Here is a 64,510-nt window from a genome sequence, read left to right on the forward strand (position 1 = left end):
TATCCATTGAGTTAACAATTAGGTAAAGCTGTCTGAAACTGGACTCTTTGATTTCCTTATGCAATCAGGAAGGTCAGACCATTTTACTTGAGACACGACTTGTCAATGCTAAATTTGAAGGATTGCATTTATCTGTTCATCTTCTTCTTCAAATCAAGTGGCTGTCCACGGTCCCCTAATGTAAGGATATAAAAAAGAATAAACTTATGCCACTATGCTACAACCCCCCACCCCCCGCTCTGGAGATCTTCATGTCCTTAGGATTTTAAAACACGATGTAAACCTCTATTACATTTGACGTAATTTTATTTAATAGAATTCTCAATTTGTTAGTCACCGATACAGGAACGAACGTTTCACGCGGTTTCTACTAGGTATCCATTCCATTGTGAAAGTCAAGACTCAGGATATTTCCCAGACTTTCTGAATTGCAATGATTTTTAAAACATCTCACTAGTACAGATATGAAGTCGTTAAATCTATATTTAGAGAGCATCAAAGAGGTCCAAACGACAGAAAAACGGGAAACATGATTGTCAGTCGACTATACAATATGAATAACTTTAGATTAATGATCTCTATCCTGTGGATTGTTGTGGCGGCGCCAGTGGTGGTACAGGTGGGACTTTTTGCCCCCTAAAAAATGGTTTGCGCTTCCAATTGTACCCCCCCCCCCCACCCCCCCCAAATGCACCCAATCAAATCAAATTTTCTTAAGGGAACCATCTCAGACGTTCCATGAGAGACTGGAGATAAGACGCCTCCACAGTTGCCGCATATGGAATTCAGCCTTGACAGCCCCCTCCCCCCTTTCCCCTCCCATGGACTCAGTCAGTACCCCCTGTCTCGGGAGGCTGGCGTCGCCACTGGTGGGTTGTAAAAGCCAGTCTTGTCTGTTTAGCAACCTATTATCATGTAATATTTATATTTATGATTGTAAACATTGATTAGCGTCTTATATTGAACCAATTCCTACCCTCTAATCTAATCTATTGAAAAATATCCCCTAATCGATAATTCTCTATTGTCTCAAGATTGATTGAAATCGATGGAACTATCATATTATTGCCAACTTAAGCTGATGTTTGTTAATTTGGGCGCTTGTTGACGAGCCTAATATAGCATACTAATGTACATCTTATCGATATTTTCTAAGATGAAGTGGGAACATTTCAAGCAGATTTTACTTCTCGTTAATTTTCAAGACTTGTCAAGACGTCTAAATGCTTGTGAGATTTCAAGGAAAATTTGACTAATTTGAACTCGAGAGTAAAATTTGAAGGTTGATTAAAATCTATTTACTATATGTTCTACTTATATTCACAAAAAGTCTTGTTTTTACAGTTATCTGTCTTGATAATGTTTAAGGAGTAGTTGAAGTGAAGAGCACGCAGTCAGAAGAAAATGCAAAATGTATTTCATCTTCCCGTGGCCAAGTCATTGAAATATCATTTTCCTCCAGTACTATGTTCCCTCGGGAGTCATTGGTTCTCCCAAATGTATAGGCCTAGGATGGAACGAATATTTCATTGACAAATTCGCGTAAGTGGAACTTCTGGATATTTTCTTCTATTCTGATCTGAAATTAGATAAAACAATTAATTAATCGCTCAATGGGCGAGAGGTTAGATTGTTATATACAATTTAGTTTGCTATGAGCAAGGTTGTTATTTAAGTTTGTCTTTTCTTAATATTCGACAATGTCAATTTTGTTAATAAACAAGGGGAAATTTCGCTGGCTTACTTGCTCGGTTGCTTGTGGTATTAAAAGGGTCAACAAAGGGTGCTATGCCTGCATCAGGCATTCAGTGTAATTGGCAAGAACCGTTCCAATTCTGGTCAACCTTCGAAAGTGGTCTCTGACTGGTTCTCAGAACGAATTTGTGTTATGTAACCGGTTAGCTTTCTCAGAACGGTTAACCGTGCATTCCTTCATTTTTCCCCGCTGAAATTAGTTGAAATTCAGTGAAATTGATAATTTCGGTTGACTACAAGGACTAATTTCAATCTTCTTCGAGAAGAGTTCCACGTACATACCGAGAACGGTTTCCATTCACACTACAATCAAAGAACCTTTCCAAATCTATGAAATATTTTATTCTTTCTACATTGAATCCATGGACTTGCAAATTGTTTGAATAGTACGAGCTGAAGGTTTACAGAAAAGTTTTGCCGTTTCGGCACCATCCAAAGACCATTTATGTAGAATATAACGACTTTGTCGCAGTTATTTTAAGTCCATTGTTCTATTCATTTAATTCACTGTGTCGGTCGTCAATGGTTCCGTTGTATTCATCTAGAATCTAAATATTAAAACGTTTATGATGTATAAAATATAAATGGTCATATAAAAGTAACAGCACTCCAGACGATTTAAGCGGCTATCATTTGACATTTATTGAAGATCAGGTGTTCAATCCTCTTTCGGACCAGTACTCATATCCGTCTGCATTATCGAGTTTTCGTTATAAAATCTCAAACATCAACAAGGCACTTAGACGGCAGTATGGATACCGTATTATATAGCTGTTATAAAATAGAAAAACATTGCAAAGCTAATAAATTGTGAAACAGACGCATCATTAAGTTAATGGAATTCCACATTATGTTCGATGTCATTGCTACAAATCCTTTGTTTAAAAAATAATAATGATTGAAAATGTCACAAATAGCATTACAATGGTTAACACGTGCATGTCTCGTATTTTTACTGGAAATTGCCATCCACGTGAGGTATCCATTGTCAAACACAAACGAGATTCCGGAACTAATCGGTGCTAAAATTTTATTATTGTTTGTCGTCTGGTTACTATTTCCTGTGTCTCGAACAATGTGTCTTAATTAGGCAGAGCGTCTTTGATTTATTTAACTAACTTGATTATAACTGCTTGACGTAGTCGAGATCAACGAGGTCCATGCAACAAATTGGATTTGATGAAAAATGGAACCATTCAACAGAAAGAAATAGCAGACTATTGGTTTAGCACATCTTTTAAGACTTTAACGTTACTTGTACATCTTCCATTTGTATTTCAATACCGTGTGAAATTGAATATAATAACGCAACTATACATTGTGTCGTTTGATTCAATATAACCATTATTATACTCTGACTAACTGAAAAGTCCGGAACCAGACAAGTAACATGTACTGGTATGTTATTGTCAATTCATTGAAGATGAATACACGCTGTTATATTCAGATTCATACAAGTCTGTGACACAGATAGATGGTTATTACATAAATCACTGATAGGAGGAAAAATGTGATGGCCACTACCGGACACGACTTAGACTCAGGTCTGATCGGTATCTGAATTTACATAATATACATTGTATAATATGCAATTCGTACAGCTTATAACCTGCTAACAGATGAAATACTGGTCTAGGAAACATTGGAGCGGAAATGTTACCGACGGGGTCGTTTTGACTCATACGTTTTGAAAGAAGCTGATTTCAAGTTTAGAAGATCTTTCGCTAAGAAAAAGACCTGTCATCTAAGACACACTGAATCTTTTATTCTAACAATTTAATAAAAGTATAACTTTGTGAAAACCATTGATTTAATTCTTCCTACTTGTTGACATAAATAGCATTTGTTTCAGCAAACCGGATATTGATTGTCGGCCATCTTGAATGCAAGGAGAGATAGCTTATTGACAGAGGTGTTATTACAGTTTGAATTTATACAGGTTCTGATGTACGTAAATAGAACATAGCTTTAATTTACATGTCACAATGCATGATTTAAGAATCGTAATTTCTTTATTGATTTTAAGGCTTACGTTGTGTATTGTAATTGTCCTACTGCAAAATGTCAACGACTTACTAAACAATCCTTTCGACAGTGTCACGGCGACAGAACTATATAACATGTACCCATCATGATATTTCTACCGATGGTAAATTGCTTGTCAGCGAGACTGAAGAATATCCGACTAAAAAGCCCAAACAAGAGCAAAATTGAACAAACAAGAGTAAACAAGCGCAAACAATATTCTAGTAGTAGTATGAAAATCGCAATAGAAGACCAATTATAAATGTGAATAATTTGGTTTAAAATAATGGAATCGGCTCATCACTTACACCAAAAATTGAATGATTTGGTCGGATCGGGTCACTCTAATGATGTTTGCGCTTGTTTGCGGTTTTTAGTCGGAGTGATAATATATGAAGGTAGGCCAACTTCTTGGTCAATGATCTCTGCGTTCAAGGCGCTGTAAAATTGATATATAAAAGCAATATTTTCTTTGTTGGTTTAACGGAAATCGAAACGAAAAAGGCTGACACGGTATGAAGTAAATAACAATGTTTTTCTGCACTCTGATACGCTATAAGTTACAGTGTTGGGTCATCAAGACACAAGCAGAAAAATAGCGATGCCATCGTAATACGCCCACATTTGTAATGGCAGCTAATTTGTCCGGGAGGTTGACAAGAGTTATCAGTAAATGAATGTTTCTGAGAGTGAAATTTTCATATTGCTTGGGTTTTGTTTACAGCTTTTTTTTTTATTCAAGTGGGATTAATTTAACAAGTTTCATTTAATCCATATACAATTGAATCTTTTGAGTGTTGCAGCAAGTGGCAAATCTTTATGTTAAGACAGTTATATATTTACGGATAGACAGACAGACAGGTAAGACGACTATAGGGTTTATCCTTTGGTGATTACAAACACTCACACCAAGTTTCGTCAAAATCCATCAAGAAACCAGCTCTCTATCGTGTCCACAAACAATTCAAGAACAAGGGCAATAGCTCATGGTAAATATTTTTCGAATCGTCTGATTTTCAATAGGGTTCATCCTTTGGTGATTACAAACACTCACACCAAGTTTCGTCAAAATCCATCAAAAAACCAGCTCTCTATCTACAAAATTGTGGACAGACAGACAGGGGTGACGGCTATATACGCGCACATTAATGTGTGGGCATATAAAAGCTATCTGCCTGGAACACATTTTGTACTGTACTCTATGGATAATACCACACAGTACTCCATAGATCTGTAACTGAATATGATTAGGCTTTTAAGCCTATAGATGCGAGAGTTTTAATCGATGGACAGCTATCGACCGGCTTCTCCGAAAGGAATTAAAATTTCTTTTGACTAATCAAGTCTATGTACGTTTCTAAATCAGATCTTTATATAGCATAATCCTGGTGTGTTTTTTTTCATCCTTTCTGAAGATTATTCTGCTCATAATGACTAAAGCGATCGTTCCAATTTGGACATCCTGTCTTCGGCTCTTTGTGCTCAAAAGACAAAGTTCAATATTTTATTGACAGCATTTGAGTGAAACTGGATATAAAAGACAGAATCATTCCTCATAATTATGATATCAAACCCAGGTTAAATGAGACTCCACGTGATATCATTACCTAACTAAAACTTCCCTATGATAAAATGATCTCTTTTCTGAGTTAAAAAAGGTAATTGTTTGTCCGTGTCATTTGCTATCCTAACAGAAATCAGATTGTGTAATTTCAAGCCAAATTACTTTGCCCTGAAGTTGTAGGTAGTCATTGATTACATTGAACAAACAGTTATATCAGAAAGCAGGATCGTGTTGCTGGATTTAAATGGTCTTCTTCGACGAATTGCTGGTGTATCGTGATAGTAAGAAGCAAGTCAGAAACTGCAGTTATTGGCGAAGATAATTAAATCCAAACATAAAAGTGAATCAAATCTATCGTGTTCCAGAATCATTTACATTTAGTTTGGTTTCTTGGCCTCGTAATTGATCAATGTTAAATGCCGAAGAATAATTAAATGGGATCTCGTAATGTTGTTTACTACAGTAAAATAATCTACAAATCGATTTTAAAAACAAAGAATTGTAAAGAATATGTTTCCTAAAATAAAACTTTGTTTGTGGTTTAGTTTCTCTCAAAGGGCGAGTCTGAAAGGACGGTTACAAAACAATATTTTGATTACATTGGATGTTTATGTTCTTCGTATTAAAATTATTTTTTAAATGTGCAACAATTTGAGTATAACGCCCAGTTTGTATGCAGCTTAAAGCACCAATGTACATTGGAGACAATAAGAATATGTAAAGGGACTAACTAGGTCAGTGTCATGTCAAATTGCCGCTTTGTTCCTTTTTGTAACGTTTTACTCTTCGTGGCCAAAATAACCTCGAAAATAAAATGATAGTGTGCGATCTTATGTTCTTCCCCTTATACAGATGATGAAATAGGACTCTCAAGAACGGACATAACATGGACACACTAGGATTACGCTAAAGAAATATAAGAATATCTTTGCTAAAAGGCAAATAGAGAAGATATCATAATAATCAAGATACATCGCTGATAAACAATATCTGATACGACTTTCATGTTTCCAATGTAGACAAAGCAATAATCAGTGTTTAATCTGTGACCAGAAGCTGACTAAGGTACCAACCTATCTCTAAATAATTAACTATCCCTTCATCTTTATTATCCATTTATAGAAGATAATTATCTCACTTCCTAATTAAACACCTCAAGTTGACACAATTTCTAGAAAATCAAGAAAGGAATTGTTTGGTGACAGTGGCCTGTACTTGACCCCATATCCTAGTTAATGACTGGACAGCTGGTGATGAAATGATCACAATTCTATTTGCTGCCGGTTGATGATTTGACGTGCTTGATTAGACTGATAATCAAATTGGTTGTCGTTTCTATTTCAAACCAAAGTTGAGGCATGCATTCTGGTGTAGACAGCATACCTGTGTTCCCGAAATTTTCCAACAGCATTTGTCTGTTGAAGGAACGGAAGAAAAGAGGTAAAGCCATTTGGAAATAATCTTTCTTTGATTTTCGACCATTGATGGTATACATCAAATATGGGCCAAGATCACTTGTTTAAGATACGAGATGGTCAGTGATGGAAATATGTAAGCTATGCATTCGTTTAACACATTGGCATGTCTTCAAGAGTTCCTGGAGAACTGTACAAAATTGATCAAAAGAATTCCTTTCCAATACGTAAACTCGCCATTCTCTTGAAAACAGAAAGGTTATGGAATATCGTTACTTTAAATCTACAAGAAGTGATCAAAGCTTCCAAGTGGAAACAAAAGAAATTTGTTTATGCTTATTTGATCATCACGTGTAATCTGAACATTTGAGACGTTTATATTACCAGAATGAGATCCCCATGGGCCCAGTTATATCGACAAATTATTGCACAGTTATCAATTATTCATAGAGGAATGCTCAAACACATCCATCATTATTACGTAATGCTGTTCATCTTCCAAATGATCTGCGTAATTATAGCACATATATATGAACTATCAGTTTAAGGGATTTACTGTCCAAAGTTTCTAAATAACATTTACATAATTGTGCCGATTTAGATTTTTAAAAGGCTACCAAATAATCCGAATCATTCATAGAATTCGTTCGTAATACAGAAGAATTCTTTCGAATTTTGGTTCCAATTTTGATGACTTCAAGTGTTAAATTTTCACTCCCATAATTGCCTTGTCCGGTGTCGCTAGTGAAGTAACATTTGTCATCCTTACAGAACCAGTGGTTCAGGTGAAGGGCCGAGCAGGGGTCACAGGTCACCACCACCAATAGAAACGCCACTGTTCTAAATATCACTATGCTCTTTGTTTATATCGTTACATCTATTGGAAATTCTATGTTTCCAGAACAATATACAAATATTGGACCCGCTTCTACAGTTGATTAGAGACCATCGTGTGTTATGTGAAACAAGGAATGAATTCAATACACTTTTTGACAGGGAAATTCACAAGTTTTGTACTGGGTTTGTGAAAATTATAGAGTGGAGATTTTCATAATAAAACCTTCCATTTTAGTAATTCAGACTCTCAAGTGACAGATTGTTCCTGTTCTTCACATCACCTGCCTTGAACATGATGCACGAATTAGAATTATTTGTCTTTTGGGCGCCGAAAGCATTTCTCCATCGATCGTGGACCACCCTACACCCAGTTCCTTTATGTGATAAACAATTCAGGAATTATACCCGTGTTAATCCCGATAAAAATCAAACAACTATAATTGTCGTATGTGAACAATAAATAAAGGTTGCCCGAGGAAGGCTGCACCGGGTCCCCCGTCGCTATCTAGGGTCATCTAAACCGTTCTGTCACGCCTATTGACCGAGGATGGGGTAAAGCTCATTATGTATAGTATATAACTGACAGGGGGTATATTACTAGAAAGTAGGCAATGTTTATGGATTGTCTCTATGAGTGCATATCACATTTAGACATGTTCTACCTCGTTTAGCCACATAATTACCCAATTTTAAACTTTGTTAGCTATTGAATGTTGAATTGTTACTCTAAATATGAAACATCTAGTGATGTAACAATTATGTGATGTATTCGCGTGAAGAAGATAACATGAACGCAATATGGCGCCACGTTTTCATAACCCTTGTTTATAAAATTTATAAATCATTAAATGATTTGTCAACGCTAGCAGTTTCAATAAGATTGCAATCAGATAATATCGCCTATATCAAATACGATTGTCAATAAATATTTTATATTTTAATGCATCCAAAATGATAAGCTCTTTAATTGATATCCCGGACCTTTGGTAATATTCCCTTGGGGGTAGACATTTTTGGGAACGTAGTGTCGGAGGATAATAGGTTATTGATACTTAACAACACTGTTCCCTGTTATTAAACCTTTTGATTTCTGTGATAGACTAGGTACATTAGGATACAGTCTACTAAGTTCAGGGGAACGTGGGGGTCCCAAGGGTTGGAAACTCGGAACCTAGACCTTGCTTAAAATTAGAAATTATGTTCATGTTCAGTAGTCGTAATCCACGAAGTACTCGAAATCGATTAGAATGTAATACATTGGAGATTTTTTGTATCATCTATAAAAACATTTATTGAAAATTATTGACTTCATAACATCAATAGTAGATTATTGCAAGATAAGCATGTTTTTATTGCAAATAATATGAAGATGCATTTCTTATCGATTTCCAATTTCATTCCATTGGAGAAAAAGAGAAACTAAAGAAAGTGTAATCAAATCATACAAAGACATTACCGTAAGTGCTTTGTTAGTAGGGGTAGGATAACTTTCATGGTATAATAATGCACTAAAGACGAAACTTGAGAGCACGTCTCTAGCATGCAACACTTACCTATTGCAGAGAACCACTTAATGAACGTTGACGCTACAGTTGCTATCTAATTGAATAAGCAAAGGCTGTTTATTTTTCTATCAAATCAAATGTCGAAAGTTTGATAGTTTGTGCAGCTATTGGGATTATTTTTCTTTTCCCTGCTTGTCATTTGAGATGAAGATATGCATGGTGTGTAGCGACTTGTGAAAGTAGCAAGAATATGAGAATTACTAAGAAGGAATGAGTAAGAGTGATTCACCTTAATATTATAATTAGAGAAAATAAATAGACTAGAAAGCCATATAGTTACTGGCATTGGTATTTAAAGGAATGTTTTCTTGTAATTGTCAATGGGAGACCAGCTATAGCATATACATGAGTGCGGTACTGCATTTTGCATATATATGCAAGTCAGTTACATTTAAGCTGCTGATGCAATGTATTGTAGAAGCTTATGCTTACTCTTTTCGAAACACCTGATGGTACTTCTCGTTTGAGAAGTCCACTACTATTCAATTATTACTCCCGATAATGTCTTGCTTTGGACGAGGTGTTTGATTACTTACTTTTCTCTTTAAACCTTGGTGGTTTGCCTGACGCAGATTGATTAGATCATACATCTAGTCCCGAAGGGAAAATTACAAACCGAGGCCTCATGCGATAAAAGCTGTGTACTCAAAAGACACTTTCAACATTTTTAAAATCGAACAAGAGCATGCTGAAGGTCATATAATCAAAAAATAATGCAAAATTAACTTTCCTTTTCATCTCTTGGTGTTTTTGAAGCAATATTTGTTTTGGGGTATAACAACTTAAATTCACTTACAATCACTATAATTTTCAGCATAATATTTATCTGTCTGCAACACAAGACTAGAATTCAGCCACATGTTGCTTAATATTGGAATGTAGTCCTTTATTAAAACACAGGCTATCATTTCAGAGCTCTTGCACATTCCTTAGACATTTGTCCTCGAGGGAACCGTCTTGACTGACAGCTCCTTGCGGAGATCATTTTCATATTTGACAGCAATTAACATCTGTCAGTAGGCAAATCGAACACCAGAATAAAAATGTCAGCTACCTTGTTTTGTAATGGAAGAGGTTGTTTTTCTACGTGATAATATGTCAAGATTCCGATCTATTCCTTATTTATTATTTCAACACAACTTATCGAACCATCTAACATTTTGAAATAGATACAAGACTAGTTTGTGTCAGATACCACTTACAAAACTGTACTTTGTTTACTTGTCAATGGCTTCTCATACATACAACTGTTGGTGAGATCTGTATCAGATACGAAAGTTATGTTGAGGATACCGATGTGGCAAACCAAAAGGAAACATCCATTCGCACACATGTCAAAAGAGAAAAGCGAGAAATGTGACTAAAGGAAACATAAATTTAGCAGAATAGGAATAATGCAAGGAGTCTAATTTTGGGCAGAAAAAGCACAATTTCAATACTTAGGGTGATCCTTCCAAAAACTAAACCCCGTTATTTTTTCTTTTTATTAGTGTTATCCACCTTACGGAATAGAATTTCAAATTAAATGACCCTTTTACCCTGCATCTAAAATGTAGATTCATCATTATCAGCAATCAAATGTGATTCTCAAAAGATTTAAGTACGTTTAATTTCATTATCAATTCGCAGTACGTTAGAATTCTATAGAATATAATCGAACTACTAGAAGCTATATAAATTTAGTAAGATGCTTATCAAAAGCACTACCTGAACTTGATGATATATGGTGTGTATCATGTTATTATGATATCCCAAACATGTTTTACAAAAAAGAAAGGTTAACGATAGATGGTAACAGTTGAAGTTCATCTTAAACGTACACGATAAACAATATATTCACGTCCATTACAAGATAATAATTGGTTAAACAGTTTTTAAAGAGGTTTTCTAAAATTTTATGCGTATCGGGGACACTGAATTCATCAATTTGCACTATTCCGATTTTCAGTCAAACCTCTGTGGCTCTTGAAATACCACTAATAATAAGCTTTGTATTACGTCACTAGCGCAACATCTGCTATTGATATATTTAGGACCTTTGCCATAATTTCGTCATAAAACGCACAGTTGAAGTGGAATTGCAGGAACCACGGACGTTTGATTAAAAATTAGAATGGTGCAAATGATGCCCCCGTGTACACAATTTATTGAGAAAACCTTTTTACAATCCCTTTAATAGTAGGCATAAGATGGAGATAAAATACTGTAATAAGGTTTAATCGAAAACAATTTATATTAGCAAGAAAGATATGTCTGAAGCCCCCGGTTCAGTTTATGCTAACCCTTGCGGAACACTTGGCTTGTCGTTATATCGTGATTGAATTCATTTCATATTTCGTTCTAATCCACTTAGCTAATTACTTTGTTTAGTGGTTCTGTTTTATCTCAATATCTACTGATATTCTTTTAGTAAAATATTTTGATTGTGAAGGTAGATAAGATTAACCAGATATGTCTACGCCAGCAACTTGAGGTCATACGGATGGTGGTAGTTTTAAATGGCCTAGAGATTATTTTGAAAATCAGAGAAAAACGAATTGGATTGTTTTAGTCTAGCGGTAGATTTTCAACAACTGAACTTAACTAATGGCTTAATGGCTTCTAGGAAATGAAATGGAGTTTAATGTTGTACTTTTCTACATCTGATGGGGCTTTTGACGACGAACAAGGGAATTTGCCTACTATTTTTCCATTACTGTGGGGTAAGCTAAAGTCAAGACGTTTTTCTATATCAGTCCCTCCGACATGAATCACTGACAGAGGAACCCCAAATCCTAAGGTATAATCTCGATCTGTAGCAAGCATTAATTCTGGACTTTCAGGTAAGAGGACAAGCCTCTTATTCACAAAGTCGACCCGAACGGCTCTGTAACTGGATTGAAGTCAGTAAATTAGATTCCACTCCAACGGATCCAATAAGATGTACTAATCGCAAGTCGATCTGAAACCACCTTTACTAGTACAGTACACATAACTCAAGATTGACTTTGTTCACAACTGGAAGGCAACATATTTATTATTTGTGAACTCAACACCTAATAACATTTATATATTGACATAAGTTTCTAATACCCGGCCATATTCTTAGTCAATGATGTGTTAATTTCTAGATGATTAAACTAATGTTGTTATTGTCTGAATTGATGAACTCAAAATGGGCGGAAAAAATCCCTGAAGGCAGATAAAGACCAATTAGTAAGATGAAGGTTGGCGAAGAATGTTGTATTAGTCATAGATAGACTTATTAGAAACTCAGAACGTCTGATTGTAATCGGAATCAAAATGACAGAAATGTTCGTTTTATGTTCTCACTGTTAAATATGGATGCAATTGGCATTATATTAAAGAAACAAATATAATTGTCTGAACCAATGTCACGTGCTTTTAGTTCCGTATATGAGGATCGGATACGCCCACTTTGACATGCGGCTAATACAGTTTTATGAAGATCTATAGGAATATGGGAGGAAAAGGGCAATAACTCGTTTCTAATCGTTGAAATGTGGTGAAAGTGTTCAAATCTCGAAATAAATCACCATTCCGTAATTACAAATTATTATACATACAGGTACCGAGTTTGATTAAAACCGATTGTGATTGGAACGGCGGACGGCATAGGGTACCCACAAGGGATTTGCATTAATAAAAACAGTACTAAATCTGATTGATCCGATTTGCTACTATCTCGATCTAGTTATCATGTCATCTACCAACCAACAATTTTGTGTTTTCGTTTAAATTTTTCGTTTTGAGCATTGCTGCACATTTTGATCCGCTTTATCCGTTCAAATCTTCTCTACAACAAATAGTTTTTTTTCCAAAAATTTGTTTTTCAATTTTCCTGTGAAATTTGTCTTTAGGCCAAATATGACATTAGTATTATAGAAAATAATTATAACTTTATAAATCTCCGGATGATTAAAAACCAACAAAATCAAGATTATACTGTTGTGTTTTAAACTTTCAATTTTGGTTGCAAATTAATGTTATTGTCTACGGATACAATACACGTGACAGACTGTGATCAAAATAAATATGATATTGTCAAAAGTTCAAAAAATGTTTGGTATTAATCTTAAATAAGAGAAGACACAATGGAATTATAAGAGGAAGTAAAACAGAATGTCAATGCCAACTGTCTGGTAGTCTTGTAACAATCTCTTGATTATATTCTCAACTATTAAAGGAGAAGTTTCGACTATATCCATGTTTTGAATATAGCCACGTCAGTTAGGGGTCTAACGACAGCCCTCTTGAATGTTTTTTTTTTTAAATTAACCTTTTGACCTAACCTGATAAATACCGCGTCACAAAATACCAGCGCTGGAGATGAATGTTCAAGATGGCTGTCTTTAGACTCCAAATGAAGTGGTATTAGAAATAAAAGCTATCAAAAATGTTACAAAAAATCCTCAAATATGAAATATTTTCGTTTTTATTGTGATCATTTCATAGGTTGTCTAGTCTTTCAGAGTTATTACGTCAACGTTACAACTGATGCCACGGTATGACTATATTTATCAAGTCGACATCCCTTTTGGAGAGTTCACACACATATTATTAAATGCACAATTTAATAGTACAAATCTTACCAGGGTTTATACACCAATTATTTCTACTGATGTTACGAGAACTCATGTCGATCTTGCAACTGACAGAGTCTTGGTACCAACTTATCAGAAATATTGTAAAGCAAGTCGAAATAACCGAACTAATTGGGGAAAAATGACACTATGGACCATTGTCCGGACTGTAAAATGAAACCCAAAGCTTTTGAATTACCCATTAGGGAAGTACCTTAATCACAAATTAGGATGACACCATTAGAATAATCCTGAAACAAGTCAAAATAACCAAAACTGATTGAGAAAAGGGAAACCAATAACCAACGGTACGGACCTCAAAACGAAATCATACATCCAAAAGTTAGGCAATACGTTGGGAGCAGCTAACTACCCTTATGAGTAATTACTTTAATTACAAATGAAGAGGACAATTCCTTTAAAAACAATATTGGAACATGTCAAAATAACTATAAGTACAAGTCTTTACAATTCCTTTATAGAAATCTTGAAACATGTTAAAATAACTATAAGTATAATGCGTTACAATTCCTTTATAGAAATCTTGAAACATGTCAAAATAACTATAAGTATAAGTCTTTACAATTCCTTTATAGAAATCTTGAAGTATGTCAAAATAACTATAAGTATAATGCGTTACAATTCCTTTATAGAAATCTTGAAACATGTCAAAATAACTATAAGTATAAGTCTTTACAATTCCTTTATAGAAATCTTGAAACATGTCAAAATAACTATAAGTATAATGCTTTACAATTCCTTTATAGAAATCTTGAAACATGTCAAAATAACTATAAGTATAATGCTTTACAATTCCTTTATAGAAATCTTGAAGTATGTCAAAATAACTATAAGTACAAGTCTTTACAATTCCTTTATAGAAATCTAGAAACATGTCAAAATAACTATAAGTATAATGCTTTACAATTCCTTTATAGAAATCTTGAAACATGTCAAAATAACTATAAGTATAATGCTTTACAATTACTTTATATAAATCTTGAAGTATGTCAAAATAACTATAAGTATAAGTCTTTACAATTCCTTTATAGAAATCTTGAAACATGTCAAAATAACTATAAGTATAATGCTTTACAATTCCTTTATAGAAATCTTGAAACATGTCAAAATAACTATAAGTATAATGCTTTACAATTACTTTATATAAATCTTGAAACATGTCAAAATAACTATAAGTATAATGCGTTACAATTACTTTATATAAATCTTGAAACATGTCAAAATAACTATAAGTATAAGTCTTTACAATTCCTTTATAGAAATCTTGAAACATGTCAAAATAACTATAAGTATAATGCGTTACAATTACTTTATATAAATCTTGAAACATGTCAAAATAACTATAAGTATAATGCGTTACAATTACTTTATATAAATCTTGAAACATGTCAAAATAACTATAAGTATAATGCGTTACAATTACTTTATATAAATCTTGAAACATGTCAAAATAACTATAAGTATAAGTCTTTACAATTCCTTTATAGAAATCTTGAAGTATGTCAAAATAACTATAAGTATAAGTCTTTACAATTCCTTTATAGAAATCTTGAAGTATGTCAAAATAACTATAAGTATAATGCTTTACAATTCCTTTATAGAAATCTAATACTAATAAAAGACTCCGCAATTCCTTTCAAAGAATCTGAAAATAAGTCGAAATAACGACTAATAAAAGACTTCACAATTCCTTTAAAGGTCAGAACGAAATTTTTCAACAATTTCTGCTTGCCATTGTTCTATAGTTGAGTATTGATCGAAGAAGCTTTTGTTCCGAGATGAATTATTAATCTCAGTAGAAAAGGAGATGAACAATTTTCTTCTGCTTTGAGTGAATTATATTTTTTCTTTCAAAAGGTCGCTTCTGATTAGTCTTTTTATTTGCGATCCTAAAACTTGGGAGAATTACTTTGAGAGCAGTATTTTCCTGTCACATTTTATGATGGTTTCTAACATTAGTTTACCTTGTTACATTTTTTAATTGTCTGTTTTCATGTCTTTTGTGGGGGTGTAACCATTGATGGCATCTTCACTGTTGATATCGTCTCAGACAGTTTTGAATGTTAATTTTCGTTTTAGACTTGTTGCTTTCCCAACATAACCTGCCATTTTTAAAGTCAAATTTTAGGAACGTAAATTTACTTTAACTACTGAACATAAGATGATCACTTCAAGAGAAGTTTTTAACTTTAACTTCATTACTATTTTGTAACATTGACTTAGGTCAGAAAATTTAGGATAAAATTTAGGATATGTATTAGGTCCGATTAGGCAATGCTTGTGGTAATAGGGACCATTATGTTCGACTGATACTATGTACTATGATCATGTACATGTTTGTTAGGACGATTGTGATTAGACCGAAACGTTGTCCAATTCATTTTAGAGCAATGGGGATTAGATGCCGGTATTATAGACTAGGACGTGATCCTGGTGATATCTTAAATCACGCTGGCTACGACAATGCAATGGTTGTTGTGATATATTTAATATTGTGATCAACTATGCAATGATCGCAGTGGTATATTTGTCACCACTATGTTTGCAATGATATGAATATGAATATAACTTGGTTTTAGTTTATTGAGAACAGAAATTATTGGTAACTGTCAATTGGACTACAGAAATTATAAATAATTGATAGTCTTTCTTTATAATCTGTCGCTCAATAATTAGAAAAAATAGCGACATGGATTGGTTTTTGTTCAGATGCATGTTTGATTATTAGAAAACAGCAAGGAAACGATTGTCATCTTATATTGTTTCGTTTATACAACAGTGCTCGTGTTTTCAGAAAATATTTTTCTTAACTCGGCATTCTGGAATATAACAAAACATAACGGATTGATAAGCCCCGTTGCCCTTACATACGTCAACAAACTACGCAGTAGAAGACTGCAAGCCCCCATTTCTTCTTGAAGAGGTAGCCAAACAGTGGACACAGCGTGTTAAGGAAGTATATGGCATGAAAAATATTCTTCCGATCACATACCATCAAACCCTTAAAAAAAATGGAATCTCGTAGCAATCCCAAACCATCTTTTCCTTTTTTTGGAATCAATCTTTATGGGATTTTCATGATGTTCGTATAAGTATGAATACTGCTCCCATGACCGATCTCTCACGTAAATTTGAGTCGAATCAAGGACACGACACATGTTATGTTATGCTATGTTATTCAATGTCTTGCCTATGTTATGTTATGTTAGGTTATGTGAAGTTTTACCTATGACAATGAACAAAAATCTGCCTTGACATTTTAACTTGTTATGTTATGTTATGTTATGTTATTCTATGTCATTCCTATGTTATGTTATTTTATGTTATGTTATTCTATGTCTTGCCTATGTTATGTTATGTTAGTTTATGTGAAGTTTTGCCTATAACAATGAACAAAAATCGGCCTTGACATTTTAACTTGACTAGAAATAGCCATTTGGTGGAGAACTCTAAATCAACTGTTAAAATCCAAAATGTATGTGTTTCGACACTAAAATTGATCATCACGCGATGTCTGTCTTTCTAAAATGAACGAAATGTAACAATGCCATTGTTTAAATCTTGCGTCTTGAGGAAAGTGATAATTAAGTGAAATTATTTGAAATTGAACTTTAGAAAATGTGACAGAATTCCATGCTGTTCAAATTAAATTCCATCCCATTGACCTAGTTTGTAGAATTATACATCAGTCGGTGTAATTAACAAATCGTATTCAAGAACTGGCCCGGATTCTCTGAGGACCTGATTAAATGTAAAATGCAGTGGAGCAGTTTCAAAATAATTTATTCCAAGAAAATATTAATGACAATGGAACACTCAATGTCCAGAAAAAAAACAAGGCCCACAATTTTTGACCATTATCTAGATGCACTGTGTCAATATATTTTCATAAACGTAATATTACAAACACTGTATTATGATCATTACCTGGAGAAACGAGAATGCCTTTTAAGACATACTCCACAAGATCATAAACGTGGATATGTATATATACCGTATATTATCTAATAAGTTTCATTACCAGCAAAGATTAAGCTTTCTATTTATTAGACGTTGTGAACAAATTGCCATTGTTATAAAGAGATGTCACACCTTTTAGTACAGAAACCATAATCCTGCATAACCTAGTATTCTTATTTGCCAGTATCGTAAAGGAGCACTGTCGACAACGTTAATCGCTTTTCAGAAACGTCAGATAGTTATTCGATGCCATTCGTTCGTAAAATTCCTGCAAGGCATCCTACAATTTTCATAAAGTTTACATTACTCTTGGTATGATTTTTCAAGAGGATTTGTTCCGGAGGCAGTATCACCCAATTAATAACTATTAGCAAGTTCCAAACATTTTTCAAATTTTGACATAATTATGATGGAGTATTGCCAGAAGGAGGGACAGCACCGCTTCATTCAAGAACAATGGATTTTGCCAAAGACAAATAGCCTGCTAGATTGATGAAATATTTAAATTCAGTTGAAGAGACACGCCATATTGAATTTTGACCAAAAATATCAAATTGATGCATTGAGTTGAAATGATCCTTTTAAAGACAATGACGTTAATTTGTCTCAGAAAGAAAATTGATGGAACAGCAAATTTATAAAATGATGTAACGGGAACTTTTGTCCATAATGAAATTTTGTGAAAATTTAGTTATAATTTCAATCACATTTTAGCTATGGAAAATGTGTCCATGAGCTACGAAAAAATATTAAGATTGAAATTATACGTGATTTTAATGGATGACTAAACTAATGTATATAGCCTTTAGATATAGAATAAATTATTACATAGTCTGATTACAGGAACTGCTATCAAGAATTCCTGGAAGTCATGATATATGATGCATTATCTGATATAAACAAATAGGGATGGCACATAATCTAGACAGTTGTTTCCGGGCTGATTGAATAGCAAGTAATTAAAAAGACAAAAGGTTCGATACAGAATTGCTCAGAATCAAATACAAACGATGACTAACAATCCAAGATTGTCAAAATGTGATTTTAAGTTTTTGAATACTGTTTAAACATATTAGGAAAGAAATGGTAATACTGTATCGGAAATATCTTTTTATGAATTTCTGGTTCGGATTTTCCCCAATTTACTTTTCAATGTTTGATAACCTTTTTATCTGAAACAAATAAAAAATCTTGTTTCTGAAACAACGGAATGTGTCGACTCGAAGCCTGTACTACTACTACTGTTGTCGTCATCTGGTCAATCTATTCACGTACGAGTTATTTAGTAACAAATTTTGTGTTAAAGCTTACATAAAAAGCTCTTGCTCGTAACCTTTGAACTATATCTAAAAACATCTATCATCCCTAACTAGATACAAAAAGCGGAATATGAAATGATAATACGCACTTTTCAGCTTCCAGCCGACTTTCTGTCAATCCTAAGGGTATTTGTATGGTATAATCATAGATATTTATAGTCCGGTCTGAAGAAAGATGATATTGTCTGTCATGGAAAGGTTAATTACAGCTTGCAACAGAAGTATTGCAGTTGGAGGCATAGTAATCACATGTACAAGATTAATGTCTAGTTTCTAAATGCTAACCAATCGCTTGTATTCAATATACTAAAACAGCATTCTGGTTTTAATGAAGTAGAAGTGAGTTGCCCATAGATGTGGATACTGACCACTTTCTTGTTTTAAATTTATTCAATACTACATGACTTGTATAGATCATTTGCTCTTGAAAAATTGACGTAACTGAAAGAAATTTAAGAAGGGAGTCGAAATTGATTTCATTTTATTTTTTCTGTAATTCTGAAATCAGCCTGTTCAAAATATGCAAGCTGTTATAAAAAGAAATTTACTACGTAACAGTTGATGTAAATTAGAAAAAAATGTAAATATTTGCATGTTATATATATTTTTTTTTGGACCCGCATAATGTATTTTGGCTTTCATATAGCGAAAACACGTTTTTAACTGCTGTTATCAATATCACATTTATATGAAGAAAGCTAAGACTTATTGAAACCATATTTTATCTAATATACTTGAATAAAAAAGAATAATGCAATATCTCTTCTCACTTCCTATACATTCTGTACTCTAAAGCTGAAGAGCTCTTGTTGTCATTATCTCTAAATGGAAGCTTTAAGAGTTTAAGAGAATCTCAGATCAATGTAACGAAGAACGCCATCGATTCGAATCAGGCTGAACTCTTGCATGGGAAGGTAAAAACCATGTCTCAGAAAATCTTGACAAATGGACAGGTTATAATCTTAGATAAGATTCGTATTGAGTTAGCTATACATTATTGGCTACAGACTTGGTTCTTTTTGTTATTTCAGTAAAGCTACGGGTAATTCTGTAGGTTTTTTTGTTGAGAGCTTAGTGTCGCAATGTAATTATTAATATATTTTGCTAATGGAATTGCGAAGGAAGAAATACATACACGAAACTTGTGAAAATTACAAATATCTTCGAACTGTTTAGACAAATTCGCGTCATAAAATCATTTTGAAAGTTGCCCCCAACGTTACAATTACAATTTGCAAAATCTTTTTAGTTCTCTTCTTGAAAACAATATTGTTGCTCTTATAACTCCACACCAAGTATAACATTTCTATTCGCCAGTTTTGGATTGGCACCATTATTGTTCCCCATGCTGGTGTAGCACTATGCTTCTGAAGCAACCAACACAATACGAGTGTGTATTAATAAGAGTCTTTTAACAACTTCAGAAATATTTGTTAAATTATTCAAAAAATTGAAAGTCAAATTAATGCATTCGGTCGCTGTTGATGAAAGCTGACAAAGCGAGAGAAGTTATTTCATTCTTTCAAATTGTTTTCAATGATTTCTTTAGATACTCTTAGAAATTATAAAGAAATGCTCAATAGGAAATTGGTCGTTTTTTCTCATGATGAACGTATATAAAGGGAACAGAAAAATGACGTCTTTGGAAGATTTCTGACTGTAATGCTGCACCAGCCTTTATATGCCATTTGGTTGAGAGTTTTCATTAAATGACAATAGATGTGCTGTGCTTAATCTACAGCATTGTTCTTTAATGGCTTACGATTACCCAAACCCCTATCATTTTCATTAGAATTACAAACAGTACATCGTAAACTGTTCATGGCTGATGTCTGTATTGTGTTGAAGCTTTAAGCAGTGGAAATGTATCCGGATGCTCAGATTACGTTAGCGTGACATTTATGACCCACTGAACACGTTAAGTGGTCTTATAATCACCAGGTTTTAAAAATATGAACAATTGTTAATATATGTTATCATTGTACACGAATACAACCGTAAATGTTTCAAATAACAGTGAATCATTGTATTTAAACATTGTATTGTATTCCAAGGGTTCAGAGGTTAGTTGTTAAGTCAATAAATTTAACATAACAAGGGACTATTGACTGTTTATCGAGTTGTTTTAAGTATGTATTATATGACATAATGGGCTCCAGGTATTTTCCCTTGTCTTGTTAAGTAGTTGAGAATTTATAGGGTTAGGTCTTCAAACTCTTATCTTAAGCTGTACATTTAACATATATTTAATACTAAGTAGGTATTTAATGAAGCATTAGAACTTTACTGAACTTTATACCCACTTTGTAACATATAAACCATCCCTTGGTGGGAAAATAATTATATCCCTGTTAGTTTGACAGTAATGCACCAGAATTAGTTGACAATACTGAATATATAGCAACCAAACGCCACTGCGAACCATTAATCATGTACCTCATGACAGTAAATGTCAATTCATAGGGTTTGGAAAAGGTACTGGTGTTAGCCTACCATCCCCCGTGCCATGTAACGTTCTGAAGATAAGAGTAAATAAAATTATAACCAGCAAAGAACTTCGGAGATCCAACTGGTGTTTAAAGGGACACGTTCGCCATCCGTTTGACCAATCGTACCTTAATCTCTGAATTTAGGCTAAGCTAATCAGTAATAATGTTCACAGCTCACCGTCGAAATTGAGCCTTAAAATTCATGTGTGTACAGAATTATCCTCGTCCCTTTCTTGATACATCGTCATATAAAGAAAAGACATATTAGAAAAAGAAAGTGAAATTTTCTATTTTGAAGTATTTGGAATTATCGTAACTGTTGAAGTACTTCTGAAGTATTTTACATATACATATTCAAGACCCAAATCAATCCCCAAAAATAGCGAACCATGGCCTTTCAGAAGCATTCTTTACCTAGGTATTGACCCTATGAACAACACAGTGCCTCCTCAATCACTACAACCTGAGAACTGAAGTACTGTTCATAAGCATTAAGGCTTAATTCATTGATAGGCTGAAGCCTTTAATAACCCATAATGTTTGCCAGTACAAAGGCGATGATAAGTTCCAAGGCTTGATTAGAGAATAGCTTTATCGTCAGCAGTTCGAAAATGTTTGATCTAATTTAAGAAATTTGGACTAATTTGAGATATATTATCATTGATTCACTGACTGGAATGTCCGTTTTGTCCACACCTTCAATTAGTTTGTATTACTAGATCTAGATAAGACGAAGAGTGATGTTTTTAGTCAATTACTGTTGAGAGGAGATAAGATCAATAAATACCTAGATAGTAGGTAAAAACACGACAATACTTTTAATATACAGGTATAATGGGTACTATTGATAATGTATTGATTACTTTTCCACGTAGGCTTTTTACTGTTAATACATGTTTTAGTCACTGTCATGTCTCCGGGGTGGAATTTCGAAGGAGTTGGCTACAATAATTTGGTGGAAGGATAATGTGTGAGGTGACGTCAAGAAATGTGACTGGCTCGTCTAAGATCCTACCCCTCCCCCCTCCCCGGTTCATTATTGCCATTAGTTCCAGGGTTCAAATCGTCCTGAACCTCATGCCGCGACTGCTCATTGCAAAAGGCGATCTGGTATGGAATTAACCCACACCCCCCCATCTAATAAATTTGCACATGAAATGTTTCCTTCGCATACAGTCTTTTTTCCCCAAGGCGTAAAAAGCGATGTAGATCCTTTCAAACCCCGCCTTGTTCATTAACACATTTCTAAGTTTCACTCAATACATGTATTGAGTTACTTGTCCCTTCAATAAGTCTATTAAAAGATTAACTCTCGCCGAAATGTCTCGATATTTGATAAGTTTTTCCTTGAGAGGAGTTTTGTCCTCGTAAATTCGTCATCAAGAGATTTAAAATGACGCACTAGACATAGTCATAAGATAATAATTTAGACTACCATACTATTTAATTGTTTTATAGATTTAATTTCAATGACTCTTTATTTGTCTATATATAAATGCTGTATTTGGTGACCTGTTTTAACTTAAATATCATAAATCTGAAATATGACCTGAGGAGATTTGTTACCATTATAGCGGTTTTTATGTTGAAACTTTAATTGTTGCTAATCCCATACCTATTAGCTTATTAGCTTTCAGTTATGTAGGTAAAATTTAAAGGTGTATTTTTACAAATATTATTTCAAAAAAATAACGTTCCAGTCAGCGCCGCCTTATCCTACATTTTCAACACCTACATCACAAAGGACAAGAGTTGCAAGATTCTTTCACAAAGGATTGTTCATATTAGAGGAGAAAGAAATTTATAAGATCTGATTATATACGCGATCTAAAACTTTAAGAACAAGGCTCATAAATTTGGGTTTGTATTTTATAATTCCGCTGATGCCCTGAATTATAAGTAAAGCACGTTGTTATGATCGCCTAGTAAAGACTTGCATGATGCCTGTATGCGGTTTGTCTATCACCAAAATATATTATGAACTAGCATATTGGTTCCTGTCACATTTTTGACTAATAAATTTTGTTTAACGTAATTTCCGAATAGTCCACTCAAGCATGAAGTAAAGGAACTAGAAAAAAGGATTTTAAGACAGAAAAATTGGTTATTAGGTTTAAAATTACACAAAAATTATCATAACAATCAACTTTCTTAATGAATTTATAATATCTAATTACAATTTTCAGAACAAACACCCTAAATGCCAATAATCCTGAAATTACTTGGGAATTTTGCATGCAAATTAGTGTTTTCACGGGCTTTATGTGGTGAAATTTTACGACAAAACTTTAATTATCTGTTGGAAATATTGTTTAATTGAGGATAGAGGAAGGCTGACACATGTCCTTCTCATCAAAAATTCCAGGTTTTTTATGTCTATTTTATCTGTTTACGACACCATTCCTATAAAATCCATTTTTGTCTGCAGAAATTCTTTGTTTTCTGAAAGACACCATCGTTATTTCATTATTCCTGAAATGCAATCGTCCGGCCGTGCATCAATTATCAATGCATAATCTTATTGATGATTTTAAAAGAATTATACAAAAAATGCAGGAACTAGACAGAGAGAGTGCTAAGGGCAACAAGAGTCTGATTTTATTAGGTTTCATTGTCTCCAAAGATTCATTACGTTCTAGTCAAAGCTCACAAAAAATCGCATATTTCCCCAATGACAAATTTGACATAATCAATGACATTTTTTCTAGTATTGAGTTTGATAAAACCAGGCACAAGTTTCCAACTAGATCACTTCAAAGTTTCGTTGCTGTCACCGGTTTATATTTATCACAAGAGGAAAATTGACATGAAATTTCTTGTTGATTGACGTCAAGTCAGAACAATACTGAAATTCTCACATTTTCTTGCACAAAAAATAGTAGAAAGTTAAACTTACAATATGTCGACCTTCACGAACTAAATATTTTTTATTCTAGATTTCATTCACATTTACATCTAGCAGAATATCTCGATAGAATTTAGAAAACATGTTCTGCGGTACAAACCAGATTGTAGATATATCTACGAGGACTGGTTGAAAAGTTCTAACTGTACCATTTTTTCTTTTTTATCTATTCCTTTCATTTAAACACCAGCGATGCGGAAAGGTCTTGATTCTGGTCGAGAAATTTTATTCGGCTTACCCAAAAAAAGTAATCAAAGCGGAAAAACTTATCACATCTAGGATAATGGCAACCGGCTATTTTTTTCTTATTTTGGAAACAGGTCTCATCTGTTTCATCAGCGGGTCAAAAACTGAAGGGGCATCATCTCCTAAAGTGGAGACCATGACAGCATGTTTTGTGTTGGAGCCCTGTTAGTTGCAGGTATTTGATGAAAGCCCGATAGGCAGTTTTGTCCATTTCTTGTGATTTCCAGAGGAATGTTCAAATGATGGCGTAGAATGCATGATGACAGCATTGAAACATCATTGAAGTCTAATCCGGCTGATGTATTGTGTTCCGGAAGAGTAAAACAATCGGAAGATTTTCCTGTGGGATTTCTTAACATTCTTCACATTTTGAAGAAAGAAAAGTAAGAAGAGATGAAAGAGAATAAGGGAGGTGATTAGTTTATTTTGATATGCTTACAAAGACCGGATCTATTTTGTTATTCTGTCATTTTTATAATACCGTATAAATGTTTTTGCAAAACGACATGATGTGGAAGTAGAAGTTGGATACAATATAATGTCAAAATTACGTTATATTTCTATTTCTCTGCTGGTATCTGCTAAATTGAAAGATTTTAGCCAATAGCCTGCTTCAACTGGGATATAATACCATTTCGTATCTTTGTTCGCTTTTAGGAATAAAACCATATGCCATAGACAGGGCAATATCAAGAGAAACCAAGAGAAATGCCTTACCATAACCAATATAATATCGTCCACAAATAAACTTCATTGTTTAAAAATTCCGAGAATTAGATGAATTTGGTTCGGTATTTCATTTAATTTCGTGCACACTTTAATATCTCTTGTCTTCTTACTGGAGAAATAAACAGGTTGTTTGAAGTTAGCTTTGTTTTCAATAATACCGTTTTCTAGAATACGTTTTAATTGTGATTTATTCTCTGGGAAATGTCGAGTTTCTCTGATGTCCTCCTAAATGTTCAGGTTAAATGTTCAAATTAGTTTTCTTTTACACAGATAAAATAAAAGAAAAGTTCATTCTCCAGACAGTTTTAAATAAAAGTTTTTTTTTTCTGTTTAAATTGCTAACGGTTTAAATCATCCCATTTGATGTAGAAAAACATTTTTTGAATGACTTTAATGGTCTAAAATAGAATTTCTGCTTATTTTTCTTTCTACACGTTTTATTGATTGATATATCAAAAGTGTCCCCATCCCAGCTTATAAACCCTTGTTAGTAGTTAGTTATAGAAAACTTGAATATAGACTTACTAATTACACACTTGGTGAGTATTACAATGTCGAGTCATGAACTTCTCATTAAATTGAACATTGTAATTAGGTAACAGTTGCAATATCCAGAACGTGTTGGCGTGAGTTAGACGCTCGCTAGACTGAAGGTCGGGGTTCAATCACGGCATTGGTCGAGATAATACCTTCGGATTTTTCAACCCGGTTTTCCCCGGTCAGTGACGGAGGTAAGAGGGGCTGACGTGGAAAAAGTGTCTAGTTGTTCTAGTGTGCCTAAAGACTGTTCATGTTAAAAATCCCTACGGCTAATGCCGTTGTCCTGGCAAAATTTCCCTCATATCACCCTACATGACGTTGCCCGTCTCTATTAGCCCACACGGTACAGGAAGTGGGACGTATAACTCTATTCATTTCATTTCATTATTGCAATATCAAGAAGCAAAAAAAAAATATGACCATCCGGTAAAAATGGAACAACATACATTATTACGACTATGCCTACAAATCAATGACCAAACTTATATCAAGTCTGTATAATTATCCGTAAAAGACATTTTTGCAAGTTAACCTTACTTCAAGAAAGCTAAGCTGGATATGCCACCTACGAAATCAATTTTTACAGAATTCTAATCTTACAGGAAGTCTCTATAGAAATCAGATAACTCCATGCTAGTTTTTCGAAAACTTCATTTACTCGTATATCAAAGCCTATTGAGACAACTTGAAGGATAAGACAACATTTTAAAATAACAATTAAACCGCTCAAATCGCCCACGTAGAATGTTAAAAGTGTTAAGAAACATGCCCCGACGTTCCATGAAGTCAAGTTATATTTTGAATGAAAGAAAAAGTTAATTAGGTACTTATATATTTTATAAAGACATCTATTACATTGATTTTAACAGACTAATTTTACTTTAGAAATCACTGGCTTTCCCTTAGGCTTCGTTTCCATGGTAACGTGTTGAAAATATCTGTGTAAGAATATAGAAGAAAATAAAGAGTTGAAATTAGCCTTGTTAAAAATCTTAAACTACAATATGTTGTACGTATTGATTTTACATGCTAGTACTTATAGTGAAGGAATTTCCATTGGCTTACTTCTGAAATGTTTAGAAATCGTCATCAAAGAATAAAGTAAATACGGCCTGACAATCGTGAAGGTGGTCTTGGTATTCTGTTTTTATTACAAAACGCCCTATGGGAATACATGTTCTGCAAAAATAGATCATTTTTTATGTAGGGCCAAACTATTTCGCAATACATGAAAGTGATGTTTCTGTCAACTGCAACCAATTAATATTGAAAGCTAAATTACTCGTAGGAAGTCGGATATACATTCTGTATCACTTGAGACTTTTCTGCTTAGAAAAGATTAACCCACTTTCCAGTCATCACCTACATGGCATGACATGGAAGACGACAAAATATAGGCTACACATTTCATGAGGAAGTTTTAAGGTTTTTCTTACATGTGACCGATTAATGCTGAAAGACTGAATTACTCTTTCAATAGTTGGATAGACACAGTGTCACTTGAGACAGAAATGATTGCTAGCCACGCAAGCTAACATACACCCACTCACAAAACATCACGTACATGGGATGACATGGATAGCGACATAATATACACATTTCATGAGGAAGTACAAAGATAGCTTGCCATTTAATTCGTAATGGTATACCAGATTTAATAATTTCAATGTTTACGCCAACTTACGATAATGGCTAAATACAAATTTTAATACCAAGTAAAGGGCAATAACCCAATAAATCACTTCAAATCTTATCAATCTAAAATTTACATTAAAACTTTCATCAGAACAAAAACAAATTCGAACTCCATCTATATGCAAAAAAATGCACAAGTTGTATAATTAACTATTTATTACTATTGTTTGGTTGAGCAAAGGACAATAACTCCTCCAAGACATTATCATCTCAGGAACGTTGCCCTGAGACTGAAATTTTGCCTTGTCATTTTAATCTGATATATGCCAATTCGTTAGTTAGTCAAATTCGTAGAGGGTAAGTACTAACGGTAACGCGCAATTGTTAGACTAATGTTTTAGTATGCCTACAGACTCATCTAAACACACTTCCCTCCCAGAAATAGTTCTCATGAAAATAACCCACATTTCAGAATGAAATTCTCTTTCAAATCATAATTATTGTAAACGATATGTTTAATGGTTGACATTTTCATCAATCCTATGATACTCTCAGTAATATTTTTAATCTGACTCAAGAGAGGTAACTACATTTTAGAACGTCTTTCATAACGAACTAATCTCTAGACCACAAATAAATAATACATCGACTAACACTAACGAGTGAATTGTCCAAATGATGCTGTTCTGGTTTACTATCCTTTTCACAATTCAATGATTTAAACAAAAAGTTGGGATAACACTCGACAGTTCACCAAAGACAGTGGCGGCGCCAACCTCGCGAGCATGGAAGTACTCATAGGGGTCAAACTCAATTGGTGGACAACTGTCAAGAGTGAATTCAAAATGCGGCAAAAACCTGTCACCACTGGTAAATTCTAAAAAAGGTTTGGAATCGGAGCAGCTGGTAGAAGAATTTCCGGCGAACCTTAGTTGTTATCCTTGTAATAAAATGGTCATTCTTGTCGTATTCATGGAAAATATGCTAAAAGATTTGGCATGCAGGAAATAAAATGGCCTTTTGTCATTCCAAATACAATATTTTCATAATGCTGAACCATGATCATAAAGCGCAATTAAAGATAAGAACAATGAGGTCATTCAAAGAGATACAAAATTTAGGTCAATTTCATAAGTGTGCTATTACACAAAATGAAGCCTGTAATTCTATTGACGCTTATTCTTGTTTGTGTGTATCAGGTACGTCAATTTCATATCTTTCTTGATGACTGGTATATCAAAGCTTTCCATGGATATACTAGATATTTACTATTATATAATATTTACTATGTATATCGAACGAATATGAAAATTTGCCAATAAGGATGATTTCGAAAGCACAAATTCAACCAATCTTCCTTATCACGAAATAAAATCACCAAAGTGCCAACTACCATTATTCATTATTATGTTTGGAAATTTCAGTTTTTCGATTATTTGTAGGTTTTCGGTGCATCAAAAGTCTGTAAGACATCAGATGATTGTGGTGGTGGAGAATGTTGTGCTATACGACCTCTACATCCAATAATGAGTAGAAGAGCACTCAGCTTACAACTAGAAAAACAGAAAGAAGGTAAGTCATATACGCATTCTATGAGGAATCAGATACTAAACTATGTAAAGATGAAATAAGCGATGGGTGGAAAACGCAAACGGTCTACCGTGAAAATCCCACTAGCGTTCTGCAACAGATTCAGCGTGTGTTTTCATGCGCATAAAACCGAGTTCTATCGTAGTACAGATATATTTCACATTGTACAATGGTCGCATATGCCTATTATGGGCATAAAAAATTAGTCTAGATTCCCAGATCAACGGAATTCCAACTTTCATATATCATTACACGCTGTCACTTGCCGAGTAGTTATTTTTATTTTATGCTCTGCGACTGGGATCTTCAACACTTTCGGCGTTCATTCCATACGTATTCGGTATATTTATTTCATGAGACAAGAATGCATTGTTGTTTATTTACAGGACACTGTTTACAATACCAATCAGTGGGTTCAAGGTGTGAACCTTTAAGTCAAATGAATGGTTATAGTTGTGGATGTGCAAGAGAATTATATTGTAATTTCTACCCAGGTGTAATGGGAAGACGCAAGCGAAAATTATCTTTTGGAAAACATATTTGTGAAGAGCACCCAAAATCTAACTAATGTGTTTATTATATTCGTTATAATAAATATTTAGTCAACTTCCGATTTTACTTTTTGAGGTAGTTTGATGCGAGTCCGTTTTCTTCTGATATTTTCTATTTATTATAAGTTATACTATGGTTCGCTTGAAATTCGAAAATGGAATAATTCTGTATATTCAGACAGGATCTAGAATGGATTTAACACTCTATCTGCTGATTTCAGACACCGTGGCAATATTGCTAAGGCTGAAAATTTTCCAATCCATTCTGACAAAAATTTATCGAAATTAGCCATAAGAAATCACAGAATAAGCCCAATGCCGATAAGGCAACTCCTTATACTGATAACAATTCAGTTGGAGATATCTCTGAATATTTTAGTCATTATTAATTACTGGTGTTTGTAAATCATGAGGCTCTTGGTGATATTGACACTTTCATCTTTACATCTCTGCCAGGTAAAATATTTCACCGTTATACTTCTGTGAACTCAAACGCGACCCAAGGTACGCCATTTTGGGGGTTGATTTGAATTTTGAATATATGTATAATAGTTTTCAGAAGTACTAGAATTTCACGAAAATCGGATAATTCCTTTAAATTCCTATTTCTACAGATGTCTTTTCTATATCTGACAGTGTCTTAAGAATAGACGACTCGTTTTTTTTAAATTTTAAATGCGGATAATTCTGGTCACACGTGGATTTGAAAGCTCAAATTTCGACGGTGAACTGAATACTATTACTGATTGCCTTAGCTTAAAAAAATTCCAGTTTCTGAGACTCGGTATGATATGTCAAAAAAATGGCGCAATTGTAAGGTTTTTCATTTTCATTTTGGAATAAGAGACGTTATACATCCTTCCAAGGAAAACTCAGCGGTTCCTGTAAATGATAGAAATTCAAAAAGCCTGATATAGGTGATATAATTAAAATCATGTGCGATATGTCGCTTACAACTTTTAGAAAGGGAATGTCTCACTTTCGCCAAATTCAAACCACGAAGGTTGTATTCTTTGATGTGGTCATGTTTTTTCAGGTATATGGTGAAAGTAAAATCTGTAAAACATCAGATGAATGTGACGTAGGAGAATGCTGTGCTATACCACCATTGTTTCCCATCATGAGTAAAAGAGCTGAATTACTCCCTCCAAAACAGAAAGATGGTAAGGGCGTCTTTCTGTAATTTCATTGGTAATCAACCAGACACTTTGTAGTTTCATCTTAAACTTTTGAATGGTTTTCCAACTTATTTATACTGAAAGCATCGATATGCACCATTCTCATTTCAGACAGATGTCTGTGGTTTTTGCAATTCCGCGAAAACTAAGCGTCTTTTTCTTAGCTACTGCAAAATTATTTTGGGAAAATTGTGACCATTTTTTTAATCCCTTCATTCTTCCAAGTGTAAATAAATAATTCTCAACGTTCTGTGTCATATACTGTCTTGTCAATTTCAGGGCATTGTAAAAAGTTCTTGGTAGAAGGAGCCTACTGCAATTTTTTCAACAAAGCTAATGCTGTAGACTGTGGCTGTGCTGATGGTTTATATTGTCATTTCTACCCCGATCCAAGAATTGGTAAACGAAAATTGGCTCCTGGTCGACGAGTTTGTGAGAAGGAACTCATTCTAGAAAGTACTCAACCATCCAAATTTTTTAGCTAACCGAATAGGTATTCAAAATTAAAATTCGATGGTTGGTTCTTCTGCAATCAGATTAATAAAAATTGTCTTAAGTTATTATATTATGATTATAGTCTTAAGTTTATTCAATTGCATGCGAACCGTCTAATCTGCATCATACTAAGTTTTAATATTGGTTAAATAATACAACCGTATGTCATGACTGAGATGGCATAATTTTCGACCTAAAAAAACAAGACTAAATCTGTCAAAAGACGGTCAGCTAACCACGGCTTTCTTGATAAGAATCCAATATCGAAATAGATCTAGATTAGCGCGCATTAGATAAGACTGTAGATTATTTACATGATTAATATTATTTGGAAATCATGAAGCTATTGGTGATATTTGTTGTTTCTTCCTTATGTCTTTTTCAAGTAAGTATATTGCTATTTTGTACTACTATTTTGATTTTGAAAACAGATTATTAAGCAATATTTAACGGGACATCTTAGATTTGTTTGTACAAGACGCCGATCTTATTTAAGTTTTTAGGGGTATTAAAATCTTAGTCAAGAATGCCAGCAAAATAAGGACAGATGTTTTTGACGAACATGCATGAAAAAACAGTGTAGTACAAAGTTCAAGATTCGCTAAATTGTTGGAACAATTCTTTGTCTTTGTGTAGTAGCAACTATGTTTTGTGTACATCGTGAGCATTGTTCGAATGGTGCTTACGTGGCTACCTGAAATCAAAACTACGATCTCTGATATTGCGCTCATCGTGGACTGTTTTTTGTCCATGACATCAGATATTGTTTCTTGATGAACAAGATTTAAACGTTTTCAGGTATATGGTGAAAGTAAAATCTGTAAAACATCAGATGAATGTGACGTAGGAGAATGTTGTGCTATACCACCATTGTTTCCTCTTATGAGTAGAAGGGCTGAATTACTCCCTCCAAAACAGAAAGATGGTAAGATTGTTCATTTTTGCCAGCCAAAAGAGTTTACGTCAAATGCTAGCTTCAGTAAAGATGTAACACTGAAGGTATATATTTGTATCGGGTAATTTTAGCTGGAAAAGCAAAGTGTGGATGTATGACAAAATTACGCTGACATAATATTTTCTAGCATTTAAAGTCTCCTCTTTTGGAACACCATAAATCTGATATTGTTATTTGTTTGGTTTAGTTACCATCATCAACATTAATTCAACTTCCAGGACACTGTAGAAAGTTCTTGGTGGAAGGCGAATACTGTAATTTTATCAACAAAGCCAATGCTAGAGACTGTGGATGTGCTGATGGTTTATATTGTCACTTCTACCCTGATCCAAGAATTGGTAAACGAAAATTGGCTCCTGGTCGACGAGCTTGTGAAAAGGGACCAAAACCTCAATAAATTGAAAAAATAAATGTTCCTTCTTTGTTATTTTCTGTCCCAAATTAGGATATTTAAGAAGACTTACGAAGTCCTCACTCGCTCATCAATGACTTTTATATCTGCATAAAGCGGTGAATAGTAACCAAAACGGCATTATACTAGAGGAGTTTCCCATATTTACGAATGTCTTGCTTTTGTTCAAATTTACAAAACAAACCTTAAAATGACTGCGTGTTGATTGATAGGTTTGAAAATCGGGTAATATGATTATTTGTTATCTCGGTCCCTAATACAAGATTAACCTGCAACAGTTGACAATGTAAATAAATACGTAGTAGTCGAAGAGTTCCTGACTGGGAATGGGGTGAATAAGTCCTGCATTGAGGTGAATAAGTCCTTCATGGCGTTAATAAGTCCTGCATGAGGTGAATATGTCCTGCATGAGGTCATAAACTACAATAAACCTATTTATAATTCTTTCTGATGAATATAAATTAACATGTTCTTTTTTAAATAATATACATTAAAAATCTTGATATCTTTTTATTTAGACAGATTTTAAAATATACAAAAACCAAATATGAAATCATAAATTAATGGATAATAAATGGATTTGTTGTAAAAATTGGGCATGGAAACATAAGACAAGCATATTATTCTGACCATTACTAAATATATATATTGTATTCACATACTGCATTGGGACTCTCTCGTTAAAAATTGAAAAAATTTATTGCAACTACGAAGATGTAAACTCTAAGAACATCAAATTAATCAAAGGTTAATACATGTATATCATTTCCTTTACAAATTGAATAAAATTGGAAAATGTCGTGATGATGGTTATTTTCTAGGCAACTGCATTGTATACACCATATATCTATATAAGCTTTTAAGTTTGAGTATTTCTTCTCAACTGGCAGTAATATTATAAAGAAGATCTTGTAATCACTAAGTCCGTATGAATATACAATTTGTTAACAGGGATGAACTTAGATAAAGCTTATGGTTTCTTAATAAGCTAAATATTGTCAATGGAAACCGCATTCTGAACTTATTTATCTTCAAGATACACTTTTGTTGCAGATTTTAATGTTTTCAGGTCTTTCTCCATGTAATTATTGTTAATACTTCTGGGAGAAATTCTCTTTGAAGCTGTAAAGAAAACAGTTTAAGAAATCTTAATTGGGCCGTCATGCAGTATGAAATAAAGATGAATTTGCCAATAAATAACGGGGATCGGTTTATTGTCACAACTGACAGCAAGACACCTCTTCCATGTCGACCCCCTCTGATCTGCATCAGTGACGGATGACCCAATTGCAATCCCAAAGGTTACTCTGGATGTGATCAGTGTACATGTAGTATTTGTTGTGTAGATCTGATCTAACTTGCGACTAACATACTCTTCAGCGACTGATTGTAACTGTCTGCATCCAATAGAACTGATCAATCGGTGGATTTGAAGGACCATAGCGTCAACAACTGATAGAGTGCAGTTGCCAACAGTTGAACATGTTTTACTCTGCTGTGGTCAATCAGAGCGGTCGGAGTATGCGACCAGCCAGTAAATTGCAGTTTCTAGCAGTTGGACAATTTTTCGACTGGGGCAATTCCGATGCAGATTTGCCAGTTGACCAGAGATCAACTTAACTCTTGCTCTGTTATCAACTGTATACTTGCACAGAATACAGTTCTGTTCAACTTACCTTGTTTTTGTAAATCCTTGATGATTTCTTGTGGAGTGAAACCATAATTAACAGCAATACCAATATCTCTTAATAATCTTTTCTCAATAGCATGTAATACTGGAAAACAAAATATGGTATAAACTTGATTAGTACTTGAACAACATAATTACTAAACGGTCGATACACTACATCTTTAAAAAGATCTTAATGATCAACTGAAGGTCTGTCAAACCCTCTACCGTATGCTTAATAGTATTCAATGAATATGAATATGAACTAAGAAAAACTTACCATCTATTCGTAAATCTGTATTATCTTGTGAAACAGTGGTAGTAGTGGTAGGTAGTGTAGTTGCTGAAAAATTCAAAATTAGCCAATATATAAGTAACTTTCAATGGCGGTACAAGTAGAGGTACAGAGTTGAAAAATGGATTGTACTCATAACTGTATCCATACTAGATTCCTCACAAATTAAATGATATCATGAAGTTTGTGCCTATGCCGCATTTGAAATTCAACCTCGATAGTGTTGTCAACATTAAGTCAGCCTGTAGTCTAACTGTACCCCCAGTCTCTTGGGGTTAGCTCCACCACTAAGTTACTAGCACACCAAAGCTTGAATGAAGGGGTAGGAGCTGTGCTCAACAAATTGGTGATCTAAATAGTACAAACGTACAATCAAAATGCTTCGAAGATGTCAATATTTCTACAACTACACATTGGATTGAGCATCGAATAGCTTCTTAATGTCTTATGATGAACACCGTATATTAAACCACAAATTTAGGGATTCATGCCCATTTTGCCACCCACCACATGTGTTGTGTACTTACGTTGATATTCGTGTTTTTTAAGTGACTTTTCTCTCTCCTTGTTATACAGTTTCCTTAACACATCTAAGATTTTATCTGAACCCATTGGTTGATCTTCATGTTGCCCATTGTTATTTTGTCCCAAATAATCTACAAACATATTTCAGATATTCAATATAATCATGAATAATGCACATATATATTTCAAGTACATAAGATATGTTTTCCAGGTTGAAGCAAATTCTACATTATTACAGAGGCTACGAAGGAAGCTCTTCATTATTGAGGTATAAAAGAACCGACATACAGTTCTTGAATGTTTCCATGTGTGTATATCGTAAATCGAGTAAGGCAAATACAACAGGTTGCTTACCACCAACACCATCCCCATTTCTATCATCTTCATTCTCGTGTTCTCGTCTTAATTTTTTCAATGCATTAGCTAAAAGCTGAAAAGAGAATTCAATCGTTTCCATGTTTGAACAGTGAGAGATTTGACCATACGCTACATTGGACGGCGAGAGGTCCTTTTCTGTGAAGAGACACCCGTTAAATATCTCGTCTGATTTCCTTTTTTTGATACAGATTTTTTAGTTTGTCAAATGGACTGATGAATGTCGACTGTGCACAGACGTCAATGATAATGATGTGTTGACTAAAAAGAAAGGCGGAACTAGGACGTTCAGATGACTCATTGAATCTCTGACCATCAAGTACGCCTCTCGGTTTTTTTTATTTGTGAAAACGGTCTCAGGCCGCAAAGCATTTATCATATAATGGATAGGAATACTGCATAAGTGGTGACAACGACCTCCTCATCGGTTAAAAATGGATGCTTACCAGTACACCAGCTTTATCACCATGTTTTAAATCATCAACTATTTTATTAAATATATCATCTACGGACTCGTGATTTGTTGTTGTTGGTAAAGTTGTCTGTTCGTCTTTATCATTAACATCTCGTAACTGTTCAAATAAAAAAAACATTGGAAATCATGATCTTGTCCGAATAATCAAATCTAAGCTCAAGTACAAGATTTTATGGTGGGTGTTCCTTGGTGCTCATCCACTTTGGAACTTATTTTGTGAAGTAAGCTTCGACTCGGAATTCTTTTCCTCGATTCCATAATATTACTGTTAAAATGTTTATTTGGTGTAGTATATATTGTATACCAAACGGACAGAAGCGTTTAACATGTTGGACACATGGCGTTTGGCAGATGCGTTTAAGGTTTTGAAACCACCTTAGAGGAACATACACAATAAGCATAATATGATTACTTACAATTTGGCGTAATTTCTGAAGCTGAAATGGAAAGAGACAGTTTATATACGATGTTCTCGTAAGGAATTAGGATGGACATTTTATTGAACGGATTACTCATTTTATGTACCAACAATGGTAAATGCTACGAATCCAATCAGGTTGTGGTAAAAAAATGCTCTGGTTCATTGAATTCCAACCTAGGGTACTGATCCCAGCAGTATCAATGAACATCACAAGGGGAACCCGCGAGACCTCTAAGACAATATGCCACAAGTAATGTGATTCAGTAATGTGTGTTGACTGTCAAAAAGGGGCTCTATAAGATGTAAGGTACTATGTATTTATCTTCAGACTTCAGTTTCTAATTCCGAAACACTTGGTAGTATATCCACTAGTACTGCAAGGATACAAATTAAACCGTTCTGGTGACCAACCCATAATCTTGCTTTGCCAATGCTAGGAGTTCATTATATAAAATTGTTATAATGTTAGTCTTGATTGTCATCGAATTTTGTAGACAAAGATTTTGGAAAATGACCTCTTACCTGTTCCTTCAGTGATTCTGCCTACAAGAGAACAAAAGGGAACATTATCCTTTATACAAAATCTAACTAGCCAATCATAAACAATATATAGCATTCACACATTGAATAATGCATAGGGATTATATCGAAGTATTCCCTATGAAAAAATTATATAGTGAACGTTTAATGTCAGGTCTGGAAAATGAAGGTCATTCCAGTTTGGTTACAGGAAAAATGTAGTTCGCTGTGAGTACATCGCCATACACTTTGCCTTTGATGCAAGATAGGTTGTCCAATAATTCATGTCAGAGCTTTACTAATTCCTGCATCTATTTGACTCTTTCGCGTATATCTCAGGTGAAAGATGAAATGATATTTACCTCTCTAGTATGTCTTGATATTTTATTGGCTGAAAAAAACAGAAAAAGAAAATAAAAATCAACTTCTTCAGAGAGTAATAGCTTTGGGAACTGATTTGTCTCCATTTTGTACAAGAAAATAATTTTTCATGTTAAACCAAATCGTACTCTTGCCAAAAAGCTCGACAAATGATATTACTTAGCTACCTATACAAGGTGACTTTACAATGAAACATTTAGAATTCAGCTGATAAGTTTTGGTTCTTTTGGGCAATTACGTGATGACGTCAAAGTTCAATGTATTAAAACTTACGAGAACAGAATTTATTACATAGTATCATGAGCACACTTTACATGTATTGCATAAATAATATGATAAACGTTATCATGAATTAACATTTCGTTAAATGATAAATTAGGTGATAACAAAGTAATAAATACTATATCTTCATTAATGATAATTAACCATAATTTAATAACATAGTATGTGAAATATTGAGGTCAGATGTCGATATAATAATCATCTTAGCTTTAAAGGAGTGGTAAGGAATATTTTCGACCAGTTTGTAAACAAAAAGGTTACCTATTGCGCAATCCTTATTCTAGTATTTTTTACAACTGGTGATACATCCTCACAATGTCAACATTACGTCTTATACCTTAACTGCAATAGCCACTTTCGTGTACCATGGAATGTAGCATTTTAGTTGGATTGTACGCTAGTGAATACAGCCAATCCTTCCTCTAAAGGCATACTGTAAAATGGCGTTTTGGTTACATACCATGGTCGCATTTGCTAACGTACAATGCAATCAATTAGCTGCATTTACAGACTCCCGTGGTACAAGGAAGGTGGCAATTGTAGTCAAGGTATTAGATGTAGTTTGTAATAGCATGACTTCAATGTAAAACAGGTGTTTGTATTTACAAAACAGTTTTTAAAACCTTGTCGCCTTGTCTTCCACCCTGCGTCCCAGTAACAAATATTACTTCACGTTCCCTTTATTATCGTCTGGCTTAAGTGTATAGGGTCAGATTTTGTCAAGTGGCCAAATAAATAATCATATTACTTTATAATCCTTCAGACCACAGATTGATATCTAGACTATAATTCTGTTAAAATAATTGTTTGGTGGTATTACATTCCCCTTGATGGGCGGTTAAAACAGTATTGTCGATTGTGGACATTGCTGCTCTAATTCCAGAATCCGGGAATGATTCATATTTAAAGAACAATTTTTCAGAAATTTTAATACTTTATAGGAAAAGTTTGGAAAAAAAAGTAAGGCGACATGAAACACTAGTCCAATATCAATATTTTTAGGGCAAAAAATGTTAAAATAATAATATACAACACCAAAAGAATTGGGGTTTTTATCAATTGCTGAAACAAGATATTGTGAAACACATGTTTTTATGTGAATTTTGTATCTGTCAATTTATTGCCAAGACCTATTAATTAGAACTTTAGCTTAATTATGACCACTTCCAAAATTCTAGAATCGAGTTGTGATTCCTAATCAGACGAAGCAGTACCTAATTATGGTCTTTATTTCGTTATTTATTTATCTTATGATTCTGGGCGTAATCTTTGATGTCTGTGATTAAGGTTTAGCCAACTAAATTGGTGAAAAATAAATGGGTCACACTAAGAATACAAAAAGAATCCACATGAAAATAATATTTATATTTCGCTTAAAGTACCCTCCAGACCTCAAGAATAACAAAATGAAATCAAAGTCCCCCCTCTCATGGCGAGTAACAATCGTGAGCGAAATTTCTAAAACACATCAAAATTAACAAAAAATATAGTAATATTATGTATGTCACAGCGTGTTTAACTATTCGACTGTAACGTTAGATAAAAATTCAAATAACTAAATAAAACTTAAAAACTTTTCTTACCTTTGTGAAGAGGTACACTACTCACAAACGTTGATAAAGTTATGAGAAAAAGTCCACCAATATGTATGTCACAAAACTTCATCTTGGTTATTCAAAGTGACTTGACGTTATAACCACATGTATACATGACATCAATATTCAATATGAATAAATACATGTGATAACCCGATAAATACCTTGATATATTGACCCCACCTTTCTTATATCTTATCACCGGAAATGACGTAGGGATTTCCCACCTTTTGAAATGTTTTATAAAGGTATATTGACCTAACTATAGGATATAACGAAATAGGGCCCCATTGTGTAAATAGACATGTCTGATAATATTAACTAGAGAGCAGTCAATTGAACATAGTTATTCATATTCTAAATATCTTATGACTTATAATCTATACAGTAGTTTTACATAGAGACAGTTTTATCATTTATCAAAACAATTAAATGGCTGAAGGTTACTGTCTTCTATTGCTAGCTTCTCAAGAAAATTTCCAGTGTGAAATTTTATGGGTATTGTGTTAATATCGCCATTATAATACTAAATTTATAATTCTTATAGAATATTGGAGACTGTTAGTATATGAGAGAAGTTCAAGATTATCAACACAATAGGTTTTCAATATGTATCCCCCTTGATATCAATACATTTATTTAAACAATGCTCGAGCAATGCTCACAAAACATGGATTTTTAACCACTGTAAGCAACTGTTAACTGTAAATTATAAACATTTTCTATATACAAGTATTCCATCTTAAAGACGATCGGTTTATCGCAATGATCAGCCAATTCTTGCTAGGAGCGCTTCTCTCACATTTACAGCTACGAAACCGGTGAGGTTGTTTGGTAGTCAATTGACCTGAAGTCATAGAAGAAGCTGTGCTGTGCATGCAACGTATACAAATCGCGTTCCAATACATAAATAAAATACCATAGTTTTATATCTAGAATTTTGGAAAATCTGGAAATGCCAGATAACTTAACCAAGGGTGCCACTGAAGCCGCTCTTAACGCTTTTATAAAAAAAAAATAACCAGTAAGGTGGCTATACAGACATCTCTGTCGACAGTGCCAACAGCTCAATATTTTGGGGGTTTGGGATGAATGTTACCTCTATCTCCCCTCTTCCTGTAAAACTTTCATTTGAATTTTCATTTCGCTCTAGGCAGTGGGGAGAGATAGAAAAAAACAACCTTGCGGTACTGAGTCTGAAAATTTTGGAACCAAGGTGATCTTAAAGAGTAAGGAAGTCGATAATAGTTTGGGTTTTGGAAACTGGGATATCTTGATATAATATTTATCAGGTGTGGAGGACGATGAGATCACATTCCTTTAAAGGGCTAATAATTCAATTTATGTAGTCTTATCTGTAATACTGTGACTTAAACGGATCTTTATGTCCTGGTTTATTTGAAATGCACGTACTGTTGGGGAAATTTATGTGGTCGAAAATCGAAATACTTGGACAAACCCTGGCTGTAAACGATAAAAAGAAGACTAAACTTTGGTACAGCAATAATTATTCTGTATACTGCCTTGCCTTTAATGTACATAATAATGAATGGAGGTATCTAAAATGAGATATTATACATGTATGAAAGCCTAGGACGATCAAATTGATCGCAGCAAGGACCAAATATGTGATGTTACAAAGGTTATTCGATTAAAGTGTTAGAAATCATGAATGCAAATCAAATCTTTTGTTACTAGCCTATGATTTAATAGTGGACGAACATCAAGCTGAGTTTCAACTTGCAGTCCACCATCTTCACAATCTGAAGCTATTAGTATTACACACTGCGTCTTACACGTTGACTGTGATAGTCATCTTTCTTGTATAAAGGAATGCAGCGATTTCATTGGATTGTAAGCCAGCGAATACAACCAATCATAGCCCAGCCCTAGAAAGACGGGCTGTAAACAGTATAGCTTAGTCAAGGATTCTAATTTGCTGTATTCACAATCCAACCAAATCGCTGCTTTTTCACAGTTCCGTAATACAAGAAAGGTCTCTATTGCAGTCAAGGTATAAGATGCAGTCATGAATAGCTTGATGTGAAGATGGCATCCACTTGCAAGGTAATGTAATAATACGTTCACTGGGTATAGTCGGTAAAGGGGAAGCTACTAGTATTGAACAGTAAACCAAGTTTATTTTAAAGATTCTAATCGTCAAGTTTAAAATCTTAAAAACCACCACCGACAACAATTACTGCCAAGAAGAGCACAAAATCCATTAATTATAACATTTTATACATAACATAAAAACCATATACGTATTTTAAACCTTTATATAGATGTTTATAATCATGAGTAATAAATAAAAACTTCATCAACAAGTGACTACTCGTCACCCCAAACAGCCATAAAGTTTACGTCTTTGTGGACACGCCTGCGTGTTTTATGAACAAATCAAGACATTCATTTGAAAAACGGTCAACAAATTAACAACACATTATTAATCACTAGAAAGAAACTCACAAAATTCACTCATTAATTGTCTTGGGCAACGTATATCGAGGTTTAAACGTGATTTACATTTTTAAGATCATATTGATTACCCTCAAAACGTTCTTGTAGAGCAAAGACTCCAAAGTATTGCAACAAAATAACCAGGATGTTCCTTATATGATTTAATGTTTTCACAGAATAGCACAATCTGTTGCACAACGTTTTCTATATTGAGGAAATTGGCGTTTTGGGACGCAGGTCATTGAGTGTCCTTCTGCTTGACAGTATCTGATACATGGCCATTCAATTTCTCCCATCCCAACATAATCACATTTTAAAAGAGGCTCGGTGCCAAATCCGAACGGTGACATAGCACCCATACCACCCATACCTCCCATACCACCCATTCCCCCCATATTCATAAGTGTGAATGGATCCACATTGTTGAAGTCAACTGGACGAGAGTGGAGTGGATGAGCAGAACCAGGTGGACCAGCATAAGGTGCAGTACCTAATGGTGCTGTTCCAGGAAATCCACCAGTACTACCGGACCCAAACAGTGAATCCAATAACTGAACCTCTGACATTGGTGGACCATTAGGTGGAAATCGTTGTTGTTGGTTTGCTGGTACTGTATAAGGATTAGATTGTGGTGGCGCAGGGGTGTTGTTAACTGTCAGATTCTTTAAACGTTGTAGCTCTTGACGAAGTTCGCTGATTTGAGCTTGTTGAGCTTGAAGTTGAGGATGTGGAGTAGTTGTATAATTGGCTTGTGCGTTTGTTGCCTGAGCATCCTGCAGTAGCTTCTGGTCCCTTTCATCATTAAACTTTGTCAAAGCAGAATCTATTACGAGCCTATAAGCTTCAAGCTTTTCGTTAAATCCAACCGGTGGAACTTGTTTGGACATGACAACATTGGCTAGTTTTAACTTTTCTAAGATATCTGTTCTTTGTGTATCGCTAATGGTGTCGATAGTCAGAGGTGGAAGGGAAGCAATGGAAACAAGATTTGTAGCTGGATTGGATGCCTGTGGTGGCGGAGGAGGTGGTTGCTGAACCTGGGGTGGTTGTGGCTTAGGCTGCGCTTCTGCTGGCTTGGGTGCAGGTATTGAAGCAGCTTGTGAGGCAGGTTGGCTCATCATCTTAGAAAACTGCTCCATGAAGTTCCCCATAGGATTGCCAGCAAGTGTGTTTGTATTGCCCATATCTGGAAAACCCGTGGGACTACCACCAAAACCAGTTCCCATCATATTCATAAGTGATTCCAAACCAGCTGAGGACATTCCAGTGGGAACATCGAAACCTAATAGATCAGATGCGGCAGATGCACTTGCCTCATTTGGTGGCATTCCCTGTGCTGGTAATCCAGGGTAACCACCGGGAAATGATGGCATCTGGCCCATTCCTCCTGCAAATGCATTACCGCCACCATAGGGGTTAGTTCCAGCAAATTGCGATGGAAATTGTTGTGGTGGTGGATACCCCATTCCTGTCGGTGGCATACTAGGAATACCCATTCCTGCAACTCCCATGGCAGGTTGTGGTGGCTGTACTGGATACGCCAATGGTTGTGGAGGACCGGGCTGTCCAGAAATAGGTTGTGGAACAAATCTAGGAAATGAGGGACTTGCTGGTTGATTTAATGGTGCCTTATTTTGAAGAAGTACGTTTGTCAAGAATTTCTCAGCATCTGCGACCGGAGAAGGGGTTGTTGTTGGTCCAAATAATTTTACGTGTTTTAACATTTCCATTAGCGCAGCAGGTGATTGTGGATCCCCTTGAAGCTTCTTTGTAACAGATAAGAAAGCTTGAACAAATGTTTTAAAGTTCTTAGGTGGTTCTGCCGGTGCGGGAGTGGTTGCTTGCTGGGTGTTTGCTGACGTTTGTATTACAGCTAAAGGTGGTGGAGTTGTCTGTGCTTGAGTACTTGGGAAAGCATCAGTATGGAAGTCTTTCAATTTTGCCATTTGAGCTTTGAGTTTAGCCAAGGTTTCTAGTTGCGATTTCTGGGTGTTAAGGAGGTCTTGAATCTGTTGAAGGAAACAAAATATTTATAAGAATTTATACAGAGCATCCATAATGCCAACATGCAAGACCGTGACAATTTCCCTCAAGGTCTCTGATATAGATCATTATTGATGGCTTCATCATGTCGTCATGGAGCCAAATAGCCCGAGAATTCTTAAAGACGCCTTTGTCAGTTATATGAATCATGCTGAAGATTATTTATATTGATGTCAATACGAAGAAAGAAAGAAATTTATTGGACATAGGCGCCTTCCTTTTCAATGCCATATTGAATAATAAGACGACAAAACGTGAAATGTGAAATGAGAAACGGAAATGAAATGAATGGAGTTTTACGTCCTACTATTCTGTACACTTGGCTTATGAAGACCGGCGACGCCATGTAATGTGCAATGAGAGACATTTTGCCAGGAATGCTCATTTTTAATTTCCAACTGTCGGGGGGTCAGAGAAATAAAGCTTACATTTGAAGATACGGGAGCAGATCCTCCAACACTACCAGGTGGAACAGTAGTAGTTGTATCTTCTGGAGGGGCATTAGTAGTAGTCATAGCTGCTGCGGTAAGTGCTGCCTGAGATGGATTAATACGAATATCAGCACAATTAACATATCGTTCTTGTATACCACAACCAAAACAGCAGTTGTTCTGTTTATCACAACCATAGACTACCGCTAAAATATAAAAAATATATGAAAATATTAGGATATTTCTATCAATTTTACAGCTCAAAGATCATAAGGTACAACATTACGGTAAGTGGTTTGTGTAACCTTAACACAATACGATATGGATTGGTCGAATCTTTGCTGTATGGGTGAGCATAATAATAATTGAATATTCATAGCAGAAATGCTCTCGCCTTCTGTTTTTTTCAATAGATATTTTAGTAAATGTTGACGTATGATTGGCCTTGCCCTTCATAAGTAAACTTTGTTTAAGATTTTCTTTACTTTTTCAAGACGAAAAAGACAGAATTGATAATAATATAATAACTGGAATGACGAGATTAGTTTTAACAAAATATTGCAAGCTCACGTTGATTCCTTTTGTATTTTTTAATGTCCATATTTGCCTTTTCCCTCCAAAACAGGTCAATATAATTTCAGAACTCAAAGAATTTCTTCTGAATCTTATTTTATCGGAAAATTTAGACCAAGTAGTGATATCCTCCATAATGAGGGGACTCTTTTTTGAAACATGGTATTGTAAGATTTACGCCTCACATATTTGGATATATCAAAATAGTCAAAGTTAGTTCGTGTTTTCTAGACACTGAGTAAATCGTGAAAATTTGATTTAAACAAAAATTACTGACACCTAAAGACTACTAAAAGATGTTTTATGACTGGACTTCCGGCAAAATATAGTCATGACATAGTCATTGTAAAAATATATTCTATTGATTGTGTTTAAACAACCCCTATCCTTAACCTTATATACCATAGCAATAAACCTATAGTAACCTTTTACCCCCCAAAAAATAACCCTCTACCCACATATAGTAACCATTTACTAAAGATAGTTACCATCGGCCAAAGATCGTAACTTTTTACCCTCCAAAGGAAGTCATCATTATCAAAAGGTTGTAAAATGATACCGAAAGATAGTAAGTCTATACCAAATGAAATGAACGGAGTTTTACGTCCTACGTTAAGTCTATAACAAAGAAATTAACTCTAAGAGTGTACCCAAAAAGTAACCCTGTCATCGAAGAAATAGAAACCTCACAAAGATAGTTACCCCTATGTACCCTTTACCCAATTATAGTTACACCATAACTAAAGATTGTAACCCCATAACCAAAAATAGTAACCACAGTTGACAACCCCCATAAGGTAGTTACCCAATACCAAAAAAGACAGTAACAAGGACTTCGTTTAAGAGCATAATCTGGGTGTCTCTTTAATTACGTTAACAATAACAGTGGCGGAGCCAAAGTGAGTGGGCCCTCGCTACCCCGAAAGCAGGTTTTTCGGGCAACAATATCATAACTAGGTAAGACATTCGGGCAATCTCGGGTATTTCGCCCCCTCCCTCGGACGCAAACCTGAACAATAGTCATTCCAGAGTCTATCCGATCCGATACCCTTATTCAATGTACAGAGATTGTCCCGTCATTATGGTTCCATGGTAAAATACAACATACGGATGCACCTACCATTACCGTTCATAAATAGATATCTAAATATAGCTGATCCGGTGACAACGCGTCTCAGATTTGCTTTTCAAGGTTGCCTGAACTATTATAGGCCCAATACTTACAAGTTGTGTATGTCCATTGTAAAACACAGCGTTCACAGTTCAAATCAGTTGGTAAAACTATATCAAATGTTACATTTTTATTTCTTGGTGATGAGGCAATTTTTAGTTTGGTTGCACCATCTGCTGTCGCCAATGTAGTACGATTGAGGCATTCTTGAGTGGCTTCTTGCATCTTCGACTCTAATTTACATATTCGAAATTGGAAATTTCCAGGCCGGCCCAAAACGAATTGAACAGTAAAAGGAACCGTTTCTCCTTGAGTGTAGTTTTTACCAATAAATCCTGTACCGTATTTTCCTCCGTATTCATTCTCCTTCTGAGCACTAAAATTATCACCGCATATCCCACATCGACCTTGGTTATTCTGTAGAGTCTAAAATCATAGAAATTTTCAAATTTAATGCATTAAGTATCAAAGACCAAGTTAAGAATTGGAACAAACCATTCTTTACGGTTGTGATCTCCACAATGCTCATTGCGCTTTCTGAACACCGTCAACAATGTTAAGTCAAAGATACCTGGTGATACGAGACAAGCGCATTCAAGTCCGTGAAAATAAGTGCTTTCAAATTTATATTCATTGTATCCATTTAAGAAAAAAATGACCGGCAAGGGGGCCGGGGGGTGACTGGGGGAAATCCCTTTCCGACTGACCAACACACGAATTCACAACGTCACAGTGAACATGTTCGTAATGTTTGCATCACAAAAATGAAAAAAATTAAAGAATATTGAAGAATTATATTTGAACACTTACCACAATGCCTCCACAATTTAAATAGCCATCTTGTTTGTTGACTGGTACATCGAATCCGTATCGCCACATAGAAGATCTGTTCGGAGGGTCAATTAATTTAGCATTCCCATTTACACCATTAATAAATCCAAACAGATATATCATAAACAGTATAAGTATCCGGCGTGGCCTCGCCATAACTCCAGTAAAGGTTGGAAAGAATTTGAAAAAGACTGAAGTGAATTTAGTTTAAGAGAAGACGACTTAAAATATTTTACTTCTTTGTGAGCCGAGGTAGAGTTTTTCGTTACGTCAATGACACAAAACGTTACTTTACAATGTCAAAAATATTCATACATGTCATCCAATAATTTATGTATTTTCGTCTCAAAACTGAAAGGTTCAACAACAATCCTGACGAGCCGTAGAATTTTATGAGACATTAACATATATTATCGTCATAGAAAATTATTACAGTAGCTCTTTACTAGCATCTGTGTTCTACATTTTAACTGACCAAGATTTAGAATCTGTATTTATATCTAAATCGTCCCTTGTTATAGTTTAAGTCGACATGATATGCGTCACAGTTAACGAGATACATCATTGTTCTTTCTTTCTACGACAGCAAAATTGTTGAAGGTTTTTCGAGTGAATGGGTACGTATATAAATAAAAGCGAGCCAAAAGTTCAAATTAACTTGGATTGACGATGATTGAAATATATTTTGAACTGAGTATCACCCATGATATTATTTTAACATTGTGAATCTGTTCGTGATCTGTCTTAAATCGCTTTTCTACAAAATTCTGATTCTAAATTTAATTCTAAAAAAATATGAATGAGGTATCAATTGACCTGTAATAACTATCAATGAATGAGGCATCTATTGACCAGTAAATAACTATTACTGAATGAGGCATCTATTGACCAGTAATAACTATCAATGAATGAGGCATCAATTGATCAGTAATAACTATTACTGAATGAGGTATCAATTGACCAGTAATAACTATCAATGAATGAGGCATCTATTGACCAGTAAATAACTATCAATGATTAAGGCACCAGTTGACCAATAAATAACTATCAATGAATAAGGCATCTATTGACCAGTAAATAACTATCAATGAATAAGGCATCTATTGACCAGTAAATAACTTTCAATGATTAAGGCATTTATTGACCATTAAATAACTATCAATGAATGAGGCATCTATTGACCAGTAAAAACTATCAATGAATAAGGCATCTATCGACCAGTAAATAACTATCAATGAATAAGGCATCTATTGACCAGTAAATAACTTTCAATGATTAAGGCATCTATTGACCAGTAAATAGCTATCAATGAATGAGGCATCTATTGACCAGTAAATAACTATCAATGAATAAGGCATCTATTGACCAGTAAATAACTATCAATGAATCAGGCATCTATTGACCAGTAAATAACTATCAATGAATCAGGCATCTATTGACCAGTAAATAACTGTCAATGAATCAGGCATCTATTGACCAGTAAATAACTATCAATGAATGAGGCACCAATTGACCAGTAAATAACTATCAATGATTAAGGCATCAATTGACCAGTAAATAACTATCAATGAATGAGGCATCATTTGGCCAGTAAATAACTATAAATGAATAAGGCATCTATTGACCAGTAAATAACTATCAATGAATGAGGCATCAATTGACCAGTAAATAATTATTAATGAATGAGGCATCAATCGACCAGTAAATAACTATCAATGATTAAGGCATCAATCGACCAGTAAATAACTATCAATGATTAAGGCATCATTTGACCAGTAAATAACTATAAATGAATAAGGCATCTATTGACCATTAAATAACTATCAATGAATGAGGCATCAATTGACCAGTAAATAACTATCAATGATTAAGGCATATATTTACCGCTAAAACTTTTAATGAACAATTGTTGTGGCCTTATACCTTAGGTAGTTTGTGAGTCAAAATAACCTTTTTGCGATCCAATCTAATTATCTTATAATTAGTCAAAATTAATCACCACGATCTGCGAATAAATATTTTTTTTTATGGGAAGTTTTTCCAAACCTAGTAATATAGGGCAACGCTCGTCGGTCTCTTAAAACCTTGAAAAACTGTGGAATTTTTATTTTAGAAATATATGGAAATTAGACTTTTATACCATTGTATCTTTTTTTTACAAAATCGTGATTTATATATTATTATTATTATCATATTATTTTAGACGTCATTGGCATGATCTAGAGTCTACAACCGAAACATTCCGATCGAATTTTTAGGAATTGCGAATCATTAATTTCAATTCCAATAGTTACGTTTTATATACGTTATATTTCAAGGGAGATAATTCTTTCCAATTTTATTTGACCACTGAGGTTACTTATAAAAAAGTTTTAATCAAATCGGGTTATCATTTACCAATCTGAAATGAGCTTTTGGAGTACTGCAGGCATAAATCGAAGCATTGCACGGAGTGTTTCTCATACAACAGAGGACCCTTCCATCAGCTCTATATCACTGTGTGTGCCAATCGGGTTATCATTTACCAATCTGAAATGAGCTTTTGGAGTACTGTAGGCATAAATCGAAGCATTGCACGGAGTATTTCTCATACAACAGAGGACCCTTCCATCAGCTCTATATCACTGTGTGTGCCAATCGGGTTATCATTTACCAATCTGAAATGAGCTTTTGGAGTACTGTAGGCATAATTCGAAGCATTGCACGGAGTATTTCTCAATAGAATACAATAGAGGACCCTTTCATCAGCTCTATATCACTGTGTGTGCCCCCGCCAGCTTTGTCAGGTACAGCCTGTCTAAAATAGTTCCCTCCTTCTCCACTGCACTTTGTCTCATCTTCCTCTCGCGCTTCTTCACTCTTTTTCCTTCCTTTCTTTAACACTGTCCCTGCATTCTCTTCTTCCTTCCTCTCTACTTCACTCGGTCTGTTGACTCTATTTCCTTACGGAAATTGTTCTTCTACCGTGTTCCTTTCTTTCGAAGTCAAGCTTCAATTTGTGATAGATAATATTTCTTGAACATTATAGAAGCAATAGATGGTAGACTATGTACCTGTTGGAAAAGGGTAAAATTTTGAATTATTTTAAACAATCGAATTTTCCACAGTAGTGAAACGCAATTGTTAAAAAACAAGAGAACTATTAATTCTAAGTATTTTTGGTCAAAAATCAACAGTTCATGTAAAATTATCCTTTAAGGCTCTCACCCCCTAATAGGCCTAACCCACACCGTACAGACAATAAGACAACGTAGCAAAGTAGCCTCAGCACTCACTTTCTGATCATAAATTAGGCTAACAGAACCAATCAATTCAACAACGACAGTATAATAATGCAAATATACATGTAGCATAGGAAATTGGCCTTGAAAAGATTGCATAAATGTTAGCATTTAAGGTCTGAACGTACGACTCACTCACAGGTAGCCTACAGCATGCTACAAACTAACGATAATACGAGATGGAGATTGGGAAATACGAATGTATAAGTAGGCTAGGTAATATGATGATAGCGGATAAGCATAGTCTTAGTTAGGCTACGAAAAAAAAAGTTTTCAAATCTGATGCTTTGCATTTCATAGCCTACTCATATTGATTCGTGGTTTTTGGATTTTTTACAAGTTTTTGTAGTAAGGCAATGTATTTTCAAAGCTTTAACGATAAAGGAATTTATGTGACTTGATAAATGTAACTGTAATAGGTAGGCCTATTCAATTTTCATAAAATGTTCAATTGTGGTATAATATGGTGGTATTTGAGCAATTAGGTTAACCCAACCGGAAGCTACCTGTCAATTTTAAGCGCATGCTCAGCGACGTGGATTGAAAAATGACAACAAACTGAACTTACTAAATCTTTATTTCAAGAAAACAGATGATATTATGATTTGAAGGCATTTATATTATATCAGCTTAAATCACAAGTAGGTTTGTTATTTGGACACAATATTAGGAAAGCCTTTGGAGAGACGCCAAAAGACGTCATTGTAGGATGAAAAAAAGAGGGGAGGGGGGTCTATTTTGGACCCTCTTTTATGTGGTGACTTGCTATGATAACCTTTATTTATAGGAATTAAGTCAAGTAGTCTGCCGACACTTGGTAGGCCTACAATAATATGAAAATAAGAAATGTTTCTGTTGTTATACTGCCTATCATTACTATTATGTCAGCCCCACCATTGAGTATTGTATTTAGGCAAAAGTTTCTTTGCCTTGGTTCTAGTAGCCAAACTAGTTATATCTATCTACTAAATATGGCCTCTGGCATGATTTTATTTTGTCAGTCTATGTAGAAATGAAATTATATATTACTCTAGCCAATTTTTATGGATATTTTATTGTTATTGTTGTATTGTGTTCTATTTTCTGTAGAGTAAATAATCAATGAAGTTATTTTGATATTTTCAGAAATGGGGGCAACTAGCAGTAGTTTAGGTGATTTAGGGTCAAATGAATATTTACAGAAACTGTCTGGAACTGAAGCCATTGATAAAATAGATCCTTTCTGGAATCAACTGCTATCATTCTCTTTTCTCATTCCAATCAACACGTAAGTTTACTGATAGAAGAATATCATGTCAAATTGTTTCCATCAGACATTATTATAATATTTCAATTAGACCCAAACAAGTGCTGGTACTTTAAGGTTATATATCTACCCTGCAAAAGAAAGTGACTGTAGGAAATTAAACCCTTTTATAAAACAGTGAGAGAAAATGAAAATAAAATGTCATAAATGCACATGCTTACCCTGAATTTAAAGTTAAATCAATGAAAGCATATGACTAAAGCTTAAAATGTTGTTGCCTGGTTATTGCAGCATTAATTATAAGGCCAATTGAGTGCCCAATTGTTTTTAATGGGTTAATTTAAAGATCAAAACATTTAATCTGCAGCAAAGAAATTGGATCGCCGAAAGTTAGGTGAATGTAGGTGGAAATCCCCAGCAAGAAAAGAATTTGTCCTTTTCTGTGGAAAGTTGGAATGTTAATCTCACATCAGCCATAGTTTCTTTCAGAATGGTCTGATAGTTATTGCCATCTATTGATTTCAGAGCCGATTCACGAATATTAGAAGAAGCAACCTCTCAGACATGTCGTAATTTTGCCATAAACAATTGTCATACTGGTAATTTTTCTGCCTTGGTTCACAATTTTTTAATCCGAGCAACAGAACTGAAAGCTTCAGCACAGTGTGAAGAGTAAGTTAGCAATGTTATTATCACCATCTAGGTCTCAGTTGATTGTTTACTAAATACAATGCCAAGAGGCATTACTATGTTTTGTCCAATACTATCCTCATAACTGCATTTTGTTTACACAGGCCACATTAATTTTTTTGTCTTTTATGCTTTGAAATTTAGTTTACCTTTGTTAGTTATACAGGTTAGTGGGCTGACATGCAAAAAAGTGTGTAGTTCTTCAGATGGGCAAAAATACCAAGGCCCAATGTGCACATTACAGAATTATTAAAAGAATTTCCTTCATTGCACACTGCAAAGAATGCTTTATTAGCCTAATTGGGTGCACACAAGTAGGACATTCCATTTTGCTTTATTAAAGAATGCCATCCATTGTAGCTGCATAGGTAACCTTCAACTATTTTTGATATTGTTTTGTTCTGTATTTTCAGTAATATATTTATATGGCAGACATATAATGCATTGTTTATTATCAGAAGTTTATGTAAATATTTTGTGGAACATTTAAGTGAAGAGTTATTATTACAACAATTTGATTGTAAAGCTAATCCAAGTGGTATGTTGTATTCTATCATTTTTGTGGCATGTAACAGAGGCATTAAAGCCAAATCCCAAGTATGGAACTTGGCATTTGATGATTATGGGAAACTTTTCTTCTAAGACTACATGCACAATTTAAAAATTCGTAGGTATAAAGGCATGTTTTTTGTAGACACCATTGTTAACTGTTAAAAATAAGTGTTATTTTGATTGAAATGATTATATTTAAAGAATCTGATGGTGATAGTGAAGATGAAGAAGATGGTGCTGGAGAACAGATGGGTTTATTAGCTGAAGAACTGATGAGTTCATTAATAGAATTATTGGTTGATGTTCCTGTCCTGTAAGTACTGTTTACTTCTATTCACCACTTTGTGACCTTTATTCACCATTTAGTTTACTTCTTTTTAGTACTTGTACTAAGTTTACTTCTATTCAGTACTTAATTTACTTCTATTCAGTATTTAGTTTACTTCTATTTAAGCTTAATTTACTTCTATTCAACATGTAGTTTACTTCTATTTGGAACTAAATTTACTTCTGTTTAGTACTTAGTTTAGTTCTATTCAATACCTAATTTACTTCTATTCAGTATTTAGTTTACTTCTATTCCATACCTAATTTACTTGTATTTACCACTTAGCTGAACTAAAATGGACTTTGTTACTGGTATGCAAATTTTATGGAAATATAAAATCATAACTAAATAGCCTGGCACATTTTTCAAAATTCTTTCCTTTTTTGATTTCAGGAATTTTACCTATGCCCTCCATCTTGAATCTTTAAATACATTACTGGTATTGTTATCAATACAGATGTTTCAAACACAAGCTACCAGTAATTTTACTCTCTATAAGTTTATGATGCAGGGTAAATGGTAAGTATAAGCTAGGTCTATAGATCTGAGATGTGATTATAATATGCCAGGCATCTCTGATAAATTTGATCAGGAAAGGCCATGAAGTGTGCAAAGAGGGACATTTGGCAAAGACAACCCCTTTAGCCTGCTTTTTCCCATTTGAATGACAAGACGTTTTTTCCATGCAAGCCCCTATGGCCTGCATCACTGATGGAGGAGAACTGAATTGAAATATTACAACCTTTACTGGGCTCGCACCTGAGAACCCTTGAAAGTGTTGCTTTGTTATCAGTTTTTATATCATGCATATGACAAGAATCTTTGAACTTAAATTTCAGACTATTTACTATGTATTTGTATTAAAGGGATTGTCAAGAGGTTTTCTAGATTTTTTATGTGTATCGAAGACACTGATAGCATCAATTTGCATTATTCCTATTTTTAATCAGACGTCTGTGCTTAATTCAATTCAAGTAAAAGTAACATTCAATATTTGATGGCATTACTAATCGCAAAATATGTTTTATCACAAAGCCCCTGCGTAATTAGTGACATCATCAAACACTTAGTTGTAGTGGAATTACAGGAACCATAGACTGATTAAAACTTGGAATGGTGCAAATTGATGTTATCAGTGTCTACAATATACATAGAAAAAATTAGGAAACCTCTTCAAAATCCCTTCAAACTAAAATTTTATTATTCTCTGTAGTGGTGGAAAAATTATCAGGCTATAGATATAGTTACAAGGTTTGGCACTTATCTTGCAGTTTCTTACCAGCTAATAGAGCTCAATGTCAGCCATCCATAGCACTTTTAAGAAGTAGAAAACTGACCTCTAGTTCTCATGCAGATCTAATATTGAAAGGCTTAATATTCTCACAAGCATATATTACCATCTGGAAAATTTTTAACTATATATTTAATTCATAGGATTTGAACAACATTTAGAAGTGGAGAGTAGATATAACAAAAAACACAAGGGGTATATTATGGTATAACTCACTTCTTTAATAACAAAGCACATAGCGTTTCAACACAATTTACACGTGTTGTCATCAGATGAAATTGTGTTGAAACGTTATGTACTATTTAATTTATATTTGATATTTCAGATCAATCTGTGACTCAGACTCCTTCCCATGCTATAGCTACATTTAAAATAGATTTTAATAAACTATATCAAACATTATGTGGTACATTACGAGATGATCAGACCACATTGTTATTATATCTATTAATACATCGTAATCCACAGTTTAAAGATTATCTACTATCTAGAACAAACATTGATCAACTGGTAAGCTGATTTCCATATGTTTTATATCGGTCATATCCAAAATACATTGTCCATTTTCTGTTGAGATAGAAAAGTGTTCATTGTAACTGTACAATTTACACATTGCCATTCTGAGTGGAAACACCGCTGCATATACAAGTTTTCATTTGAATGTTGACAGCTAAATTTTTCAAATTTGTCAGTAAGGTAATATTTTTTTTGACTTTTCGATTAATGACTGTTGTCTTTCTTGTTGAATTCTTGAGAATATACTAAAAACATGGAAGGCCTAGGATAGATAGCACAAAAAATAATTATCATGCTTTTTACTAACAGTTCACTGTGTGCAGAATATACAAAAATATAATATGTACCTTCATTTTAGGTAATGCCATTATTAAAGATATTATACCAGGCTATGGAACGTAATTCACACCATATCTACATGGCATTGATAATAATATTGATATTAAGTGAAGATGATGTGTTCAATAAAGCTATCCATGAAATAGTAAGTCTACATCTTACCCTACTTTCATTTGATTTAAATCTTGCTTGTATACTTATATTGGAAAATGAACTTCCATTTCCAAAAGTCCTGATTAGGAATCTGTATCCAAAACATGTCTGCAGTATGATAGGAGCTTGTTTCATGTTTAACAACATCATTCTTTAAGGGGATAGCAAATAAATATTCAGGTTTCAAGGAAGATATTGTTTATTTCGAATGTTAAGGGCAACTTAGGGATAGGGTGATTGAAATTAACAAGTTACTATTCAACAAAAGGCACTGGCACAGGGTTAAATTATTGTTTACAACTATTGTTGTGTTAATATTTAGTAAAATAAGCAGAAGAAAGTAATTTGGAAAGGTTATTGTACATGTGAAACCTTAGACAAGGCAGTAATTTAGTTTCTATTTTGTTTTATTAGACTATAAAGAATGTGTTATGGTTTAAAGAAAGACCATTAACAGAAGTAACATTAGGCGGTTTATTGATATTAGTATTAATAAGAACTATACAGTTTAATCTTAGTAGAATGAGGGTAAGATACTTCTTCATTTTCTCATAGTATATCATATATTATAACTTGTTTATTTGCTATACAGAAACCTTTTTCTTTGGCATATATCTTGGAGATGCAAACAGCAAGTATCAGGGAATTTTTCAATAAACCTATGTGCTACAGACTGTGCAAATGTGCATTGCACACTATACCAGATCTTCATTAGCCCATTCAGTTGATAAAGGGCAGGCCAGTAAAGTAATTTTTCTTTGGCGTATATCTTGGAGATGCAAACAGCAATTATCAGGGAATTTTTCAATAAACCTACGTGCTACAGACTGTGCAAATGTGCATTGCACACTATACCAGATCTTCATTAGCCCATTCAGTTGAAAAAGGGCAGGCCATAAAACACCATTTCAATTTGTCTGCCCCTTTATTAAAGGGATTATAGAAAGGTTTTTCTAAATTTTTTATATGTATTGGGGACACTGATAGCATCAATTTACACCATTCCAATATTCCATCAGATGTCTGTGGTTTCTACAATTCCACTAGAACTTAGTGTTTGATGTCATCACACATCGCAAAGGGCCTTGTGTGATTAAGCATAGTTTGAGATTAGTGACATCATCACATACGCATAAAGACAGAAAACCTCTTTAAAATCCCTTAAGTAAAATGGACAAAAGATATTTTCAGTTATTTTCAGTGCTAGTTATTGCAGCTGTATTGAATTTGCCAAAGCTGTTTTTCTGTTCTTTAGGATAAATACCTTCACACCAATTGTTTAGCAGCCTTAGCTAATATGTCTTCACAGTTTATCAACTTACACCCTTTTGTTGCACAGAAAATTGTCAGGTATATAAGTTATTAGATATATATCTCTTGTTATGGTGCCACTAATTTGGTCAATTGTAATTGTCTACTAAATGATGGTATTATATGATTACAATTTTGCTTTGCTGGGGGTGGAGCTGATATCTCACTAATAGGCATCTGTGCAGACAACTCAAGTCACTCTTTTCCCTCTATACATAAAAGACTAAAATGTTCTAGAACAATTAAACTAGTTATAGCATAGTTAAGCATCTCCTATATGTTTATGAAACAAAAAATCTAGGAGAAATTTCAATATTATTTTACTATTGTGAATTATTATTTTGCTGTGGCTGGTGTTTTGCTACCAAGAGAACCTGAAAGTTAGTATTAATTATTTGGTATATTGATAAATATTTGTTATTGTTGATGCCTTAAACAATTTATTATTGTTTTTTCAGTTTATTTTCTCAGTTATGTAAGAAACAAGCTAAATTAATAGAACAGATCAGTGAGTTAGCTTCTAATAAAACTGAACCCCCTACAGAATCTACAGATGATAAAGCAACTGAACCAGAAGATGAAAGTGCTTTATTGGTAGGTGTTATTTACTTGTGTTATGACTGAAATTTGAGCACAGTCTCTTCCTCTCCTCAATCCTAGGAAGTCATACAAAAATTTAATTTAGAAAAAGATATTTGAACAAATATGAGTTGGGTGTATCATAGAATAAGTTTCTGGTTTAAAATCATGGTAATGTCTACTGAACTCTTAATTCTTGTCAATTAACCTTCAGGAATATTACTGATAATCACCTACCTAGAATAGTGTACATTGCTAATAAATAGATTGGTTGGTTTATCAAACAAATTGCAATGTAATAAACTGCATCATTGTAAAAGATTATGACCAAAGACATATCAGACTTAAATATTTTGTCACTTTTTGCATGAAGATTATTTACATATGAAAGTAAATGAATTATATTTCAGTTACAAGATATGAATGTATTAGAAGAAGTTATAAGAATGGTGTTAGAGATTATAAATTCCTGTCTAGCTACATCATTACATCACAATCCAAACCTGATCTATACCTTACTGTATCAACGTGATCAGTTCTCAGCCTATAGAACACATCCTACTTATCAGGATATCATACAGAATATTGATACTGTAAGTAACACATCATTTTATCATACAGAATATTAATATTGCGAGTAACACATCCTATATATAATGTTATCATACTTAATTTTGGTATTGTAAGTAACACATCCTATATATCATGTTATCATACAGAATAATGCCACTGTAAGTAACACATCCTATATATCATGTTATCATACAGAATAATGATACTGTTAGTAACACATCCTATATATCATGTTATCATACAGAATAATGCCACTGTTGGTAACACATCCTATATATCATGTTATCATACAGAATAATGATACTGTTAGTAACACATCATATATATCATGTTATTTATACTTAATATTGATATTGTAAGTAACACATCCTATATATCATGTTAACATACAGAATATTGATACAGTAAGTAACACATCCTATATATCATGTTATGTATACTTAATATTGATACTGTAAGTAACACATCATGTTATTATACAGAATATTGATACTGTAAGTAACACATCCTATATATCATGTTATCATACAGAATATTGATACTGTAAGTAACACATCCTATATATCATGTTATCGTACAGAATATTGATACTGTAAGTAACACATCCTATATATCATGTTATCATACAGAATATTGATACTGTAAGTAACACATCCTATATATCATGTTAACATACAGAATATTGATACCGTAAGTAACACATCCCATATATCATGTTATCATACAGAATACTGCCACTGTTAGTAATACATCCTATATATCATGTTATCATACAGAATAATGCCACTGTTAGTAACACATCCTATATATCATGTTATCATACAGAATAATGCCGCTGTTAGTAACACATCACCTATATATCATATTATCATACAGAATAATGATACTGTTCGTAACACATCCTATATATCATGTTATCATACAGAATAATGATACTGTTAGTAACACATCACCTATACATCATATTATCATACAGAATAATGATACTGTTAGTAACACATCCTATATATCATGTTATCTTACAGAATAATTATACTGTTAGTAAAACATGCTATATATCATGTTATCATACAGAATAATGATACTGTTAGTAACACATCCTATATATCATGTTATCATACAGAATAATGATACTGTTAGTAACACATCCTATATATCATGTTATCATACAGAATAATGCCACTGTTGGTAACACATCCTATATATCATGTTATCATACTGAATAATGCCACTGTTGGTAACACATCCTATATATCATGTTATACAGAATAATGCCACTGTTGGTAACACATCCTATATATCATGTTATCATACAGAATAATGATACTGTTGGTAACACATCCTATATATCATGTTATCATACAGAATAATGCCACTGTTGGTAACACATCCTATATATCATGTTATCATACAGAATAATGATACTGTTAGTAACACATCACCTATATATCATATCATACAGAATAATGATACTGTTAGTAACATCCTATATATCATGTTATCATACAGAATAATGATACTGTTAGTAACACATCCTATATATCATGTTATCATACAGAATAATGATACTGTTAGTAACACATCCTATATATCATGTTATCATACAGAATAATGATACTGTTAGTAACACATCCTATATATCATGTTATCATACAGAATAATGCCACTGTTGGTAACACATCCTATATATCATGTTATCATACTGAATAATGCCACTGTTAGTAACACATCATTTATATTAATTATATTAATATATATTAAGACTATGGATTTTTTATGATTGTTTATTTACAGGTATTGACATATTTCTCGGCACTATTGGAGAAACAAGGAAAGAGTAATGTTACACCTGGTGAAGTGTTAGAATGTATTAAACAAGGTTCCATTAAATTTCGTAAAGATAGACTTCAGGTAAATATTATAACCTCAGTGCTTGTTCTTCAATATATCCAACCATATACCTGATATCATTATGACCCAATGAATACTTTGCTGGGTCATGTATCTTATCACATTAAAAAGCAACTTTTATTTTTTTTAATGTGAACAATATCTGCAATCATTCCTCAAATATTTCAAGTTAAAATTGCATAGAAACAAGAGTACACTGTGCCATTAATGCCTTGACTCTTTTTTTCCAGAAATTTCCAGAGTTAAAGTTTAAATATGTAGAAGAAGATTCACCAGAAGAATTTTTTATTCCATATATTTGGTCGTTGGTACATCAGTCATCTAATATGTATTTTAATCCAACAAGAATTATTCTGTTTTCTGTGGGCAATGCTGACACTGAGGGAGAACTTAAACTGGTGTAAATAGTGAAAATTGTGAGTTAAATTGTGGGACAATGGAGTAATTTTGGATTTTTGGGAATTTGAATTTTGGATATGTGTGAAACAATGAAGTGGAATTTTGTGGTGATGTGTGTTTAGAACAAAAAGTTACAGACAAAAATATCAGAATTCAGTAAAATTGTGTATTTATATGAACCACAATGCAGTTATTATTCAATACAAGCTGTATAAAGTGTAAAGTTTATTAGTTAATGCTAGTGCAATGCAATTGACTAAAGTAGCTAGAGATATACAGTATCTGATGTAGTGATATGGCTTGTAATATAAAATACAGATCAGATGAATATGCTTGAAAGTAATACAAAAAATTGAAATAATAGTTTGAAATTTCGCAGCCCAATTGTTAAGAAGATGTTGCAGATTTCTCAAGAGCTCCACTTGAAAACTGACAGCTAGCAAGAGTGTCACTCTCAAAAAGGACTTTGTTTAGTCAACACGGCTTTTCAGTGAATATATGATAATTATATTATATAATAATGAAAAATAACATCAATATTTGTATTTCAATTTAAAGAATGTTCACAACTTTAAGACTGAAAAAAAAAGTTTGTGTAAAGAGTGCAACATAAGCTGAGGCTTCAGAATTAATCTTTTATAATGTGCTGTATATACCATATTCATTGTAAATGATTTGTTTAGTGATTTAGTTCAGTTGATTCCTCATCTACTTTACTTACCATTCTTATTTTTCTTACTGGCTATTATTTGTCTGAAGGAATTTTGTTATTGGTGACATTTACATGGTTGTGAATCCATTAAATTGTTAAAATGGTGAATGTACCAGATATTTTAGATACAATGCTAAATTTGTATTCCCATAAGTTAGTCCGAGTTTTTCATATTCACTAAGCAAAACCTTTAATTATAATGGAATCTCAATCACATTATAATATACAATAATGAAATATTTTCACTATTGAAATAATGTCTAATACATCAATTGTAGAGCCATATAGAAATATTAAAACAATATATTTTGCAATATATTACACTAAGAATACTATATTTCTTATCTACGCACAGAAATTCCTTTTTTACTTGTAAATATCTATCTTAACCATGTATCAAAAACTAATAAAAAATTTTCAACAATTCCAAATAAGCAGGGCACATAATGTTGATGTTTGTTATTTGATCCATATGTTTTTACCATTCAGGTCAAAAATTAAGCAAAGGTCAAGAGAAGGCCTTTTTTTCTTAGTCCATGGCATAGTGTGAACAAAATTTAATGAATATTCATGCTGTTATGTCCACTCTACTATATAGTAGTTTTATATCAGTGTAACATTAACAAGAAATGTAAATCAAGTTGCATTTAGTGACCCATGGAACTCCTCAATAATATAAGATATGTTATATATCTGTAAATAGTAGAGTGTTGAGACTTGTGTTATTATGGAATGTGTTTAGACAATTGTTATATATATTACTTATATTTATTGTTATATATTTTCTATATATATATATATATATTATATTATTAGTGAATATCATGTTTGTTAATTATCGTTATCTAAAACCATTTATCATTAAAAATATGGGTGTCAAGATAACCCTTTTTTCTACCCAATAGTGTAAGTAGCATGTGCAAGAAATGTAGATTATGTTTTAATAAGAGATCTCGCCTGGCATGCACTGGCATCGCATGTGGTTCCTGCAATTCCACAAAAAATAAGTGTTTGATGACATTACTAATTGCAAAATATGTTTTATCACATAATGCCCTTTGCACTAAGTGAAGTCATCAAATACTCAGTTTTGGTGGAATTGCAGGAACTACAGACATCTGAGTGAAAATTAGAATGGTGAGATGAGATGAGTGTGCCCAAAGTAAACAACTCTTTACAAAGCCTTTAAGATCAGATATTGTCTCTATATTGCATAATAAAAAATATATTTTTTACTGTGTCATTTAAACAAAGACCGGGCTATTGTGCTTATTAATGCTTAAACTAATGGTTGTGCATTTATGTCTTTGTTCAAATATATTTAAGATAAATGATAAGTTTTCAAAAAGTAATTTTCTTTGTAATTCATTCATTTAGTATCATATCATTAATTTCATTATATTCAAATTTTATTTGGGAATAAACATCATTTAATCTACTGTATGTTTTTGATAATAATAACTCTGGACTACAGACAACATTTGGATAAAAATGACCACATTTAATGGAGTTATGCCCCTTAGAGTCACTACAGTCAATGGATAATAAATGCCAAAGATATTGATAAGATTTTTTAAAAAGAATAAGAAACTTTATGCAAAAGAAAGATTATCCCTTGTTAAATAATTCTAGCTAGCTTCTAACAAGAAAAGAAAAAACCTTTTAATTAGATTATGTATTGGAATTTATTAAGTTTACTCATTGGATCTTTTTACAGATGAGCTCCAAGCTAAAATTTATGATTATTGTATGATATCATGCATACAGAAAAAAGCCTAATATTTGCTGAGGGAAGACTGTTGGGGACAAAATCAATTACTTTGTACCAGAAATACCGTTAAATGAAGTAGAAAAAATAGAATAATGGTAGACAATCAGGAAGTAGAATCTGAATAGTGGTGCCATAATAACTGTAAATCCTTCCAAATTGCCTGGAGATATTATATTAATTATTCAATATGATTATTGATATAGATTAGAATGATGAGATATAAAAATATGAATATTAGATTTTAATATTGCCCCCAGTCTGTCTAGACACTATGACGACATACTAACACTAATTTATATTATTAACTCGATTTACTACTTCTCTATTACATATTTATGACTATTTAGGCATATTTATCATGACTTAAAGTATTTTTTTTTAATTTAGCCCCTAGATACCTGGAAGTATGATATGAGGTATCAAGTTTTTATCTTTAGGATTAAAGCGTAAAAATTATTGTTAATACTCCCTTTATGATTAATGACTTGTAACAAGGCACTTTTAAAACCTGTTTCATTGCAACTCATACTGGTATTTTGCAGTTTGAATTTATATTCAGTAAGGAACATAAAAGTTAAACATAATCTTCATTTCCTTATCATTTGATGCGTTATTGAAATCCAGCCACAGAAAACAAAAACAAAAAAACAGAAGTAATTTTCCCTATGTTCAGACAATAGTCATAAAGCCCTTTCAGATAACAATCTTTAACGTTTGGTTAATTTTCAAGATAAACATTATTTTTTACATATAAAAATTTCCATTTCAATCACAAATTTTATGTTTAATGCTGATTCAAGTAAGATACTGGTAACTTCACTTAAAAATAGTATTTATCAAAGATTTAATACCATCAGTAACTTGGTATAAATACAGTTCTAGTTGCAAAACTTTATAACTAATGGTTTAGTTTTCAGATACATTTGTTGTTTTGCAAAAATGTCATTTTAGAACATAATTCTAAATAAAATTCAAAGTACTTCAATTCAAATAGTATCTCATTCCCAGATACTTCAATTTGATTTTCACAGAATTTTAATTTTCCATTTTAGAACTTTGGCCTAAAAGTTATGACTATTGATAACAATATAACTGTAAATTTTAAACTCAGCATCTGCAAACAGCAGCTTATCGAACTAGAATTAGTAAAAGTCAGTAACGAATTGATTATTCACTTGAATTATTCAGTTTTAAAATTTGGTCATTTTACAATGATTTCAAAGGTCAAAGGGTCAAGGACAAGTGATATTTCACTGGAATATGTTTCTTGGTAATTAGTGATTATCAATTCAGGAAAAGACCAAATCATTGAAACAAAGTCTACACTTCCAAGCTTTGTTTTTGATCAATTGCAGGAGAACTGAGCTTATATTTTAATGCTGAAAAGTGACATGGATAATTTCAATTATTGTACTATTATGTTTCAGTGTTTAATACAAATTGGTTCTATATCTAGCACTATTATCAAGTTATTTTCATCATTATTAAGGAAAATATCAAATAATTTATCTATATTTCTACTGTTAAATCTTCCTGGATAATAACAAATAGTTTCTCAAATAACATCATAAATTATTACATAAGGATAACATGATACAGTTCTTAGTAATGGTGAGGGATAGACAATAGAAAATTTATAGGCTATTCATTTACAATTTAATTTCCTTATTGAATATGCATAAGTCTGTAAATTGTAACTGTAGACTTTGATGACCTTAATTATTAGCACATAAATCAACTCCAGTATGTTTCATTTGACTCCTTTATTAGTCCACATACATCATTGATTTTTTTTTGTTTTTCTATTGCATAGTTTATTATAGGGCGTTTCTGATAGGGTGTTTGTGGTATGATGTTTGTGGTATGGTGTATTATTGGGTGTTTCTAGTAGGATGTTTGTGGTATGATGTATTATAGGATGTTTGTGATATGGTGTATTATAGGATGTTTGTGGTATGTTGTATTATAGGGTGTTTGTGGTATAGTGTATTATAGGATGTTTGTGGCATGGTGTATTATATGGTGTTTGTGGTATGATGTATT

At 33.4% G+C, this 64,510-nt stretch overlaps 6 protein-coding genes across 6 annotated transcripts; 4 read left to right on the forward strand and 2 right to left on the reverse strand.

The window, feature by feature from the left end:
* Positions 1-28,739: 28,739 nt before the first annotated feature.
* LOTGIDRAFT_174424 (hypothetical protein) lies at positions 28,740-29,746 on the forward strand (the record flags this gene model as incomplete). Its single annotated transcript, XM_009053012.1, has 3 exons — positions 28,740-28,787; positions 29,031-29,160; positions 29,565-29,746. The coding sequence occupies 3 exons, from the start codon at positions 28,740-28,742 to the stop codon at positions 29,744-29,746; spliced, it is 360 nt and encodes a 119-aa protein (XP_009051260.1).
* A 391-nt stretch (positions 29,747-30,137) lies between these two features.
* LOTGIDRAFT_174425 (hypothetical protein) lies at positions 30,138-31,392 on the forward strand (the record flags this gene model as incomplete). Its single annotated transcript, XM_009053013.1, has 3 exons — positions 30,138-30,185; positions 30,766-30,892; positions 31,187-31,392. The coding sequence occupies 3 exons, from the start codon at positions 30,138-30,140 to the stop codon at positions 31,390-31,392; spliced, it is 381 nt and encodes a 126-aa protein (XP_009051261.1).
* Positions 31,393-31,692: 300 nt separating this feature from the next.
* Positions 31,693-32,773, forward strand: LOTGIDRAFT_239127 (hypothetical protein). Its single transcript, XM_009053014.1, has 3 exons — positions 31,693-31,787; positions 32,201-32,327; positions 32,576-32,773. The coding sequence occupies exons 1-3, from the start codon at positions 31,740-31,742 to the stop codon at positions 32,752-32,754; spliced, it is 354 nt and encodes a 117-aa protein (XP_009051262.1). The 5' UTR covers positions 31,693-31,739; the 3' UTR covers positions 32,755-32,773.
* A 490-nt stretch (positions 32,774-33,263) lies between these two features.
* Positions 33,264-39,421, reverse strand: LOTGIDRAFT_239128 (hypothetical protein). Its single transcript, XM_009053015.1, has 10 exons — positions 39,295-39,421; positions 37,411-37,439; positions 37,052-37,072; positions 36,525-36,545; positions 36,080-36,205; positions 35,613-35,688; positions 35,261-35,389; positions 34,719-34,781; positions 34,446-34,544; positions 33,264-33,891 (listed from the first exon to the last, which is right to left on the reverse strand). The coding sequence occupies exons 1-10, from the start codon at positions 39,374-39,376 to the stop codon at positions 33,791-33,793; spliced, it is 747 nt and encodes a 248-aa protein (XP_009051263.1). The 5' UTR covers positions 39,377-39,421; the 3' UTR covers positions 33,264-33,790.
* A 4,684-nt stretch (positions 39,422-44,105) lies between these two features.
* Positions 44,106-46,971, reverse strand: LOTGIDRAFT_226726 (hypothetical protein; the record flags this gene model as incomplete). Its single annotated transcript, XM_009053016.1, has 3 exons — positions 44,106-44,446; positions 46,038-46,410; positions 46,789-46,971. The coding sequence occupies 3 exons, from the start codon at positions 46,969-46,971 to the stop codon at positions 44,106-44,108; spliced, it is 897 nt and encodes a 298-aa protein (XP_009051264.1).
* Positions 46,972-50,275: 3,304 nt separating this feature from the next.
* On the forward strand, positions 50,276-60,407 carry LOTGIDRAFT_239130 (hypothetical protein; the record flags this gene model as incomplete). Its single annotated transcript, XM_009053017.1, has 14 exons — positions 50,276-50,312; positions 51,222-51,363; positions 51,868-52,014; positions 52,446-52,570; positions 52,786-52,897; positions 53,306-53,424; positions 54,529-54,713; positions 55,078-55,203; positions 55,626-55,739; positions 56,467-56,561; positions 56,981-57,116; positions 57,512-57,694; positions 59,469-59,585; positions 59,816-60,407. The coding sequence occupies 14 exons, from the start codon at positions 50,276-50,278 to the stop codon at positions 59,987-59,989; spliced, it is 1,812 nt and encodes a 603-aa protein (XP_009051265.1). The 3' UTR covers positions 59,990-60,407.
* Positions 60,408-64,510: the final 4,103 nt, after the last annotated feature.

Source organism: Lottia gigantea (assembly GCF_000327385.1).
Source record: "Lottia gigantea unplaced genomic scaffold LOTGIsca_195, whole genome shotgun sequence".
NCBI lineage: Eukaryota > Metazoa > Mollusca > Gastropoda > Lottiidae > Lottia > Lottia gigantea.

What these genes read in the sequence shown, in the direction of transcription:
- LOTGIDRAFT_239127 (XM_009053014.1), top strand. Translation starts at nt 31,740, where the DNA reads ATGAAGCTATTGGTGATATTTGTTGTTTCTTCCTTATGTCTTTTTCAA. An exon ending in CTTCCTTATGTCTTTTTCAA is followed by an intron (nt 31,788 to 32,200) that starts GTAAGTATATTG and finishes AAACGTTTTCAG; the next exon opens with GTATATGGTGAAAGTAAAAT. An exon ending in CCCTCCAAAACAGAAAGATG is followed by an intron (nt 32,328 to 32,575) that starts GTAAGATTGTTC and finishes TTCAACTTCCAG; the next exon opens with GACACTGTAGAAAGTTCTTG.
- LOTGIDRAFT_239128 (XM_009053015.1), bottom strand. Translation starts at nt 39,376, where the DNA reads ATGAAGTTTTGTGACATACATATTGGTGGACTTTTTCTCATAACTTTA. An exon ending in TAGTGTACCTCTTCACAAAG is followed by an intron (nt 37,440 to 39,294) that starts GTAAGAAAAGTT and finishes TGTTTTTTTCAG; the next exon opens with CCAATAAAATATCAAGACAT. An exon ending in TAAAAAACACGAATATCAAC is followed by an intron (nt 34,782 to 35,260) that starts GTAAGTACACAA and finishes TGAATTTTTCAG; the next exon opens with CAACTACACTACCTACCACT.